General features: G+C 34.8%; 5 protein-coding genes and 1 long non-coding RNA gene across 8 annotated transcripts; 2 read left to right on the forward strand and 4 right to left on the reverse strand.

Moving 5' to 3' along the window:
• The first annotated feature begins 21,603 nt into the window (after nt 1-21,603).
• LOC103492506 (uncharacterized) lies at nt 21,604-33,304 on the forward strand. Its single transcript, XM_008452906.3, has 8 exons — nt 21,604-22,123; nt 22,796-22,905; nt 25,989-26,045; nt 26,127-26,426; nt 27,581-27,828; nt 29,589-29,895; nt 29,986-30,259; nt 32,885-33,304. The coding sequence occupies exons 1-8, from the start codon at nt 21,725-21,727 to the stop codon at nt 33,137-33,139; spliced, it is 1,950 nt and encodes a 649-aa protein (XP_008451128.2). The 5' UTR covers nt 21,604-21,724; the 3' UTR covers nt 33,140-33,304.
• Nucleotides 33,305-35,406: 2,102 nt separating this feature from the next.
• LOC103492505 (G-type lectin S-receptor-like serine/threonine-protein kinase LECRK3) lies at nt 35,407-37,983 on the reverse strand. 2 transcript variants are annotated; one of them, XM_017045495.2, is made up of 2 exons: nt 37,429-37,617; nt 35,407-37,352 (listed from the first exon to the last, which is right to left on the reverse strand). In XM_017045495.2, exons 1-2 carry the CDS (start codon nt 37,481-37,483, stop codon nt 35,491-35,493), a joined length of 1,917 nt encoding a protein of 638 aa, XP_016900984.2. In that variant the 5' UTR covers nt 37,484-37,617; the 3' UTR covers nt 35,407-35,490. The 2 variants fall into 2 exon arrangements, with proteins under 2 accessions (XP_016900984.2, XP_050936780.1); XM_051080823.1 differs by having other exon boundaries at nt 35,407-37,983.
• Nucleotides 37,984-40,476: 2,493 nt separating this feature from the next.
• On the reverse strand, nt 40,477-43,077 carry LOC103492508 (G-type lectin S-receptor-like serine/threonine-protein kinase RLK1). The gene has a single exon (XM_008452907.3). It carries the CDS (start codon nt 43,000-43,002, stop codon nt 40,609-40,611), a length of 2,394 nt encoding a protein of 797 aa, XP_008451129.2. The 5' UTR covers nt 43,003-43,077; the 3' UTR covers nt 40,477-40,608.
• Nucleotides 43,078-43,405: 328 nt separating this feature from the next.
• LOC127147320 (uncharacterized) lies at nt 43,406-54,232 on the forward strand. Its single transcript, XR_007818452.1, has 3 exons — nt 43,406-43,606; nt 51,500-51,558; nt 52,979-54,232. It is a non-coding gene; the product is annotated as an uncharacterized LOC127147320 (long non-coding RNA).
• On the reverse strand, nt 53,636-57,133 carry LOC103492509 (G-type lectin S-receptor-like serine/threonine-protein kinase LECRK2). The gene is made up of 2 exons (XM_008452908.3): nt 56,324-57,133; nt 53,636-55,626 (listed from the first exon to the last, which is right to left on the reverse strand). Exons 1-2 carry the CDS (start codon nt 57,036-57,038, stop codon nt 53,723-53,725), a joined length of 2,619 nt encoding a protein of 872 aa, XP_008451130.2. The 5' UTR covers nt 57,039-57,133; the 3' UTR covers nt 53,636-53,722.
• A 3,798-nt stretch (nt 57,134-60,931) lies between these two features.
• LOC103492510 (octanoyltransferase LIP2, mitochondrial) lies at nt 60,932-64,065 on the reverse strand. Of its 2 annotated transcripts, XM_051080826.1 has the most exons (3): nt 63,604-64,020; nt 62,186-62,293; nt 60,932-61,780 (listed from the first exon to the last, which is right to left on the reverse strand). In XM_051080826.1, exon 3 carries the CDS (start codon nt 61,718-61,720, stop codon nt 61,001-61,003), a length of 720 nt encoding a protein of 239 aa, XP_050936783.1. In that variant the 5' UTR covers nt 61,721-61,780; nt 62,186-62,293; nt 63,604-64,020; the 3' UTR covers nt 60,932-61,000. The 2 variants fall into 2 exon arrangements, with proteins under 2 accessions (XP_050936783.1, XP_008451131.1); XM_008452909.3 differs by having other exon boundaries at nt 60,932-62,293; nt 63,604-64,065.
• Between the last annotated feature and the right edge of the window lie 8,024 nt (nt 64,066-72,089).

Genomic DNA, 72,089 nt, shown 5'->3' on the forward strand with positions numbered 1-72,089 from the left:
GGGCAGACCGACGAGAGGCAGGAAGGATGCGTGAAGGCCATATGGACGCGTCTGGTTTTCTTAATCGCTTCCGCTATGTATTTTGTCTGAACATTTTGACTTGTGATTTTGAACTGGTGCCTTGATATTTTTATTTTGTGACTTTCTTGATTTATTTAAAATAGGGCCCGAAACTGTCTTTTGTAAGGTTTCTAATGTTTTAATGAATCGTAACTGGTCTGTTTTAAGTTTTTATGTTGAATGGTCGAGTTTTGATATTTGGTAGTGACCTCAGCTTAGTCCGGAAAAGTTGGGTCGTTACAGTTGGTATCAGAGCCTAAGTTTTAGGTTCTGTAGACTGACTTATAATGTGAGTCTGTGTTTTGTGTCCTTATGGCTGAAACGATCCTTGCCGCTCGTCAGGTACGCTCTCATGAAAGTATATGTATAACTCTACATGCATTACCTTACCTAAGTTAAACTGCAAATTCAATCACCATTTATGACTAAAGGAATCGTTTGGTGGTTGTTAGGAAAATGCCACCAAGGAGAGGTGCACGTAGGGGTGGCCGAGGAGGCCGAGGAAGGGGAGCAGGACGCGTTCAGCCTGAGGTGCAGCCTGTAGCCCAAGCCCCTGACCCGGCTGCGCCAGTTACTCATGCGGACCTAGCCGCCATGGAGCAGAGGTTTAGAGATATGATTATGCAGATGCGGGAGCAGCAGAAGCCTGCCTCGCCAACTCCGGCGCCAGCTCCAGCGCCAGCTCCAGCACGAGTTCCTGCTCCAGCTCCGGCTCCAGTACCAGTTGCGCCCCAGTTTGTGCCGGATCAGTTGTCGGCAGAGGCTAAGCATCTGAGGGATTTCAGGAAGTATAATCCCACGACGTTCGATGGGTCTTTGGAGGACCCCACCAGGGCTCAGATGTGGTTATCGTCCTTAGAAACCATATTCCGTTACATGAAATGCCCTGAGGATCAGAAGGTTCAGTGTGCTGTTTTTATGTTGACTGACAGAGGTACTGCATGGTGGGAGACCACAGAGAGGATGCTAGGTGGTGATGTGAGTCAGATCACGTGGCAGCAGTTCAAGGAGAGTTTCTATGCGAAATTCTTCTCTGCCAGTTTGAGAGATGCCAAGCGGCAGGAGTTCCTGAACTTAGAGCAGGGTGACATGACCGTGGAGCAGTACGATGCGGAGTTTGACATGTTATCCCGCTTCGCTCCCGAGATGATAGCGACCGAGGCGGCCAGAGCTGACAAGTTTGTTAGAGGCCTCAGACTGGACATTCAGGGTTTGGTCCGAGCTTTCAGACCTGCTACTCATGCCGATGCACTGCGCCTGGCAGTGGATCTCAGTTTACAGGAGAGGGCCAACTCGTCTAAGACCGCTGGTAGAGGTTCGACGTCTGGACAGAAGAGGAAGGCTGAGCAGCAGCCTGTTCCAGTGCCACAGCGGAATTTCAGACCCGGTGGTGAGTTTCGCAGCTTCCAGCAGAAACCTTTTGAGACAGGAGAGGCTGCCAGAGGAAAGCCGTTGTGTACCACTTGTGGGAAGCACCATCTGGGCCGTTGCTTATTCGGGACCAGGACCTGCTTTAAGTGCAGGCAAGAGGGTCATACAGCTGATAGATGCCCGTTGAGAGTCACGGGGATCGCGCAGAATCAGGGAGCAGGTGCTCCACATCAGGGTAGAGTCTTTGCTACCAACAGGACCGAGGCTGAGAAGGCAGGCACAGTAGTAACAGGTACGCTCCCAGTGTTGGGGCATTACGCCCTAGTTTTGTTTGATTCGGGTTCGTCGCATTCTTTTATCTCTTCCGCGTTTGTGTCGCATGCCCGCTTAGAGGTAGAGCCCTTACACCATGTTCTGTCAGTATCTACTCCTTCCGGGGAATGTATGTTGTCGAAGGAAAAGGTGAAGGCATGTCAGATTGAGATAGCAGGTCATGTGATTGAAGTAACGCTGATAGTTCTGGATATGCTAGACTTTGATGTAATCCTGGGTATGGACTGGTTGGCCGTTAACCACGCCAGTATAGATTGTTCACGTAAGGAGGTAACGTTTAACCCTCCCTCGATGGCCAGTTTTAAATTTAAGGGAGGAGGGTCAAAGTCGTTGCCTCAGGTAATCTCAGCCATCAGGGCCAGTAAACTGCTCAGTCAGGGTACTTGGGGTATCTTAGCGAGCGTGGTGGATACTAGAGAGGCCGATGTATCCCTGTCATCAGAACCAGTGGTGAGGGACTATCCGGATGTCTTTCCTGAGGAACTTCCAGGGTTGCCTCCGCACAGGGAGGTTGAGTTTGCCATAGAGTTGGAGCCGGGCACGGTTCCTATATCCAGAGCCCCTTACAGAATGGCCCCCGCAGAATTGAAAGAACTGAAGGTACAGTTACAGGAATTGCTTGATAAGGGATTCATTCGACCGAGCGTGTCACCTTGGGGTGCGCCAGTTTTATTTGTTAAGAAGAAAGATGGATCGATGCGTCTATGCATTGACTATAGGGAGTTGAATAAGGTAACCGTAAAGAACAGATATCCCTTGCCCAGGATTGACGATCTATTTGACCAGTTACAGGGAGCCACAGTGTTCTCTAAGATTGATCTTCGGTCGGGATACCATCAGCTGAGAATTAAGGATGAGGATGTACCAAAGACAGCATTTCGTTCCAGATATGGACACTACGAGTTTATCGTGATGTCTTTTGGTTTGACGAATGCTCCGGCAGTGTTTATGGACTTGATGAACAGAGTGTTTAGGGAGTTCCTAGATACTTTTGTGATCGTGTTTATCGACGATATTTTGATATACTCCAAGACGGAGGCCGAACATGAGGAGCATTTACGTATGGTTTTGCAAACACTTCGGGATAATAAGTTGTATGCAAAGTTCTCGAAATGCGAGTTTTGGCTGAAGCAGGTGTCCTTTCTGGGCCACGTGGTTTCTAAGGATGGAGTCTCTGTGGATCCAGCTAAGATAGAGGCAGTCACCGGTTGGACCCGACCTTCCACAGTCAGTGAGGTTCGTAGCTTTCTGGGTCTAGCAGGCTATTATCGACGGTTTGTGGAGAACTTTTCCCGTATAGCTACTCCTCTTACTCAGTTGACCAGAAAGGGAGCCCCTTTTGTTTGGAGCAAGGCATGTGAGGACAGTTTCCAGACCCTTAAACAGAAGCTAGTTACCGCGCCGGTTCTTACGGTACCTGATGGTTCTGGCAGTTTCGTGATTTATAGTGATGCTTCCAAGAAGGGTCTGGGTTGTGTTTTGATGCAGCAGGGTAAGGTGGTCGCTTATGCGTCTCGTCAGTTGAAGAGTCATGAGCAGAACTACCCTACACATGATCTAGAGTTGGCAGCAGTGGTTTTTGCTTTGAAAATATGGAGGCATTATTTATACGGTAAAAAGATACAGATATTCACGGATCATAAGAGCCTGAAGTACTTCTTTACTCAGAAAGAATTGAATATGAGACAGCGGAGATGGCTTGAGTTAGTGAAGGATTACGATTGTGAGATACTGTATCATCCAGGCAAGGCGAATGTGGTAGCTGATGCTCTTAGTAGAAAGGTATCACATTCGGCAGCACTTATTACCCGACAGGCCCCATTGCATCGGGATCTTGAGCGGGCTGAGATTGCAGTGTCGGTGGGTGCAGTTACTATGCAGTTAGCCCAGTTGACGGTACAGCCGACTTTGAGGCAGAAGATCATTGATGCTCAGAGTAACGATCCTTATCTGGTTGAGAAACGTGGCCTAGCAGAGGCAGGGCAAACGGCCGAGTTCTCGTTATCCTCTGATGGTGGACTGTTGTTTGAGAGGCGCCTCTGTGTCCCGTCAGATAGTGCGGTTAAGACAGAATTATTAGCTGAGGCTCACAGTTCCCCATTTTCTATGCACCCAGGTAGTACGAAGATGTATCAGGACCTAAAGCGGGTTTATTGGTGGCGTAACATGAAGAGGGAAGTAGCAGAATTTGTCAGTAAATGCTTGGTGTGTCAGCAGGTTAAGGCACCAAGGCAGAAACCAGCGGGTTTATTACAACCCTTGAGCATACCGGAATGGAAGTGGGAAAACGTGTCCATGGATTTCATTACAGGGCTACCGAGAACTCTGAGGGGATTTACAGTGATCTGGGTTGTGGTGGACAGACTTACTAAATCAGCGCACTTTGTTCCGGGTAAATCCACCTATACTGCTAGTAAGTGGGCACAGTTGTACATGTCTGAAATAGTGAGATTGCACGGAGTGCCAGTGTCGATTGTTTCTGACAGAGATGCCCGTTTCACTTCCAAATTTTGGAAGGGTTTGCAGACTGCTATGGGCACGAGATTGGACTTTAGTACGGCTTTCCATCCACAGACTGACGGTCAGACTGAGCGTCTGAACCAGGTTTTAGAGGATATGTTGCGAGCGTGTGCATTGGAATTTCCAGGTAGCTGGGACTCCCACTTACATTTGATGGAATTTGCTTATAATAACAGTTATCAGGCTACTATTGGCATGGCACCGTTTGAGGCCCTGTACGGCAAATGTTGTAGATCCCCGGTTTGCTGGGATGAGGTAGGTGAGCAAAGGTTGATGGGTCCTGAGTTAGTTCAGTCTACTAACGAAGCGATACAGAAGATTAGATCACGCATGCATACCGCTCAGAGTAGGCAGAAGAGTTATGCAGATGTGAGGCGGAAGGACCTTGAGTTTGAGATAGGGGATAAGGTGTTCTTAAAGGTAGCACCTATGAGAGGTGTCGTGCGTTTTGAAAGGAGGGGAAAGCTGAGTCCCCGTTTTGTTGGGCCGTTTGAGATTCTGGAGCGGATTGGCCCTGTAGCTTATCGCTTGGCGTTGCCTCCATCACTCTCGACAGTCCACGACGTGTTTCACGTTTCTATGTTGAGGAAGTACGTGCCAGATCCATCCCACGTAGTGGATTACGAGCCACTAGAGATTGATGAAAATTTGAGCTATGTTGAACAACCTGTTGAGGTGCTCGCTAGAGAGGTGAAGACGTTGAGAAATAGACAAATTCCCCTAGTTAAAGTCTTATGGCGGAATCACCGGGTAGAAGAGGCTACATGGGAGCGTGAAGACGACATGAGATCCCGTTATCCCGAACTGTTCGAGAAATAAACTTTCAAGGACGAAAGTTCCCCAAGGAGGGAAGAATGTAACGCTCCGAAAAATTTAAGGTAAAATTTTCCTCGTTTTACGTAAAGTGCAAGTTGATATAATAATAATATAATATTAATTATATTATTATTATTAATATGTATTTTATTTGTTATAATATTAATATTATAATTATTATTATTAATTAATATTATAGAAATATTATTATTTCTAAAAATATATATAGAAATATTATTATAATTATTATTATTAATTTATATTATAGAATTATAATAAATTGTTATTTATTTAATGTTAATATTATTAATATATTATTATTATTACTTTATTATTATTATTATTTATATTTAATATATATATTATTATATAATTTATATTATTAATATTATAAAATAATTAAGAATTATATATATATATATATATATAATAAACTTAAAAAAAAAAAAAAAAAAAAAAAACCCCCCAAACCCTAATCTCGCGCCGCTACCCCCCCCCCCCCCCCCCCCCCGAAATTTCTTCTCCTCTCCCGTCTCCTCCTTCCTCACGCCGCGCGCCGCCCGCGTTTCCCTTCTCCATCTCCGATGGCTATCTCTCCCCTCATTCTCTTCTCCTCCGTCTCTCCGCCACCATCGCCCATCTCTCCTTCTCCTCTCCTTCTTCTTCCTCACAGCCCCTCACCGACGACAACCGACGTTCGCCCCGCCGCGGCTTCCATCCATTCCGTTTCGCCTCCAACCGCCGGCAGCCGACGCTTCTCCATCTCTCTCTCTTCGTTTCTACCACCGCCGGCACCCTCCCCTTCATCATTTCGTGTTCCGACGCCGACAGAGCACGGAGGGGAACGCCGCCGTCGCCGGAAGAGAGAAATAAAACCGTGGCTGCCGTTTTCGTTCAACCCGACCCGGTTCCAAGCTGACCCGACCCGAACCCGTTTCCAGTCCGAGCCGTACCCGAGCCGCCATTCTTGTCCGAGCCGAGCCCTAAGCCGAGCGAGCCGCGAGCCGAGCCGCGAGCCGAACCAAGCCGAGCCGCGAGCCGAGTGAGCCGAGCCGCGAGCCGAGCCGCGAGCCGAACCAAGCCGAGCCGCGAGCCGAGTGAGCCGAGCCGCCAGCCGAACCGAGCCGAGCCGAGCCGAGCCGAGCCGAGCCGCGAGCCGAACCAAGCCGAGCCGTGAGCCGAGTAAGCCGAGCCGCCAGCCGAACCAAGCCGAGCCGCGAGCCGAGTGAGCCGAGCCGCGAGCCGAACCGAGCCGAGCCGGGCCGAGCCGAGCCGAGCCGAGTGAGCCGAGCCACCTAAGCCTTCCTTCCTCCACTTTGGTTCACGGGGAGTCTTCGGTAAGGGTTGTTTTGATGAATTCCCTAAAGTTACCTCGTCCGATTCGAGTTTGAATGTTGGATTAAGATGTGGCCCTACTTTTCTCCCTTGAAGGTAGTACAGAGTTGACGCTTAAGTTCTCGGGTTCCGCGGCAGACCTGATTGGAGATAGCTTCCTTTCCTTGGGTAGATCTGTCGAGCGTGGATTTCGATCGAGGAGCATAACCGAGTTTCAGGTAAGGGTTTTACTACTACTGGACCCCGAGTCCAGGCTGAAAACGTAGTAATTCACAGGGAATTACACGTTAGTGACTGTACTGAATAATTGTATGCGTGTTGGCTGTTAAATACTGATATTATATGCTGTCTGATGTGATTATACTGTGACCGATAATTGTGGATTGAGATTTTATGTTGATGGACCTTGAAGTTATGGTTCAGTATGTAGTAAACACCGGTCTGGATGTGGTTCATGGAATTTGGACGGGGATGGACCGAGAGTTCGGTTTTGTTGGTTAGTCGATTGGACCTAGGGTTTTCCCTATTGGTGTGCGAATCGGTAATGCATATAGCAACGGAGGGTTTAGATGTTTAAACTTATACTATCTGACTGATAAAACCTATGGCGGGACTGTGATATGAATGCCGTTGGGATGTGATTGATGTAGACAGTTTAGTTTGGACTGAGGGGTAACGGTTAGCTTCATCTATGGGGTAGTGTGCCTTACGGATATGTGCATCCTTCGGGAGCACTAGACTGATATGTGCATCCTTCGGGAGCACAAGACTGATATGTGCATCCTTCGGGAGCACTAGACTGATATGTGCGTCCTTCGGGAGCACTAGACTGATAGGTGCGTCCTTCGGGAGCACTAGACTGATATGTGCGTCCTTCGGGAGCACTAGACTGATATGTGCATCCTTCGGGGGCACTAGACTGATATGTGCATCCTTCGGAAGCACTAGACTGATATGTGCATCCTTCGGGAGCACTAGACTGATATGTGCATCCTTCGGGAGCACTGGACTGACATGTAGGGTACCCCCGAATAGGAAGTTAACTGTTGTCCCCTAACGGGCCCAGTAGTGGGTCCCTTACTGGGTATGTTTATACTCACCCTTTCTTCTCCTTAACTTTTCAGGTAGGGGCACAGCGAGGGGCAGACCGACGAGAGGCAGGAAGGATGCGTGAAGGCCATATGGACGCGTCTGGTTTTCTTAATCGCTTCCGCTATGTATTTTGTCTGAACATTTTGACTTGTGATTTTGAACTGGTGCCTTGATATTTTTATTTTGTGACTTTCTTGATTTATTTAAAATAGGGCCCGAAACTGTCTTTTGTAAGGTTTCTAATGTTTTAATGAATCGTAACTGGTCTGTTTTAAGTTTTTATGTTGAATGGTCGAGTTTTGATATTTGGTAGTGACCTCAGCTTAGTCCGGAAAAGTTGGGTCGTTACAGACAAGGCCTACCAGGCCATGTGTACACGCCAACTGTCTGCCGTCGTGCCACTGCATGCCAACTTGTTAAAATAAGCATTTTGGACCATTTTTTAGCTGTTTTGCTATTTTAATAATTTTGATAAATTGTTTTTGATATTTTTCATGGCCAAGAAAATTATTAAGACTCAAATATGAGATTTTTAGGTCAAGGAGAAGCTGAAGAAAATTCTAAGCAAAAGAGGTTCAAATCAAGTATTGTGAGTGACAATGTTGATTTATATAATGTTTCTTAAAGCATGATTTACAAAATATTCAAAGCATGTTTCATGAGAAAATTTTAAGTATCTGCAACGGAATTTATGTTTCAAGCAAAGTATAGTTTAAAACTAATTTCCAAAGTCTATGCTATTTTCAATAGAATGCTATGACCATGTGATTTGTAAGCAAAAGAATGTTTTATGTTTTCAAATATTCTTTATCCTAGGCCTAAATATTCCATGAGACCTATTATGCACATGTAATTAACTTCATACTAGTGGTAGGGATGGCGAGCCTATTTAACTATGGGCCATCAAGAAGGGTATACTTTATGTCTTAAAGGAGGAGGATAAATAGTAAAAGTTGTATCCTATCAACTGTCTATCTTATGATGAATAAGAAGAGGTTTTATACTGTCTGAGGCTATGTATACATGATTTACAAAAGGTCTTTGAATTGTTATCTATGGTTTAAATGTTTCAAGTCCCATGTTATGAAATGATTTTTATTGCTAAATGTTTCTTAAAGCCATGATATTATGCTAAACTATTTATGAAAACCTATTTTATAAAACTGTCACTCAGTAAGTCTTTTGACTTACCCTTTCAAAATGTTTTCCCTCTTTCCAGGTATATATGTGCAACTCGAAGTACTGAACTTATTGTTGCTGGGCCAATAAAAATTTAATGGTTAAAAAGAGTTATTAAAATTTATTGAGATACTTTCTTAGGGTGAGATTTGGTTGTGGGTAAATTTATGGTCTTTATAAAAATCAAAGTTATTCAATGTCTTCTGTAATATTATTTTATTTATAAAATTCATTTTATTAAATGGATTGTATCTCAGTTTTGGATAATATTACTGTTACTGGCTCCCCCTTGTAAATTGGTTAAAGGTTAGTAGTTAAGGGTTAATTGTTGTCGTTCATATAGGGAGCAATGTCAGTTGACTTCACGCCATCTCTCGGGTTTAGAGTAGGTGATCCGGTAGGGGGTGTGACATAACTGTCAGGAGATTCTTACTCCCAACTTTGTATCTTAAGTCATCGATAGTTATTGGCTATCTCCCAATGGTTCATAGTCATTAGGAGTTAGTTCCAATGCATGGTTCATGTTTTAATAAAACTCCTAATGATTACCTACCTATTGGGAGATATTGGAACTCTTATCGGTAGATGAGTCTTTTGTTCTTTATTAAATTCTATTTTATTTTTTTCATTATTATTTTTTTCCGATCTGAATAACCTAAAATTCAAAACAATATTAATCAAATCAAACGATTTTATATAATGAACAAAAATCATAAACAAAGTCGATCCACATATATAGTATTCTTTGTTACAAAAATTATAGGAAAGTTTGCAAATTGGTCAACAAAACAAGACATTGATCAAGAAACTAGACAAACCTTGCACATCACTGGTAATGTGAGTAATTGATGATTATACAATTATAATAGTTGCAATTTAAGTCTAAAATCAGTAAATCCTTGTTGATTAAATAGTAATTGGAAACTGTTAATGTTTTGTCAAAGTAGTTATCTTAAATTAGTTTAAATAATTATATGACAATCATGAAAACATAGACTATGTTGAGTCTATTCACTAAAGAAGCCTTAAAGGGTAAAAATAATTTATAAATTACTTATGTTTGTGTGAAGGGGAGTTTCACTTTGGAGAATGCCAATTCATGTTTTCTTTTTGTTACGTTATTATACTAAATATATTTTTGTGGGTAATTTCATTTATGATCCTAAACTCTCAAACATCTCTTGCTTATCTCTCAATTTCAAATTCGTTTGAACATAACCACTGCAACCTTTTTGTATAGATGAATGAAGATGAAGTTATCATTGGACTGACTTGAAAAGTAATGATACGCGTGATATGTTTAACTACATGTGGTTGAATTCAAGGTAAGTATTGATTAAACCTTATGGCCTATTTAGGGTTAGGGTTAACACTGTGGGCTTATGTTAGCCCAACCCCCCATTTGGGCCAAGGTTTATGGAAACCCTAGTTTTCGGGTTTCCATAAACCCATTTTAACCATTTTCTTCTTCCAAATCGTATTCGTTGAAACCCCCCTTCACTTCGTGTTTCAACCCGTGTTGTCGCCTCCCTTCAACCCATGTTTCCATCTCCCTTCAACCTGTGTTTTTGCCTCCGATCATCAATCCTCTTCCTTCACTTCTTCCTCCCTTCCATTATTGTCTCTATTACGTTCCATTTATGTTTTCACAGTCGATTCCCCATAATTCCCCTTCATTGTTTTTTTCCGAAATCCACTTCGAATTAGAAACCCCTTCAATTCGTGTTTCTTCTTTTTGACTTCTGATTTCTTTGCTTTATTGTTCTCTGGATTCACTTCTATGATTTTGGTAGATTCCTTGAAGGGTAGTTTGACCAATCTCAAAATTTTGGCCGAAAAACCCCCTTATCCTTGTTATTATCGAAAAGAGGTTTCATACACGAATTTGATGTCGATCTTAATCTCTCTCATTCGTCTCTCTCACTCCCGAAAGCGGAAGTTCGTTTGTTGAAGGCGACCCTCTACCGGCGCTGTCTCCAAACCGCTTCTCGTTTTCTCTTTTTTTGCGTGTTCTGTGTGAACATACATGTGCGTGTTACCCTTGAAGCAAGTCTTCCTTGCCGCTCGGTGTTCAATTTTCCGTTTGAGCTTGCCCTTAAATGATGTAGAACAGATTCGACGCTTTTGTCTTTGATGGCAATGGGTCTTACCCCAGCATGGTAGGGAGGTATATTTCTCTTTCATTACTATTTTTTTGAAACACAACCAATGATGAGTACCACCAAGCACATACATCTGAATCCATGTTACATTTCTCACTTTTTTTTACTGATTTTGATTCACTGATTTGGTTTATATGAAATGTGCTTCATGATATATTTATTCATTTTTACATATATCAATTCATTACATTTCCATTCAGTGATTTGTTTCTTTGAAATGTATCGATAGGGTTATTTGTCAGAATTGTATTCAATCTCATGCCTTCTGCATTGTGATGACTGTTTTTTTTTTAATCTCTATTTTACTCACTGATATGTTTAGGAAAACTACCATTTCTGCTGATTATTTTTTTGTCCCTTCAAGCAATTGTCTTATCTTTTTCTACTGTACTTCACTTTTCTAGCTTCCAATATCTACTTTTGACTATGGTTTGACTTATCTCTTAGGCTGATTTTGTAGAGATTCCCTCTGCCTTTTCTTGGTGTGGTCATTTATGTGCATATTTACTTCACATCTCCTCCTATATAAACCTCATCTCCTCTTATGATTTGCCACTTCCATTTCTCATTGCTTGCCTTGTTCTTTTGTTTTCCACATTTGTCTTTCGTAGGTAAATGCTTCTAGCTTTTTCATACTTTTTTCTCATGTATGTTTTTGCCTTGTTTTCTCACAGTTTCTGCCCTACTTTCGCATCTATGTTTGTGGCCTCTTTTGTATGTTTGTACCCTATTTTTTGACCTATGTTTCTGCCTTTTTTCTCCCTTATGTTTATGCATTGTGTTTCTCACGATTTGTGTCCTTGTTTCTCACATATGTTTTTGCCTTGTTGTCTATGTTTGTGCCTTGTTTTCTAACCTATGTTTCTGGCTTTTTTCTTCCCTATGTTTATACCTTGTGTTTCTCACGGTTTGTATCATTCTTTCTCACCTATGTTTCTGCCCTGTTTTGTATTTTTGTGCCCTGTTTTTTCACATATGTTTCTGCCATTTTTAACACGTATTTTTTGCCTTCTTTTCTTACCTATGTTTCTGCCTTTCTTTTTTGTTTTTCATCCCTCGTAATTGATGTTTCCACAGTGATCAAATTTGGTTCAAGTTATTGAACCGATTTCTAAACTCTGAGGCTGCTTAACATTTGTTTTCAAAATTGTTTTTTTACGTTTGAATGTTATTTTTTTACGTTTGAATTTCGGGTTAGTGCTTCTACGTAAAAGTTATGCAATCCTTCATTTTCTCATTTATTTTTCTTCAATTATGTTGCATTTAAGAAATATGTCATGTTTTTAGCGTTACTTGTATCCTAACTTATTTTTATCTTTTTTTCAGAACGTCTGCGGTCATCCCACCCTTATAAGAGGTAGTACGGCTTAGTCATGTGTACATTCAATTTTCATATTGTATTTGTTTTTTTCATTACAATAGAAAGTATATAGTTTAGGGCTATTTAGGGCCTGTTTGGTAACGTTCTTGTTTCCTGTTTCTTGTTTCCGTTTCCATTTTTTAAGAAACAGAAGTGTTTGATAACGTTTCTTGTTTCTCGTTCTCAAAAAAAGTAGAAACGTTTCTCATTTTATAAAGAATTATTGGGAACAAAAAAAAGTAGTTTCTTCTGTTCCGTTTCTCAATTGCTTTTATTGGTTTCCTTTTTCTCAATTTATTTCTATTTGTTTCCTTTTCCTTTTTCTCAATTATTTTTATTTCTTTTATTTTCCTTTTTCTCAATTATTTTTATTGGTTCATTTTTCTTTTTTCAATTATTTTTATTGGTTTCCTTTTCCTTTTATCTCCATCGTCTTCTACAAATAATCATCCTCTTCCTCTTTTACTCATCGTTTTTCTTTGCACACTGTCTTCCTCTTCACCTCTCACCGTCTTTCTCGACAACCCGAACTCTTCCTCTTCGTCGGATCCATAGTTTTTGCCTGATTGTTCATCTTCGTCGGATCCATAGTTTTCATCTTTCTCTTTGTGCAAATCTGGATTTTCGTTGTGGGTTTTTCTCTAAAGCATCATAGGTTAAGAGTTAAAGGTTAAATTTTGTTTTGTTTCTTCCAATTCTGAATATTGAAGACATAATAACTTACTTTAAAATTAATATTAAATTCTAGATGTCACGAAATAACGATGAGATTGTAGAAATTGATGGATTAAAAAGAGAAATTGTCTGAGTAAGAGATGATATTGCCAATCAAATTTGGTAACATTTGAAGGATAAATATAATTTTATGTTTATGTTATTATTTTTATTTGTGCATTGATACTTCTTCGTATTAAATGAATAAAATTTTGATAATTTTATTTGTTATGTTTGATGGATAGACCTATATTTTTATTTAATGTTTAATTGAAGTAGATGTGAAAAATAAAAAATAAATCTAGAAGAAAATCAATAAACAAGAAACAGTTATCGAACACTTTTTTTGTTTATGTTTCTTTTTTTTTCAAGAAACAAAAAATAGAAACAGTTATCAAACGCATTACTGTTTCTTGTTCTAAAAAAAAAAGAAACAGGAAACAGGGAACAAGAAACAAGAAACAAGAAACAGAGAATAGAAACATTACCAAACGGGCCCTTATAGACTACACAGTATTGGTTTTGTAATAAATTATTTTCATGGATATTTCATCTATTTAATGCATTAATTTTTTTTCATTGTATTTTTAAATTGGGTAATTATAATCAGTAGCAAATTTTAGAATAATTATTTAGTATGTAGCAATATTTTAAAAAAATTGCAAATATAGCAAAATTTATGCTTCTGTCGTTGATAGACTCTTATGGTTTATCAATGAAAGACCAATATTTGCTACATGGTCTATCAGTGATAGACTCCTACCATTGATAGATTTTGACAGATTTTGCTATATTTGCAATTTTTTTAAAATGTTGCTATGTACTTAATTATTTTGAATATAATTGCTACATTTGCAACTATCCCTTTTAAATTTGTTTCAATTTTTTACTTTGGCGTGCAATACATTTTCTTTCTAAAATGACCATACCAATGTCTACATTTTCATTACTATAATTAACTAATTATTTCACAACAATTTCCATTTAAAAAATATAAAACTTTCCTACTACCATATCATAACAAGCATAGGCTAAAACGTGAATTTCAATCATTGTAAGTAATAGAAATGATAACTTCACAATTTTTAAGTGAACAAAAAAGTTATATATTTTGTAACAAGTAATACAAATAATTTTGTAACTTCACAATTAGTAATGTTTTTTAAATATCACCATAAGTTTGGATAGTCATTAAGTTAAGTATATGTAAAAGGTAATTGACTACACATGTCATAACATCCTAAAATGTGTTTAACTAATTGAAATTTGTCATTCACTATCACACATACAATTGTCAAACATAGTATTTTTAACATACTATTTTCACGAGTTAGTACTTGTACCACATACTATTTCTATAATACCTATCACACATAGAATTGTACTTACAATTTCATAAAATTTAATCGCAACACGTATTTTAAAATATTGTTTCAAAGAAGTTATTTGTCGTATGTTACACTAAGTAAATAAAAGGGAAAATTTTTCATATCTTGCAACAATTTTGGTTTTCGATAAACTTTCAATAATATTTGCAAATTTTGTAGATAAGCTTTTAATAAAATTATGTTTATTATTTCAGACATGACATGTACCTCATAGTAAATAGGGATATTTAAAAAATTACTAAGTCCATTATTTTACTAAGTGCATAATAAGTTTTCATTAGGGATTTTCATCTATTTAAGGATGTTTTCTCAGTGTATAACGATATTCTACTAATAGACATAGTAAATATTTTTTAGGAAACTTTACGTACTTTGTAATAGATCAACAAACCATTCTTGGAGTCCTAACTGCATTCACACTGGCACAACGTCAGATACTCTTAATGTTGGAGTACTAATGAACGATAATAAGTGTCTCCCACAAATACAATATGATACACTATATAAAATTAGGCAACTTGCGTACTTTCGAATGATACACGAGTCAAATCTTGTGTATCGCCAAGCACGCGCATAGACAGACGAACATTTGTAATTTTATGTCATCTACTTAGGAATGTAGCTAGTCTTTCGTCGATAGAGATTGTCGATGTTGAGGAAATGGTAGCGATGTTCTTGCACGTCCTTATCCATGACGTGAAGAACCACATCATTCAACGGGAATTTGTACGATCCGATGAGACAGTATCTCGACATTTTAACCTCGTATTGTTGGCTGTGCTTCAACTATACGACGAGTTGATAAAGAAACATGTTCCGATAACAAACAACTGCAATGATCAACGTTGGAAGTGCTTTGAGGTGGGCATGGTACAAGTTGTATGTATGTGAGGTATCAGTACGTGCCACTAATGTCAGGTTGCTTCTTTAAACATGCAGAATTGCCTTGGCGCGTTAGACGAAACATACATAAAGGTCAACGTTCCCGCAACAGATCGCCCTACGTTCAGAATGCGTAAGGGGAACATTGCCACAAATGTATTGGGGGTTTGTGATGTGAAAGCAGATTTCATATACGTCCTCGCCAGTTGGAAAGGATCTACTGCTGACTCGCGGATTCTACAGGATGCCCTTGCATGACAAAACGGACTCCAAGTGCCAAAGGGTATTTTTTAATTTTCATCAAACAACGTCATTTTCTACTTACATATTGAAAGCGCATAAAGCATTAGTTCTCGTAACATGATATTATTATCTGTGCAATGCGGGTTATCCAAATACTGAGGGATTTCTTGCCCTTTATAGAGGCCCGCAGTACCACTTGCAAGAGCAGCGTGTTGCTGAAAACGCCCCAACAAATGCAAAGGAGTACTTCAACATGAAGCACTCTTCGACAAGGAATGTGATTGAGTGCATATTCAGTGTTCTTAAGGGTCGTTGGGCAATACTTAGTAGGAAGTTCTACTATCCCCTACAAGTCCAGTGTTGCATCATCCTAGCATGTTGCTTGCTCTACAATTTGATAAACAGAGAAATGATATATTACGATGACATTGATAACATGGACGAGGGGGACTCTACGTACGCCACGACCACCGCTGCAGAAGACATTCAGTACATTAAGACGACAAACGAGTGGTCTCAATGGCACGATGAATTAGCTGAAGCGATATTCATAGAATGACAGTTGCGTAACACTTAGCTAAAATGATTTTAAATTAGAAGCCATTGATTGTATGCAAATTTAAATGACATGTACTATGTATTGTTTCATATCAAATGTATGCGTGCATGCTATACGTAACTTATATGTCATAATATTTTTCTCAGTTGTTTGTGTCTGGTAAATGTACAATTGTGCAATTACTAACCTATTCCATGTATTTTTTTTTATCATTTGTCATTCTCAGTATGTCAACCTCGTTCTGTGCCCCAAAGCATGTATGGACTAAGGAGGAGGAGGACACTTTTGTAGAGTGTTTAATCGAGTTGGTGTCCATGGGGGGATGAAATTCCGGTAATGGTATGTTCTGACCAGGTTACTTGGCCCAACTAGTACGCATGATGGCCAAAAAATTACCTAGATGTCGTGTCCGCGCGACTACCGTAATAGACTGCAAAATAAAGACATATAAGCGGACATTCCATGCCATCGTAGAAATGCGGGGGCCAGAGTGTAGTGGTTTCGGCTGGAACGATGATGAAAAATGCATAATTTTAAAATCAATACTTTTAAGTCTTTTTTTTATGCAGTCGTATCATACAGCAAATGAGCTCCTTAACAAATTATTTCCCTGTTACGACGAACTTGCATATGTGTTCGGTCGCGATAGGACGATGGATCGCTTCGCTGAGACATTCGTCGACGTGGAGTCTAACGAGCCAGCCGGGTATGAAGGGTTTGACATGCCAGATGGGAACGAAGAGTTCCCATCCGTGTAGAGCCAAGGGATTGACATGTCCCAGGAGGATGTGTGTGCATCACAACCTTCTCGCGCTTCAAAGGGTAGGGCCAGATCAAGCGAATCGAAGAAGGAGAAGGGAAGCCAGCGAGAGGCAAAAATTGAAGTCATACATAAGGCGCTGGAGTCTACGAACGACCAACTCAAGACGATTGCGGAGTGACCTGCATGCGCCCTTGCCAATGACAACCATGTGCGCTAGGAATTCTTTCGCATATTGCTTGAGATGCCAAAACTAACGAGTTTGGATAGAGCGTTGTTGCAAAGGCACCTTTTGTCTCGTATGGACGACATGCAAGGTTTTATACAGATGCCTGAGGATGAGAGGGAGGGCTTTTGTAGAGTCCTCTAACGAGACATCTCTAAATAGGTTTATGTTTGTACTTAGCTGGTTTGCTTCTTATTTCCTTACTTCACTTTGACTATGTTATTTTGACTGTTATTTCTTTTCCTATTGTACACAACTTTTTATTTTCGTATGTACTTGACCTGTTTATGCATATGTTATCTTTTTCTCCCTTCTACATCCCTTCAATTCCGTTGAAAATGCTTTTTTAAAATTAACGAAAATAGTAACAACTTGAGCAATATGACGTTGAAGTACTACATAATAAATAATTTAATGAATCATTATAAATATGGACCCATGCGTTAGACCACGTAATTATATATGTTAAAAACAAATGTACATCGCTATCGCTAATTACAAATAGGTAATAATTAATTTGTATTTCTACAAAATGACTTAGAATAAAATTAGTACAATTTGTTAACAAATTATTTCAAAATTGGACAACTGTCTTTACTAATTTAATAACGTCACACATAGAACAAATTATTTGCAATAAGAGGAATTCGACACATTCGTAAAAAGATATGCAATAATAATTTCTTTCTTATATTTACAATGTCAATTAAAAAAAAATTACTACATAAAAAAAATATATTCATAACCCAACCCACATGACCCTTCCCCCAAACACATCTTATCATAAAATCCACATAAACCTACCCACATAACTCCTACCTCAAACACATCTTATCATAACACTATTATAACCCTTCCCCCAAACACCTCTTATCATAAAGCTACATTTTTAAACTTTTCCCCAAAACAAGGTTATGATAAAACTAGGTTCATCATAACACTAGTTTTGGGGAACCTAATTTTATCATGACATTAGTTTTATCATAACACTAATCCTTCCATAACCCAACCCTTCCCCCAGACGCCCCCTTACATTTTTAAACGTCTAATTTTAACCTTAATCATTAAATTTGTTTCAAACAACCATTCATTAGTGATGTAGTGGCAAAATAACCATTCATTAGTGATGTAGAGGCAATTAGTGAGATGGAAAAAAATGAGGAGTTTTGCTAGCATAAACATAACTTAAAAGGGACCTTTTAAATATAGAAAAATGTATGTCAAACTATTTATATGTTATAGCAAAAACTTTTAGATTCCTTACAACTCAGATAGACATTGATAGCTTATAGAAAAAGTTTATCGGCATCTACCAGTGAGATAAACTGATATAAGTCTATCACTGATAGTTGTTGATAAAAGTCATCAATGTCTATTAGTAATAGAAACTTTTAGAAGCCTATAATTGATAAAGGTTTATAGAAGACTACGTTTGTTAATGATAGAAATTGATCATAGAAGTCTTATCATTGATATTATTAGTGATAAAAACTAATAAGATCTCTCATTGATATCAACCGTGAAGTTTATTAGTGTTTTTTGTTGTTGTTATTTTTGTAAATAGTTTGACATTTTTTCATATTTGTGAAAATTTCTCTAACTCAAATGACATAAACTTTGTACTATTGATCTTGAGTTCGAGGTTTAGATTCTCTTACCTCCCATTGTCAAACAACACAAGTCCCAAAGTCATAGTCTAATTGAAACTAATTTTAGAGCTTTTATGATCAACATATGGAGATTAACATAAGAACATAACAGAGAGCAAGAATAATAACAATAATAACAACACAACATAATCAAACCTAGTTTCTATTATTTATTAAATTAATTTCTTACATTTTTAGTTCTATAAGATCAAGGACCTCTTGGTTAATGGTATTAATTGAGCTATGCTCATACTAGTCTTCCTTCGTAGTTAATTTTTATTTATTTATCTATTTTTTTAAAAAATCCTACATTTTCTCATAGTTTCCTAAATAGTTGCACCTTTTATCGATTTCACTCTTCTTCCAATCAAGACTATTTTGAATGTGATTAAAACTTTACCATTTAATTCTTTTTACAGCTCTCCATCAAACATACTCACATATAACTTATATTTTTCAACACTAATAGACTCATTATTCTTTCATGGGAAATTACAACTTTTATGTTTCTTTGCTATTTCTTCTTTCTCCCTCTCTTCTGTCCATCTCCTTCGCTATGGTTGAGAATCCTATATTAAAAAAACTAAGGGGACTTAAATTCTTTATAATTTAGATGAACTATTTCTCTCATTGTCAATTAGTTCTGAGATGGAACCTCATATTATCATATATGGGTATCAGAGTCCATATAGTCCAAATAGTTACTCGATCCAATAAAATGAAATTGAGATCAAACCAAGATTGGCGAATCTAAAGAGGCACCATATTAAGGAGCATATCTTGATGTTGAGAATCCCACATTAAAAAAACCAAGGAGACTCAAACTATCTATAAGATAATTGTCACTTGATTTTGAAACGAAGTCCTAGACTACCAAATAACTATCAAAAGGCAAACTTTGTAGTGCATTATTATCTCCTTTCTACCCAAAGTTTATCTTTGCATCTCTCTCATTTCTATGTTTCCTATTCCTTTTTCTTGAAAAGAAGGCTATTGACAACTTGTTTTACTATTATCAAAGGGACATGTATAATGACTTTATAGTGATATGATATATTCTTCTATGTATTCCTCAATTATAAGAATATTTTTGGGAAACTATCGTAAATGGTAAAATTTGATTGATTTTGCTATATTTGAAAATGACTACTATACCATATATATTTTATTTCCTTAGTTATGCATCAACCGTAGGATTTAAAAAAGTTATATTCTAATCTTATCAAATAAGATGAATGAGAAAAATAGAACACTGAATTAAGATTGTCGATTGTAACATGGTACCAAAGCGAGATTGATTCAACATGGCTAATGTCAACAAGAGATTTGATTGATGGTACACATCAACCTTACGCGAATAGCATAAATCAATGTAAACTCGTTTTACTTAGAGTCGCTAGATTGTAACAAAGATTTCATCACATTCATTGATGTAAAGCTTGATAATTTGATGATGGGATTCTCTGCATCCAATTGCTCTCTCTTCTTGAAAATATTCAATTTTATTAACATAAACTACCAAAGATGTTCTTCCACCGTGAACACAAGATAATTAGGCCACAATTCAATTTATTAATTCTCTTGAGTCACGAATACAATAAATCTTGATGTATGCTACATTTTACCAAATTATGATGATGAGGGGTGTTTTATGGGATGATTTTCATGAACAGGTTTATTAAATATTTTATGGAATGAATTAGATAAGCATGAGCCTTTGATTTCTTGCAAGTTGTAGAAAATCTACTTACCAAATTAGTAAAAAAAATGGAAAATGATGGTATGATGAGTCTTCATCAAATTTTTATTTGTTTACGTTTTAAATTTTTATTATAGTTGTTAAATTCGGTTTTTTTTTTTGTCACAAGGTCATTTTTCGTCATTGAATCGAGCATTTGAGTAAAAATAACTCAATGTGAGCGAGTTCGAGAAATTACTCAAATGAATGACGAAAAACATGAGAAATTAGATTTGTTGTATGTAAGAATAATGAAACTAAATAACACCTGAATTACAAGAAAAAAAGGTTTTATTTAATTTTACTGCAAACAATCAAGTTATACAAGTATTATTTGTTTTGATTTTACATGGCATCTCAAATTGGTACTCGGAGAAGTATGAATCTTTGGCTTATAACAAATCAAAAGAGAAATCATCTACATCATCCGGTGGGTCTTTTGGGAACGAACCTTTGTGTGGGCAAAAGTTGTTGCAACTAATGCCAATCATAGTGCACCATTTGCCACAAATTTCTCACCAAATTTACTATCAAACAATGAGCAATATCTAACTATGACATTTAGTTAACTTTCCTCCACTTCCAATTGGTTACATGGTAAGTTGAAATGACAGATTTGAATAATTGAAATTGAAAGGAATAGACGAACATCTTGTAACTTACAATATTTGTAGAAGACAGAACACAAGGCAGCTTATACTTGTGTTGAGTTTAAAAATCGTTCTATGACTTCTATTACCTATAACTTAAAATGGTTAAAGGAGTTTACTTGTAAGTTTAGGTTGGGTGTTCATTTTTTATAGGCAATTAATATTTATATGATAGTCTACATTATACATGATGCAAAAACCAATGTTCATGAATGCACGACGTATTAAAGTTGATTCTCATTTTGTCTGATACAATGTTTAGGACATAACTCAAATTAGCATATACCTTTACCAAACCTTTAAACAAATAGCAAATCAAGTTTCTACCTAACAAGTTGAACTTACGATCTTCTTCAAAACTATAATATTTTTTTAAATAGTATGAGAAAGTATATATTTTTCAAGAAGTATTAAAAACTACAGCATTGAAAAAAAAGTTCTATTTCAAATTACAAAACTTTTGGTCTTATCCCAATCCTACCATACTCATTTCTTCTTTTTGTAAAATATCTTTCTTATTATATATTAATAGGAAAGATGACAAGTGATTTGAACTTATAATTTGTTTATTTGGGAAAAGAAAATTAGTTTTTTTTTTAATAATAAGAATACCTCAAAATTCAAAGTCAGAAAAACTTAAAAAAAAGAAAAAAAAGATGTAAAAAAAAAAAAAAAAAGGAAAACAGAATGTCATTGGTTTCACATCTCTTCCCCAAGCCCTCGGTGTTTTCCAACATTTCTCTCCTCTGCCATGGCCACCGCCTCGGCTTAGTTCCCCGCCGTTCAACTCTCCTCATTCGCCGCCATTCTCCTTCCTCTTTCACCTCTTTACCTTCCCCACTCCCCGCCCACTCTCGCCACGTCCGCCGGAAACTTTCCATGGACTCTGCTTCACCGGAGGTTTCGGCATCGGTCGACTCCGTGGCGGAGGGTTTGAAGAATCAAAGCTTGAACAATGACGATCGTGTCGATGGAGGTAGTAGTATCAACCATGCAACGAAAAAGAAGCTCGAAGATCTGAACTGGGACAATTCGTTTGTCAGAGAGCTGCCTGGCGACCCCCGTACTGATATCATTCCACGAGAGGTGCTATTTCTTTGTTTTGAGCTTTGAATTTTTGCTAATGTGAACAATTTTTTGGAAATTGGAACTTTGAGTTGGAATGTTATTTGTATTTCCTGGAAATGTGGACGGTGAGGGGGATAATGTGTGTAATCAATTGAAAGGTTTGAGTAGGAGCTCTTTCATATGCTGTAGTTTAATGGTCTTAACTTATTGCGAGTTTTAGTTACTGTAATAAGAAGGATTTTGAATTTGATGTACCCTCTTTTTGGTGTATAAGATGATAAAAAGAAGATCAATTCATTTTTTGTATTTTCGTATTTTTGTTTTCATTCATAAGAGAAAGCTCTACATTTTACATGGTTTTCAGGACTAGTTTTATCGTCTTTGGGTCCTTTGGAGCTGTAAGCTTATCACTGTTTGTTGTTTTAACTTATCATGTCTTGCATTTTTCTTGTTTGATAATAGAAATTCTTACATGTTTTTAGGTCTAATTAATTAATTAATCTTCTGGTGGTAAGTTTTAATTAAGATTTTATTGTAAGAGCAGGATCCATTCTTATGTAGTTAATTGGCTGCGTTTAACTTCCATGCTATTTTTCTTAATTTTGAAAAAAGGGCTTGGATGAGTGGATTTAGTTTAATGGGTTATTCTATTACTATGACTGATTAGTTTATCTACCTTATGAATGTTAGGTATTACATGCATGTTATTCAAAAGTATTACCTTCAGTTGAAGTACAAAGTCCTCAGCTTGTTGCTTGGTCAGAATCGGTTGCCAATTTGCTAGACTTGGATCCTCAAGAGTGAGTGTTTTTTATTTCTTTTGCTTTCTTTTAATTGAGATTAAGCATTTGCATTGTGTAATATAAGTCATGAAACATGGACATTTCATATGCAGCATCTTAAATATCATCATCTGATGCACTATACACTTGAGATATTAGCATAATTTTTTTAATAATTATTTTTTATTTTGAATAAAGTATTAATATATTTATATATATTGACACGGAACCTTTTGAAGGTCTTCTTTCTTTTGATGCAAAATTGGTATATCCATTTCTCACAAAAACCTTACAAATTCTCAAAATACAAATCACTCATGCAACTTGTAAGAATGCATAAAGCCTTCTCAATTTTGAAACAACTATCAGAAGGAATAGAGCTTGAACTCATCTAAAGAAGTTGCCCTAGAACAATTATATTTTGCATGATTAGAAACCTGGACCCACCTATTCCTTAGAAGGACCTATACAATTCCTCACGTTTCTTTCATAGATTCCACTGAACTACCTTTATGACATAATTGCATTATACATACCTCTTTGTCTTCTTTTGGTTTACTATGCTCTATTTATGATTGAGAGGCATCAAGGATGGTGGGATCTCTTTATCTTCTTTGTGATCGTGTGTCAAGGGAGAAGGGAATCTAGGTTTTGGACTCTTTGACTCTTCGAGGGGCCACTTTCTTTTTTTTTTTTGCCTGCATGTTGTTGTCTCTTCCATGCTCTAAACTGCCTTTGTTTTCTTCTCTCTTTTGAGTGTTAAAATCCATAGGAAGGCAAGGCTCTCCCACACTTGCTGTGGAGTTGTCAATTTGCTCAGACTCTCTGGTTTCGGACAATGTGTTCCATTAGGTTGTTATTGTTAGTTACACTATCCAGTCTATCCTTGAGGAGTTTTTCAGTTTTTGAGTTCGCCTTTCCAAGAAAAGTCTTTTGGAGCTCTAGTTATTTTGTTGTTTGGTGGGTTCTTTTTTTTGGTTAGAGAGAATCAAAGAAATAATATGATTTTCCATGAGATTGACAGGTTATGTGATGAGCTTTCAAAGGTGGTGAGGTTTAATGCTTCTTTGTGGTATTAGTTCGTAGGTTGTAATTATAATCTTGGTTTGATCTTGTTGGATTAGAGTTCTTTTTTGTAGTTCTTGAATTTATTGGGAACCCAAATTTCTGCAGTTATAGTCTTGTTCTAAAATTTCTCTATCATCAGGTTCCAAAAATTATAATCTCGTTCTGAATTTTCTCCATCATTGGGTTCCAAAAATGCACATATTTGGGTTATCACCCAAAGGAAGGCCAAAATAAGCATCCGGAAGCGGGTTAACTTCACACCTCATCAAAGATACCCAATATTTTAACTTAGCAGGCTCACAATTCACTCCAACAATGGTGCTCTTCTGGTGATAAATCTTTAAACCTAATATAGTTTCACAAACAGACAAAAAACCTTTAAGGTTCTTAAAGGAGTTCTCCTTTTCGGAAGAAAAAAGGGTTTTATCAATGAACTGAAGACTTCTATTTTATTTATTTATTTATGAGAAACATGAATTATGATTTCATTGATAGTATGAAATTACAAAAGGACAAAAGATGGTGTTTTGAGTTACGTTGTGCTATCCCATTGTGAAATGAGAGATGTAAGGTTGTAATCACAAGAAAAGAGTGGATTTACACCAAGTTAGTGAACGAAATGAAAATATGACACCTGAACTCCATCAGAACCCACCAGAAAGTCTCCACATCATCATACGCTGACTTGCTAAGAACGTCCACCACATGATTAAACATAAAGGGTCAAATAGGATCTCCTTGCTTAAGACCTCTCATTGCACAGACCTTCTCCCTTGATTGCTATTGATCAATATGTATGAGTTAGTAGACCGGTCACTGAAGACAATTCCGACTCCAATCTCTACACTTAACCCAAAACTGTTATCTTGCAAGCCTCAACCCACATGATCATAAACTTTCAGAATCCACCTCTAGAATCGCCACTTTCTTTGTTCTCACTTTATAAATCCTCAATGGCTTCAATCATGATACTCTCAAGCATTCAAAATAGTTCCTAGGGAGCACATCACATAGGTCTAAGGTCTTTGACATTGGTAGCCCTTTTTTTTGGAATTAGACAAACATGTTTCCTTTTCAAAAGAGACAAATGTAAGTCTCCCTCCTAGCGACTTCTAGAATTCCTCTTGTGCGAAACTCACTAAAAACTTTCCATTAGTTTTCCAGTGCACATTCTCTCGATTATCTAAAATGCCATAGTAACCATCCAACCTTGGCAATGTATTCCTATTAAAACCAAAAACAACGATGTGGATCTCTTCCGAGGAGAGTGGCCTCTAGGACTTCCTTCACGCTAATAGAAATAGGGCTCCAATCCAACCTTCCACAAAAGATCTCGAGATTCATAGGGAAGGAAAGAACCTCTTGAATCTCGCTATCCTTCTTCAGCATTTCACCATTTTCCTCATCCAAAAAATCAATAAGATCTTTACTCCTCCCCTTTGCACAGGCTTGAATGAAAGAGGTATTGGCATATGCTTCCTCAGTCCACTTCATCGTAGCCTTTTGATGCCAACTAATGTCATCCTTTCAATTCAAGAACCCAAGTTCCACCCTGAGACCATTCTTCTCCCTCTCCAACCTCATATATGAGAACAAGCTGCCTTCCATCTCCGCCTTCATCCACTACACAGCCTCCATTTTACGCTTCAAGTTCCCAAATACAAACAAATTCCAACACTTAATGGTCTCCTTGAGAGCTCTATAGGTAGCGAATTCAGTGGCTTCATGTCTATTGTCTAGTAATTGGATTTTTGTAAGCTCTCTTATGGGGGATTTATTTTCCTGATTGCCACATGACCTTTAGGACTTCTTCACATTGTAACCTTAAAGAATATCTCAAATTTTCATTTTTTTAATAAAAGAAGATAATTTAGACTTGTATGATTGGTCACCTTATGAACATTCCAGTGATAACTTTCTCTTTGTATTTCACTCTTAATCTTTTGTAGTCAATTAGATATCTGTGTATTTTCTCTCCCTTAGAGTTGTTTTCCTCTTGCAAGAGCTGAAGAGTTTTACCTTGGTCCTTGCAGATTTGAAAGGCCAGATTTCCCCCTCTTGTTCTCTGGTGCATCTCCATTAGTTGGAGTGTAAGTTTGAAATACTGATTGGTTGACAGACCAGCATTATGATTTTCATTATCCCGTGGCTGCTGATATTGTGTGTTACAGGTCACCTTATGCTCAGTGTTATGGGGGCCATCAGTTTGGCATGTGGGCTGGACAGTTGGGTGATGGCCGAGCAATAACCCTTGGGGAGATACTTAATTCACGATCTGAAAGGTGGGAGTTGCAACTAAAAGGTGCTGGGAAGACTCCATACAGTCGGTTTGCAGATGGCTTAGCTGTGCTACGAAGTAGCATCAGGGAATTCCTTTGTAGTGAAGCAATGCACAGTCTTGGAATACCAACAACTCGTGCACTTTGTCTTTTGACCACAGGAACATTTGTTACCCGAGATATGTTTTATGAGTAAGTAAGCAAAAAATCTGTTAAGATGGAAGTTATAGAAAATTTGTAGTTAATGATGATCTTACTTGTGCACTTGAATAGGGTTTTCTCGTACATTCAAGAATTCTTAATCTCATAATATGGGTTTTTTTCTTTATCTGCATAACCCTTGTTAACACAAAATATTTCTTTAACTAAATTTTTTGTTTTAATCAATCGTAGGTCAGATATCCTTTTTTCATTTTTTCTTTTTATATACATACACATATACATATACATATATGCATACACATATACATATACATATACATATACATATACATAGACATATATACATACACATATACATATACATATACATAGACACATATACATATACATATACATATACATATACATATATACATATACATATATACATACACATATACATATACATATATACATACACATATACATATACACATATACATATACATATACATATATACATACACATATACATATACATATACATACACATATACATATACATATACATATACATACATATACACATATACATACATATACACATATACATATACACATATATACATCTACACATATACATATATACATATACACACACATATAAACGTATACATATATATACCTATATACGTATATACATATACACATATAGATATATACATAGATGTATATGTATAACATAGATGTGTATATATATATACGTACATACGTGTACATATATACATATATGTATCTATACGTACATACGTATACAGATATACGTATTCATATATGCGTACATACGTATTCATATATACGTACATACGTATTCATATATACGTACATACGTATTCATATATACGTACATACGTATTCATATATACGTACATACGTATTCATATATACGTACATACGTATTCATATATACGTACATATACAGATATACGTACATATACACGTATACACATATACAGATACATATACATATACAGATACATATACAGATTCATATACATATATACATATATATGATTTCTTAAGTACTTATATGTGGGTACTTTTAGTTTTGAACATGTAAATTAGTTATAAAATATGAAGAGACTTAATTTATGTTGGTTATTTATGACAATGCAATAATAAGTTCCGATTGTTTCACTTTATAGTGGGAATCCAAAAGAAGAGCCTGGTGCAATTGTATGCAGAGTGGCTCAATCTTTTTTGCGTTTTGGATCGTACCAAATTCATGCCTCTAGAGGGAAAGATGATTATAAAATTGTTCGGGCTTTAGCAGACTACGTGATTCATCACCATTTTCCACACCTAGAGAATATGAGCAGCAGTCAGAGTGTATCTTTCAGCACAGGCAATACAGATAGTTCAGTCGTTGATCTCACTTCAAACAAGTATGCAGGTAATCTTTTCTGTTAAAAAATTGTATATGAGGTTGAAGTAAAAAATAGTTTGTGCCAAGTATAGGTAGCGAAAAGGCTACTTGAACTGAACTGTGTGTAGGGCAGTCAACATTGCTATTTTATCTGAGACTTAATTTCTTGGTAAGTGGAGAAAAGGTAAATTGATTCTTCAATTTTCTTTTTCTTGATATTATCTTTTGGAAGGAACATAACTTTTCATTGATAAAATAAGGAGGAAGAATCGAATGCTCAAAGATATAAAACCTTTTGGAAGATATATAAATTGTGAAAAAACCAAAGAAGCTGCATTACTCTTAAGATACAACAAAAGAAAACACTCAAAACCTAACAAACCAGCTCTAGAAATGAAACCAAAACTAGAGAGCCCATAAGCTAAAAGCCAAAACCAACCAAAAGTCCAATGGGTAGACAAGATAAGAAGTCCAATAAGACTGGAAGTGCGAGGGTCAAACCAAAAATCAAACTAACTTCTAATCGGTATATAAAGATTAGTGTCTTTTACACTTTATCTTTCATATGCCTTTTCTTTTTGTTCTTTTGAGGATTAGAGTATTTTTTCACTGTATTTTTTAAATAAGGAATAAAATTCTTATCAAGCTTTTTCAAAAGCTGTTGAGGCTTACATGTCTGGCACTTGCCTGGGGGCATGACTCTGAGTTTTAGCCTCGAGACTTGCATCTTCATTGAGGTTGAACCACAAGAGGCTTACGCTTTTGTGAAAACACACCAAAACTTTGAAAGTTAAAATCTCTGTGCCTTGTCTTATCACTAATGATTAGAAAAATAACAGTGATTTGCCTAATTCTTAAAAAAGGTATGAGTTGTGACAATTTGAACTAGGACCACTTTTACTGTTGTGACTTTGACAACATTGAAGGCAAAAATTTATAGTATAGATCAATCCTTTTAATACTGATAATAGTAGTAGCAGTAATGACAAAGATATCCTTTTAAAATTTTTGATTAAGTGAAAACTGTGGGGTGAATTTTCTTTTTATGACTATCATGTTTAGCACTACTTGGTCATACCAATTGAGGATTTGTAAAATATTTTTAATCACTATTTGTGGCTGAGCCTTATGCCTCGCCTATTCAAAAGTAAAAGCTCCAAGGCTGTCTTTAGCCTTTTAAAACCTTGCTTTTTATTGATGATCGAAAAGTTACAAATTTGTTTTAGGGTGCAAACTCCCGTAAGGATTTAGAATGGAAAAGTGAGAATGGATCTTTCATAAGTCAAATTAAGAGTTTTGAGTTTGACCAAAATAACCTGTCTCCTTCGTTACGTTACACTTCCAAATCCAAAGAGTATTGACACTCTTTCATCTTTGTGCCTATTATCAAGCAATTTCAGTAGTTCTTCTCTCTTTCAAGAAATTGGTCTGAACTCATGTATAAAAGAAATTTATTTAAGGTGTTTCGCAGCATCAAGGAATTTGTTAGCAAACCAAGGATAACATGACCTATGTGAGGAATCTTGGTTCACAGCTTACTTCTTGACTTGTCTATGAACTTTTGTAGAGCCCAGCACATGGGATCTATTTTTACTTTTATTAACTTATAATATTTTTTGGTCAGAAACAAAGATTTTATTGAGAGAAGTGAAAGAATGTACATTCTTCATCTTATTCCATGGCTGATACAGTTCTCCTTTTAGTTGTATTCAACTTTCGGTTTCTTAACAAAAAGGGTTACACATCTGCTTTTGTTTTCATTGCCTTTACATGGATGATGGTATCAGCGTGGACTGTAGAGGTTGCCGAGCGAACTGCTTCCTTAATAGCAAGTTGGCAGGGAGTTGGGTTCACACATGGTGTACTCAACACTGACAATATGAGCATCTTGGGTCTAACCATTGATTATGGTCCATTTGGATTTTTGGATGCTTTCGATCCTAGTTTTACGCCCAATACAACTGATCTTCCAGGCAGAAGATACTGTTTTGCAAATCAGCCAGATATAGGCTTATGGAATATAGCACAGTTTGCCTCAACTCTTTCAGCTGCTGAATTAATAAATGACAAAGAAGCAAACTATGCCATGGAAAGGTGGTTTTACTTTTTTTTAAATTTTGTCTTTTATAGAATTGTTAGTCTCCCATTGCACTCATATTATGACATTCCCCTCTCTTTGTACAGATATGGAGACAAATTTATGGATGACTATCAAGCCATAATGACCAAGAAAATTGGTCTGCCAAAGTACAACAAACAGTTAATCAGCAAGCTTCTCAACAACATGGCTGTTGACAAGGTTGATTATACAAATTTTTTTAGATCACTTTCCAATATCAAAGCTGATTCCAGCATCCCAGAGGAGGAGCTCCTGGTCCCTCTGAAGGCAGTTCTGTTAGATATTGGCAAGGAGCGTAAGGAAGCTTGGGTTAGCTGGGTAAAGACCTACATGGAGGAGGTATAGTGATACTGAAATACCTGATGGTTCTTTGGAGTAGAATTATTACAATAATTTTTTTTCTGATGAGAAACAAGACAAGATATTGATCAAAGGATAAAACAACAATTTTGATCATCTCTTCAGAAGGTCTTTTGACCTCTGAGGTAGAAACAAGGCGGCCCCACTCTTCCATTTCACTATCAAGAAGCCCTATTATATAATTCAGATTTCATGCACCCCCTTTGATAAACTAACAATTTTTTACCGAAAGGCTTTTAGAGTTGACAATAACATAATTGAGGGTAACTCCTGACTAGATGGTCTGTTTGTGGCCCAAGTATCTTTTAAAAAATGAATCTTATCCCCTATTCCCAACTTGGGTAATTCTTTGAAAGAAACTAGGAGTTTTGCTATTGGAACTCCAGGGGCTGAGCTTTGAGCTTTCTTTGGTCTCATTGAGAAACCGATTACCATTTGCTGCCCAAATTTGCTTCTAACTATTTCCAGAGGGCAGAATCTTTCCGAATGTATCTCCACAGCCATTTAGAGAATAAAGCTGTATCTCTCCTTCTCAGAAATCCCCAGCCCACAATCACATAAAGGCACTGTGACCTTCCAACAACTAAATAGCTGCCACAATCCATGTTTGCCAGTTTCCAGAGAAAGTCCCTTAAACTTCTATCGATTCTATGGACGAACTAACTTTGGAAGGGATTCAAAAGAACGTGAATTCACCAAAATTATATTGCCACTTTTTGAGAGGGGAAAACCTCTCCAATTGGCAAGCTTGTTCCTGATTTTATCAACAACTGGATCCCAAGATGACACCTTCTTGGGATTGTCAGCTAGAGGCAAAACAAGGTAGTTAAAAGGCAGGGCTTCCACTTTACAACCAAACAACCGAGCTGCTTTTCTAACCTTGTTTTCTGAAGGAAAGCTTGGTTTCTTATAAGAAAAGGGGGGAAAACAGAGCCTTTTTCTGATCTCTTTCCTATGAATAATTAAAATAGTTCCTCGAGTGTATCAATACATTTGGTCACTTAATCAATGATTGTCAATGGGGTTTCCACGTTTTCTGAGGGCTTTTATTTCCCTTCATCGTTTAACCTTGTTTCTTTCTTTTTCTTAAAATATCTGGAATATAATTTTCTTCGACCATTGCCTACTATATATATGTCTACTTCTGCTCGGATGGTGTTGGCTTTCATGACTGTACCTTGCAAACTTAGTTATTCCCTTCTATAATTGATTGATCTCAGCAGGAGTGAGTCGGAAGCCCCATACCTTCCAATGGAATAACATGGTGCAACCATTAGATTCAACTTAACTATTAAAAATAACGAAAAAAACAACGAACAAATTTATGTGGAAACCCTATGGGGAGAAAAACCATGGGAGAGAGTTTTCTTATTATTTTCTTATGCAACAAATGATACAAAACAACCCTTGAACTTTCAACACACAATAAGCCCACTAATTTTAACATCAACTCATATCAACAATTAAATAATTCAATTTGTAATTCTCATTTTCTTTTGAATATCAAAAGTAAAATAGATCTTCTACCAATTTATAATTTCATTTTTCCCTTCTGTTCTGAATCTGTTGAGTTATTATTATATCTACTACAAGCTGGAGTCACCATCGAGGGAAGCTACCTGTTTGGGTATATACATTATTTACAAGGTTTCAATTTGGAAGGGGAAAATGAAAACTATCAAACTGATATGATCGTCACTCGCCAAAAGCTCAACCTCTTTATCCTGATGTGGCAGTATCTGGCATCCAAGCATAAAACCTCCAGGCTCCAACCAAACAGCATAATGCCCATCAAACAGTCCTGTTTGGGTTGGCCAGAAATCATGTCCAGATATTGTCCAGAAATCATGTTCAAGTTTCATAAAACTCTATAGGGTTACTACTAGATGCCTTTTCTACTAGGCTCCTTTTAGATTGACTTTCACTTATTTAAACACTTCCAAAGTCAATCCAAATACAATATATATGTATGTATGTATGCTTGAATATGATGAAGATCTAAGAAGCATGACACTCCTAGAATGGCCGAGTGTCAGTGTCGGACACGTTTCCGACATTGACATGCTCCCGACATGTCTATGACACACCAGCTGGCATGTCAAGTATTTATTTTTTTATTTTAATTTCTGACACGGCGCCGACACAGCCAAGACACGGTCCCAACACGGCTGGAAAAAAAACAGACAGAAAAGGTTAGAATTGCACATTAGCCCGGCCCAACAATTATTAGGTTATTTTCTTTTTAATTTTATCTTTTCAATTTTTTTTTCACACTTTTCTCCCCTCTGCCGATTTCTCAAAATTCTCACCACCAACCCTCTCTACCCTAACCTGCTCGCCCGTCGTGCCCAACCCTCTCTGCCCTAACTTGTTATGTCTTATGGCTCTAAACTTGTATTTTGATGTTTTTAATTGGAATATTTCTCAATATATTCGTATGAATGAGTATGACATAAATTTGAGTTTCCCCAACATGTCGTGTCCTACTTTTTTTAAGAATGGCGTGTCACTGTGTCACTGTGTGATGTGTCAGTATCTGTGCTTCCTAGATGAAGATAGATTATTTTTCCTTTCATTTTATTCATTATTCTATTTCTTTTGCAGCTGGCTGGAAGTGGCATTTCAGATGAGGAGCGGAAGGCCTCTATGGATGTAGTAAATCCTAAATATATACTGAGGAACTACCTATGCCAGACTGCGATAGACGCAGCTGAACAAGGTGATTTTGGAGAGGTTCGTCAGCTGCTGAAGATAATGGAACGACCATTTGATGAGCAGCCTGGAATGGAGAAATATGCACGGTTGCCTCCAGCATGGGCTTATCGGCCGGGTGTCTGTATGCTTTCTTGTTCTTCATGAGTTGATAGCTTGCTCTACTTTACATACAAACAAAGGGAAATTATTTATTGATAGAATGTTTCCTATGTATATAATATTGTCAAGTCTGTGTTATGATCTCGAACAATAATATTCACTTGTTTAGTTATGACTTTTCTTTTATGGCATGACCTGAAAATTTAGACAGTTCTCATTTCCACTTCTATGTTCATAATTTTACGATGGCTTCTTTGTCCGAATTTGTTCTTTTGAAAATTACTTTGGCTTCTTTCTTTGAATTTGTTCTTCTGAAAATTACTTACTTTGGCTTCTTTCTTTGAATTTGTTCTTCTGAAAAGTACTTAAAGGGCTTCTTTCTTTGAATTTGTTCTTCTGAAAATTACTTACTTTCACTTTATTTCATTTTATCGATATTTTGAGTCGATGCATTTTGAGTATATAAAGAATTTCAACTTTTTCGAACCATCTGGTCAAAGTCCAAAAGAGAAGTGATTTCCTCGACGAGTTTCATTCCTTCTAATTTCTCACCTTTTTTTCTTTTCCTCTTATTCTCCTTTAATACTGTTGTGTTTCTGATGATAGAAATTAACCTCATGAAGCTTAGCAATGCTATTAAGGCAACAAATTATTTGCTTATGAAGTAATGGGGCTTTGTGCAAACGATTGCAAAACTTAATTGCAGACTCTTTATTTAGTTTATACACGTTTCATTCTTTCTTATATTTCATGTTTTTCTCCATTTCTCTGTCTTGTTAGTTTCAAACATCAAGAGGTTAGAAAGGCTGGTTGTTTATCTTACAGAAGATTGGCTTCAGAGATTCTGGTAGGAGAATTTATTTTTGGCATTTATTAGTAGCCATGGCATTAATTTTTATGCACGGATGTATCTTGAACAAGGCTGGGTTAGGATGAAAAGTTTTGGTGATTTTATTTTCAAATGACAAAACTTGATTTTCGTAGATAAAAAAACAAAGACTACAACGTATACACAAAGGTGAAACCTACAAAAAGGAATACAAAACAAGAGCCAGATGCCAAACTGTAGGAAAAAGCCACAAAAGAGTTAACTGAACCCTGAAGATAAATAGAGAATCTAATAAAGGATCAAACATCGTCGTAAGAGCTATCGTGATCTCTTAGATTTCATTGTTTCTCTTGCCTGCCCCTGCAAAATAGAATACACCCCAGTTTGCCATAAATCGCGAAAGAGCGGATGGAGGAAATTCATCTTCAGCATGACCTGTAACTCTTGAGAAAGTTGAGATCAAACACTTCAAAGGAATCATGCCAAATCAGAACTCCACAAGATAGGATCCAATTCCGTTCTCTAACAGAGAATACAAAAATGGGATTAACCTCCAAAGATCAAGAACTTCATCTGCTTAGGAATCTTCATCTTTCCAAACCGAGGAGAAAATAGAATCACCCACCAAGAAGGATTGGACAAATATTGGAATGAAGATTTGTAAGAGAAACCTTTGGAAGAACTTGGACTCCAAAGCTGGACATCCCCTTCTCAGGACAAAAGTGAACAAGGAAGAGAGAATAGAAGACCCAAGACGTTTGAAGGTTCTCTAACAGTCAAAGGAAGACAAAAACAATGAAAGAAGAAGACACACAAATCTGTCTGTTTGAGGTTTGAAGCAACCAAAGGAATTTTGAGAGAGGATAAATGATATAAAGAAGGAAATAAGGATCAGAGAGATGAGTTAACAATTAGAGAGGTGAGTTAATGCGGGTAGAAGTTGAAGCTTTTGAAGAGAAGTTTGATTGATTTTTGATGTCATATGATAGAGATGCTTCGTAAATTGAGGAAACCTCCTTGTTTCATGACCTCATGGCTACTTTAACCACGAAGAGTGAATTGAGGATGAGTTTTTGGAGTAATGTTTTATGGTGGCGTGTCTTTCAATTAGAATATTTTTGGGAAAAAAACTAAATAAATGCTTCCTATAAAAGCATTTTAAATGTCTTGGATTTAAAATGGTGGTGAGTTAATGCGGGTAGAAGTTGAAGCTTTCGAAGAGAAGTTTGATTGATTTTTGATGTCATATGATAGAGATGCTTCCTAAATTGAGGAAACCTCCTTGTTTCATGACCTCATGGCTACTTTAACCACGAAGAGTGAATTGAGGATGAGTTTTTGGAGTAATGTTTTATGGTGGTGTGTCTTTCAATTAGAATATTTTTTGGGAAAAAAAAAAACTAAATAAATGCTTCCTATAAAAGCATTTTAAATGTCTTGGATTTATAAGCAAATAATGCAACCCAACACCATGAAAACTTAATTAATTAGTCAAAGACATTTCTCTCTCAAAACGTAATATACTTTTTGTTCTGTAAACATGCTGGTGTATATTGAACTAAGGAAGTTATTGTACAAATTGGATAGAAGAAACTTCTCTGGAGGTGGAGCTGAATGGGCAGGGACTTGGAGGAGTAGAAACAGGAACTATGCCTTCAAGCATAGGAATGACCTGTCTCATTGTGGGTCTTTGAGATGGGTCCTCTTGAATACACCAAATTGCAACCATCACAAACCTTTCTAACCTCCCCATGTCATCAATGGCCTCAAAATCCCCTTCAACTAAAACATCTAATCTTCCTTGCTGATAGCAGTCATAGGCCCAATCTACCAATATTTCTCTTCCTTGTTCATAAACTTCCATATCTCCATTCCTTCTACAACATATAATTTCTAGCATCAGGACACCAAAACTATACACATCAACCTTGGTAGTCAGTGGGGTTGACTTGAACCAATCTGGAGCGATATACCCCGTCGTTCCTTTGATATTAGTTTCAACTCTATTTCTACTTTGATCTATTTTCAATAGCTTTGCCAATCCAAAATCAGAAATTTTGGGATTGTAGTGTTCATCAAGAAGTACATTTTGGGGTTTTATATCGCAATGGATGATTTCGGTGTTGCATTCTTCGTGTAAGTACAAGAGGCCTCTTGCTATTCCGTAGGTTATTTTGGTTCTGAGATCCCAACTGAGCTTTGTATCACCAAAAAGAAAGCTTGCTAGGCTGCCATTGCTCAGAAACTCATAAACTAACATGCACTTTTTACCATCATCACAATATCCATGTAGTCGAGTGATATTTTTGTGATGTGCTTCACCAACTACAATCACTTCAGTTTTGAATTCTTTCTCACTATCTTCAAACATATGGTTGAATATCTTAACAGCAATAGAGCCAACTTCAGTTACCCCTTTGTAAACAATGCCACAAGATCCTCGTCCCAGTTCTTCCTTAAACCCATTTGTAGCTTCTCTAAGTTCTTTAAATGTAAATTTCTGCATACTACCAAAATTTCCTCTTGGTAGGAAATCACTTGTATGTTTCTTTCTGCGGTGGTAGATGAAACCTCGAGATATAAAACTAGCCAATACTAGAATGATCAATAGAGAGCTACCGAGCAATATAGAAAGCACAAGAACTAATGTGTCTTGGTTCTTCTTTCCTTTAGATCTTGGAAGATTGGAGTCTTGTCCTATAGAACTAATGTTTCTTCTTAATTTTAGGAAAGAAATAGATCTTTCACTGCTATCTTTCCTCCCATTAGCAAGTGGCAGTTTCTTCTTCCAACAACTATTATCTCTATATACAACTACTACACAGAAGCAATCAAGCAAGCATGCATTCTTGCACTCTTCAACTGTAAAAGGCTTGAATAACTCGTAATCTTGAGTTGGCCAATCAGTATTTGGAAGATCTTGTAGACTATATAGATCATTGATTAAATTTTTCTCACCGCCTTCACATATTGGCTGGATATTAGGTTTGCAATCGCTGTACTTATCATTCAGATCAATTAATGAATAACCAGGTGGGCACTTGCAACTTGGCCTTTGATCATTGTTTAATGTGCAGATACTATTGTATCCACAAACTCCAGAACTCAAGTTTCCTCGCATAGCAACACATATATTATTTGGTATCTTCTTAAAGTGCATCCATGTTGCATTAAAAGCTGAGGGATTCCTTGAATGGTGACTTACAGAGATCACACCATCAAAATTGAGAGTGACTTGGTAATAATGAGTGTTAGCCGGGTAAGTGCCTTCGGGTTCACTAATGTTTACTCTCTTTCCATTTCTTTGCATTATATACAAGAAACCGTCTTCATCAAAGACAACTTGATTACCCTCGAAAGCTTGTATGACATGGTAAGGTTCATAGGCATACGTGGTGGGCAAACTTCTCGTATTGAGCACAAGATTACCTTCAGAGAAACGAAGTTGAAACTTTCCTAGTGAGTAAGTATTTTGTGATTTGCGCGAAGAAAGAAAGTTGTTTACCTCCATTTTTTGAGTAGGAAGCAAAGTGTCCACAGGTTGGTTGAAACTCTCCCATAAGGGAGTAGTATTTGAGTCTAGAAGCACCAAATTTCCCGTATCATATATTGTACCAAAGGCTACCACACTTGAAGTAGGACCTGATTTCCAAAGTTCTCCACCTTGAGAGCTTTTAAGCAATAAACCATTTGAAGCAGTTACTTCCACCTTTGAACCCTTCGGGACTGGATTTTGATCATGTTGAGCAAACCAAACTATAGTTTTTTCATCTATTTTGTTGTACCATATACAAAGTAAGAATAGCCCGTCATCGACTTCCCGGAATCCAAATGCGAAATGATCAGCTGGAGAAATCCATGGAGAAGCAGAAGCATCACCAGCAATAAGAGAGCCACCAACGTTTAGCATGCTATTACTTTGAGCATAAACCACTAAAGGCAGCAAGAGAAAAATATGAGGAATCATACAAGCCATGGAAGTTTTATTCTTTGTATAAATAGAATAGGAAAGCTAGAAGATATCATCCGTCCATAGGAAGAAAAAATGGGGATTTGTTGCAATTCCTCCTAACATTTGGTTTGAACTTTGACTGAATGATATCTTTCCAGGTGTTAATGCAATTTGGAATTGATTGCATCAGAAAGTGGACATTTCAATAGTTTTGGACTAATTTTGTTGGGTCCCAGCCACCTACTCCTAAGAATTGTCTTATCCTAATGCAAGTAATATTTTGCATTTTCAAATCATTAGTCTACTTATTGGTTCACCTGTAGCATCAAAGTCAAAAGTTTTGTGACACCGAAGTTTTTGTAATTTGAGTTGTGGTTTGAACGAAATCAAAGGGTTTTTTTTCATAACAAACATCTTTCTTGGGATGATCGGTTTGGTTCTTCTCGTTTGAAGGTCTCTTATTGATGTTCTCTTTTTAAAAGTTTTGCAGGATATGCTATTTAAGATACTTATTTCAGTCGGAACACTGTTATGTTGCTTTTATAATTTCATTATGTTTAATAATTTGTTTCCCTTTCTATTAAGTTTTTTTTTATTCCTTCTGGGTTTCTTGTATTTTTTAGCGTTAGGCTATTTTATTCTATCAATGAAAAGTGATCGTTTCCTTTTTCTAAAAAAATCATTAGTTTGTGGACTTGCATTCGAGAGGAAAGTTCTTCGTTGACTTAAATTACAAATTTGCTCGGTGAATGGGAAGTTCTCATTTTTCTCCGACCTTAAAAGTTCTGTTCCTATAAAGATGTTGAAAATTTCCCATTTTCTCCTGGCTTACTTTTCTTTCTCTCTCAACTTTCCATTCTCCATGAGAATTTCACATTAGTCTTGTATATAATATTGGTTATGTAAGAAAAAGGGAAAAGGTAAGAAAACAGTGTTCTTTTCGAGCTTGAATCTTTTGATGCAAATACTAAAACAAATAATTTTATCTTCGGTTCGATGTACTAATTCGATTTTAAAGTAAAATTATGGAGTGGAAACTACGAGAAGATAGAAATTTGATTTCATCTTATTATTTATTTAATCTTGAAGAAGGAATCTGCCGTTTTTGTTAAAAGACTTGCGGCCTTGCTGCATCATTCTACAATAGTGTTGTTGAGAATCTCAAGATGGTTTTTTCAAGTATGATTTTTTTTTTTTTGGTTTTTTAAGTCTTTCTTTTAATTCCGTGAGTGTTTGAGCCTGTTTATATGTACTCGTGCTCTATTCACTTCCTTTCTTATTGGCTTGGTCTTTAGATACATAGAAAACATTATCCAACGAGATTGATTCATAAAATTGAAATATTGTGGATTCTCTTAAACCTCTCCCTGCCTTTATTCTTCATTATAATTTTTTTCTTGTTTTGCTCCATTCCTCTATATCTTGGTAACGACTATTATGACTATCAAATCTTTGGTGTCAGTTATTTGAAGACTTTTCTGTACACATGACACGTATATCATTCTATTCAGATTATCGATGCATCTCGTGTGGAGTTGAAATTCAAAGAAGGTTGGATTTAGGATTGCATCTTCTGGTTATTTTATGTTAGACTGGGATTTCAAGTTGAAGTTCCTGGAGAAAGTTTGATGGTGTGTTCAAATATGTTAGAACTACTTGTTGGCCAATAATGTTGTCGATGTTTAAGAACTATTTCTTTCAAGAGTTTGGACTCCCGTTAGCTTGCCAAAGAGGAGATCGAGAAATGATTGAGGAATTCGTTCTTCATCTATTTTTCAAAGAGATGCTTGTTTCTATAGTTGGTTAGAGTCTATGATATTTTTTGAACTATTTGGGAGAGGAATAAAATTAGGCGTGTTTGGCCGAAGGCGTTTGAAAGTAAAGTAGGAAGTTATGAACTCCGCTCCTTGTTTGGTTTAAGGATTTTACGAGTTCCACCACTAAAAAACAGCAATTTTATATCTTATCAACTTCTTACATTGTGGACTTCAGAAGTTCACAACTTTCTAGACTTCATAACTCTATACTCTTTATAATTCAACTCTTAACCCCAAATAGAAATGTGGAGAGAGACTGTGATGATGTTTGGTGCATAGAGAGGTTTTTGTGTTTCTTTTTAGGCTTTGAGTTCGAAGATTTTTTTTTGTAATTTTCCTCTAGAAAGTGTTTTGGTTGTGAATCTTTAAAAAAAGGTTTTGCAAGCTTTTTTCTCTTGTATTTTTTTTCTTAATGTTCATTTGTTTCCATAAAAGTAAAGTCGATTAACTTCTAAAATCTAGAAATTTCACTACCTCTTTATTTTAAAGGAAATGAGGCAGATTTAAGGCAAAAGGGTTGTCTAAATACATTCACTAATCACTGCACACAATACTTGTATATTTGGATTGCTAATATCTACCGTGATATCTTTTGGATGAATTTTGAGAGTAATATTTTTAGGCAAATCACTGTTTCTGTGCAACAAAAACTCTCCAACAAAGGGATGAATTTTCTAAGCATTAAATAAGAATGTTTTTTAAGTACAGAAAAAATGTTTTTAAGCCCCTAAGAAGTTGATCTAATAATTGCCGAATGTTTTCTTACAGATTACTTTTGAGGCAATTTTAATCAACCAAACCTCATAAATAAATTTGATTAAAATAGTTCCAAAGATCTACAGATCTCATCCAACTCCCACTCTTATCCTGTAAGCATACTGATTTACCATGAACAAAGGAAGTTGTGTACAAATACTCACATAGAAGAAACTTGTGAACAAATTGAGTTGAATGGGTAAGGACTAGGAGGAGAAGAAACAGGAACTACTTCTTCCAGCATATACATTACCTCTTTCATTGTGGGTCTTTGAGATGGATCCTCTTGAATGCACCAAATTGCAACTTTCACAAACCTTTCCAACCTCTCCTTGTCATCAATGGCCTCCATATCTCCTTCAACTAAAACATTTAATCTTCCTTGTTGTAAGCAATCATAGGCCCAATCCACCAATATTTCCCTTCCTTCTTCAGAAACTTCCACATCTTCTCCGTTACTTCTACAACATATGATTTCTAGCAGCAGGACACCAAAACTATACACATCCACCTTGGTAGTCACGCGGGTCGACTTGAACCAATCTGGAGCGATATACCCTGTCGTTCCTTTGATGTTGGTTTCGATTCTGTTTCTACTTTGATCCATTTTCAGTAGCTTTGCCAATCCGAAATCGGAAATCTTGGGATTGTAGTATTCATCAAGAAGTACATTTTGGGGTTTTATATCGCAATGTATGATTTGGGTGTTGCATTCGTCGTGTAAGTACGAGAGTCCTCTTGCAATTCCATAGGTTATTTTGGTTCTGATGTCCCAACTGAGCTTCGTATCACTGAAAAGAAATCTTGCTAGGTTGTCATTGCTCATAAACTCGTAAATCAAAATGTAGGTTTTATTTTCATCACAGTATCCGAATAGACGGATAATGTTTTTATGATGTGTCTGACTAACCACATTAATTTCAGATTTGAATTCTTTCTCACCATCTTCAGTCATGTTAAATTTCTTAACAGCAATAGGGCCGACTTCCATCGTTCCTTTGTAAACAATGCCACAAGATCCTCTTCCTAGTTCTTCTTCGAACTGGTTTGTAGCTTCACTAATTTCTTTGAATGCAAACTTCCGCATGCTACTTCCAAAGCTTTCTCTTGGATGGAAATCACCCGTAAGTTTCTCTTTGTGGTTGAAGGTGTAACCCCGACATATCAGACTAACCAATATGAGAACAATCAACGCAAAGCTACCAAGCAACGTGGAAAGCACCAGAACTAACGTGTTCGGTTTCTTCTTTCCTTTCGGTATTGGAAGATCAAAGCCTTGCCCAAAGGAACTTGTACTAAGTTTTAAATAAGAAACAGATGTTTCATTTTTATCTTCTCTCCCATTAGAGAGTGGTAGCTTCTTCTTCCAACAACTATTGTCTCTATATACTGCCACCACACAGAAGCAATCAAGCAAGCAAGCATTCTTGCACTCTTCAACTGTAAAAGGCCAGAATAACTCGTAATCTTGTGTTGGCCAATTAGTATTTGGAAGAACTCGTAGACTATATAGATTGTTGGTTAAATTGTTCTCACCACCTTCACATATTGGCTGGATATTTGGCTTGCAGTCGCTGTACTTATTGTTCGAATCAATTAATGAATAACCAGGTGGGCACTTGCAACTTGGCCTTTGATCATTGTTTAATATGCAGATGCTATTGTATCCACAAACTCCCGAACTATAGTTTCCGCGCATAGTAACACATATATTATGTGGTATCTTCTTAAAGTGCATCCATGTTGCATTAAAAGCTGAGGGATTCCTTGTATGGTGACTTACAGTGATCACACCATCAAAATTGAGAGTGACTTGGTAATAATGAGCATTAGTCGGGTAAGCGCTTTCGGGTTCACTAATATTTACTCTCTTTCCATTTCTTTGCATTATATACAAGAAACCATCTTTGTCGAACACAATTTGGTTACCTTCATAGGCTTGTATAACATGGTAAGGTTCGTAAGTATAGGTGCTGGGCAAACTTATGATATTGAGCACAAGATTACCTTCCGACAACCGGAGTTGGAACTTTCCTAACGCGTAACTATTTTGTGATTTACGCGAAGAAAGTAAGCTGTTTACCTCGATTTTTTGAGTAGGAAGTAAAATGTTTGCAGGTTGTTTGAAACTCTCCCATAAGGTAGTAGAATTTGAATCTAGAAGCACCAAATTGCCATCGTCATTAATCTTACCAAATGCGACCACACCTGAAATTGGACTTGGTTTCCATGGTTCTCCACCTTGAGAACTTTGAAGCAATAAGCCACTTGAAGCAGTTACTTCCAATTTTGAACCTCTTGGGGCTGGATTTTGATCATGTATAGCATACCAAGCAATGGATTTTTCATCTAGTTTGTTGTACCAAATAGAAAGCAAGAAGAGATCACCTTCAACTTGTTTAAATCCAAATGCAAATTCATCAGAAGGAGATCTCCATGGAGAAAAAGAAGGATCACCAGCTATGAGAGAGCTGCCAATGTATAACATGCTATCACTTTGAGCATAGATTATTGAAGGCAGAAAGAGAAAAAGATGAGGAATTAAACAAGCCATGGAAATGTTGATAGAGGTAACTCGCTAGGAAGGAAGAGTTTGGCGTTTTGTGCAATTTTGTTTTTCCACAAGGTTGTTTTGATTGAATGGTTTGTTTCCTATAGACTTTTGAACAATTTTTGGGGCTGTTGGCTACTCTTTCTTCATTGTGATGGACCCAACAAGTTGGAAAATGCAAGTACTTCATATTAATTGTCTTGTGACTCTACTGGGATGTTGATGGGTGGGGTGGAGATGGTTGAAGGCTTCTTCGGCTTTGTATAAGTCTATGATTTAGTTTTCCTTCTCAAAATTTCGTATAGGTTGGGGTTTCTTTCTTTTTTCTTTTGAGAAAATTGATTAAAGGATCTCTTTTGCAAGTCCAAATGATTTTTACCATACTTTTTAGAAAACATAAGTTTTTTCGACCTCTTACTTACATCATCCTTAACATTTTTTTCTTTTAAATTACCATCACTTTCTTTTCCTCCCTTTGCCAATTTTCATGTCTTTTTCCTTCTCCTCTTCTCCGACACCTGTTGTTTCATTTTCATTTTCTTTTTCCTCTTCTTCACTAGTGAGTGGCTAGACTAGATCCGATGGGCAACCAAACGAAGCAGATCTTGTAAGTCTTCTCTCCCTCGCTTAAGTTTTTGTTGTAGAACAAGACCGAGCGTTAGAGAGTTAGATCAAGCATTGAAGAGCAAGAAAGGATAAGGGAGCGAGATTGTCACGAATTTCGTCGACTAAATCCATGTCAAATATTTTGTCGAATCACACACCAAACACTAGTTTTAGTGGTAAATCTGGGTCAAACTCATGGAGCACACTAATTCTTCAAACAAATTGATTTCCAGCTTGAGGTAGAAGGGGATGGAGTTGAATTTGATTGCAAGAAAGTAAATTACAAAGAAATAGTACGGTAAAGAAATTCTATGTCAAAAGAGTCTAGCTTGGGTTTGATGGATTTTCTCTATTCTATGCATTTGATCATACTTTCATCATCACCAAATTTCTAGATTGATTATACCTAACCAATTAGATTGGAAATGCGAATTGAATTGTTCTAGGCAACTAATCGATATTAATCGAACCGATGACTCATATGAAATTCAGATCAATACTAATTTGCATTAAGTTCAAGGGCACATTAGAGTGAATAATTAACTTCCATGTGTCTAGCTAATTATTTGATAGTTCAATCCTAAGTTGATTAGAACAATATGTACCCAACATTTTCTTACATATTTTTGAGGCAATGAAGAGGAATTATATCACATTAAGCAAATATCATGCGTCTCATGCATCCACAACATGAATTTAATAATTATAGCCAGAATTGAAAAGGTTCAACAAGAAAATTCAGTTCAAACGTCACAAATGCATAGGATCTAAAGGAAATCTTAAGCAACCCAAGCTAGATCGAGTTACATTTCTTCTTATCCACTTGTTGAATAACGAGAAAATGTTCAGAAATCAAATCCAATTGAAACTACTCAAAAATATAGAAAAAATAGATGCAAGTTGGCTGGAATTTGTAATAGATGGTTGGCGGCAGAACAAACCTTTTATTTAAGTGCCATGACGTCGTGGCTTTTTCACGACAAACCTCATTATGTCTTACAACGTCGTGCATAGTGTCATGATCATGCTTGTCTAGGGTCTGTTGCTCATGGCCGAATGCCTGCTCCCACCTCATATTCTATTGCTTTCATTGTATTTTAGTTTCTTTATATTTTATTTTATTGTAAGTGACATCTCACACCTTAGCATATGCGAGCCTGCTAGTTCCTTTTTTGTTTAGAATCTATTATATTAGAGTAAGATTAATCACCGTACCTTTATACCCACGAATTATCAGATATAAAGTTGTTGGCTCTTATTGAAAGCATGTTTGAGAAAAAGAGACGACATTATAAGGCTATAAGTAACAACAATTTCTTTTGAATGACGCTAATTTGTTTTCTTTGTTTTACTCTACACTAATTTGGGCCGTATAATTACAACAATGACAAGATGGATATATATAAGCTAGTATAAGAATGAATTGTATGAACTTAATTATGGTGAATTAAATAACGATACATAGATGTAGAACAATATTTGGTTCATGTACGTTTAATAAAGATTAGGAAGAGGGGCCACTTTCTACATCATTAAGATATTATGGTTGTTTGTTGTAATGAATATACAAAGGGTTTTAGATTGTTAACTTTTCAATTTAGAGTTTTAAACCTTGGTTTTTCCCTTTTTTTTTTATTCTTTAATATTTTTTTTTAACCATATATGGGGCATGGAAATGGAATTATTATGTTCTATATGAATTGCATTTTGTCAAACTAAAAACTAAGGAAGCGTTTAGGACAAGGAGTGAGTTATAATAGTTTGATGATTATAATAATCTACGTTTGGGATTTAGAATATTATAGTCTAAGTAATTATAGTTTGTGTTTGGGGTGCAAATTATTATAGTTCGAATTATTATTGTCTGTGTTTAGGGTGCAAACTATTATAGTATGTGTTATTATAATTTATATTTGTGGTGTAGACTGTTATAGTATGTGTTATTATAATTTATATTTGTGGTATAGACTATTATAGTATGTGTTATTATAATATTTGTTTGGATGCAGATTATTATAGTCTAGGTTTTCACTACTCTTTTGTGTCATACATATATCTAATACATGAAATACATATTTTTCTTAAATTAATTTTATTAAATCTTGTTGATTTAGGGTGTTTATTTAATAAATTTAGCTTTAATCTCCCTAAAGTAATTTCCTCGTCTATTTAGGTGATTGTGTATGAAATAATGTTACACATACATCTCTACAAATCAACTACAAAGTTACATTTTCTTCAAATTTGATGGCCTTTTTGGATTTGTTCTTCTTCAATATCCCTCGAGGAGCTTTCCTACTTGATTCTCTTCAACTTTTGTGAAGGAAGTTTTTCAATTTCTCGTGAGAAATTCTTCAAATTCTTCATGGGTACAAACCCTCTACAACCTTTAATTCATAAATTCTATACCAAATTATTTGCATAATTCTCTAAATCCATCTCTTAATTACTCAACCCTTGAAAATAAAGTTCTAATACAGTCATAACATCCATACTTTATCTTGTTTAATTCAGGCAAGGTTATAAACATAGCATCATTGTCAATCATAAAACATACCTGGCGAGTGACGAAGGACCGTATTAGCCATAGGGGTAAAACAAAAATAAAGACTTACATCGTAAGTCAGTCTGCAAAACCTAAAAACTTAGGCTCTTATACCAACTGTGACGATCCAACTCTATATACTAAGATGAGGTCATTACTACTTAAAGGATAATAAAACTTTCTTAAATCCAAATGAAAAATAACAAATTTTCATAATTAAAATCTCAAATACTCATTAAAATCATAAATAAACTAAAGTACGTAGAAATACATCTAAAAGAATAAAATCCTAGTCGGGTCCTATCTAGTTTCAAAAAGGAAAATAATGAAAATACAAACTATTGAAATAAAAACAAATAACATAATGACGAAAGCAAAAGTGTTTCCCTATGGCACGCTACGACCATTTCTTGTCATTCGTCAACTTTCTTCTGCCCTTACCTCTACCTCTACCTAAAATATTAAACATAAGAGAGTGAGTATAATAATATACTCAGTAAGGGACCTATTACTAGTCCCGCTAGGTGTCTCTTAACTTTCTATTAGAGTTATGTAAAGTGGTACCTCTAAACTGGCACGTTCCCAAACACGTGCAATCTGTAATTTCGTAGGGACATCTCTAGTCTTCGTGGATCCAAAGGGACATCTAGGACAAACTGGTCTTTAGTGGACCTGTAGGAAACACTAAGACAATCGGGTTGTGAGTGACCCCATTGAGTCACTCATAAACATATCATCTCATACTGGACTGGTGGTCTTGTCGGACTACACTACAAGAGATGGGGGTACTCCCGACGCCAAAAAACGTCGGCGAAAATGAAAAGTACATCGGGAAAGGATATTCCGACGTACAACACGACATCGGAAAGAAAGTCGGGAGAAACGCGTCGAGAGAGGCTTTCCCGATGCCGTGTTGGTACGGCATCGGGAAAGCCTCTCCCAACGCCAATATATGCGTCGGCAAAGGTGGCGTCGTGAATACCTCGTTCTCGATGCAATTTATGCCGACGCACCTTGCGGCGTTGGGAATTCCTTTTTTTCGATGTTTTTTCCAACGTTTCATTACGTCGGGAATTCCTTCATATATATATATAGTTTAATATTTTATTTCTATTTTTTTCCTTAAAATATTTTGCTCAAACATTCACAACAATGTTCGGATTGCTCAAATATTTTTTCCGACGTTTTGGATTAAATTAAAACAAATTGAATATAAATTAAAATAAATTAAGAAATATACAAACACAAATTAAAAAAATAGAATTAGTATTAATAATACGAATAAGTTCACTACAAAAAAATATAGTTCTCAAAATAGAAAAAACATAAACATAAGTAAAATTCTCCTAACGAAGTGTGTATGCGCGTCATTCTACACCTTCGGTCTTAAAAATGATATAAAAATAACTAAGTTTAGTACATAATCGTATATTGCAAAAACTTAAAAATAATAGAGACATATATGTCCCGCAGAGCTAGGGGCCATGTGGTGGTCCCTGTTATGCACGAGTTAATTCTTCTATCATCTTTTTCATGCTTTCCACTTGTGAAGCTAATGTTTGGTAGTTTCTATCTTGTACTTCAATCCGTTCCAAAGCTTCATGAAGTTTAGCTTGTAATTCAATCTCTTTTTCTATGGACTGCAAACAAGATGTCGACGAACTGCTTGCACTCGCCGTTCTTCGGACCTTCGGCTTAGGTCCCCCAAAATACGTCGGGGAAAAGGGAATTTTCGACGCTCATTAAACGATTTTTCCAACGCTACACCATGCGTCGAGAAAACCCCCTATTTCCGACGCCACTCCCGACGCACTGTGCGCGGCGTCGGGAATAATGTGTTTTTTTAATTAATTTGACCTTTTCCTGACGCCGCGTGGCCGACGCTTGTTTGATGCGTCGAGAAAAAGGTTTTTCCCGACGCCTTTCCCAACGCAGTCTCGATAGCATCGAGAATACCCTTTTTTCCGATGTTCTTTATGCCAACGTCTTTTTATGCGTCGGGAATGCTCCGTTTTCTTGTAGTGCTACGTAGTCATAAAAAGTGGTTATCTCCAGGGACACCCATATGGGTACGACTCTAATGTATAAAGCTAACAGCACACTCTATCTGTAGCATGTAGCATAACATAGCATCATAAGCATGACATGAATATTAACCGTAGCATTCTTAATCAAGATTAACATTTCATGCATAAACATCAACATCATCAAATATCATCATCAACATATCTCATGTCATAACTATCAATCATCTTAAACATAAACTCTCTTATGACTATCAGTCATCATAAACATAAATTCATTATGCATCTTAGCTACCTCAATGCATAATGGAAAAATTTTACATGCAAGCTCTTACTTCAGTTTGAAGGTTTAATAGAAGAATCTCTTACTTGGAGATTAGCTTAACCAAGTTCTAACAGCAAATAGCCAAACTTTTCCAAACAACGAAGTCCTAAATAGTAAGGAAAAATATTAAATTCAATAACTTAATTAACAGTTGATTAAGGATCCAAATAATCCAGTTGATTCAACTTACCCAAAGTCGAGGTTGAATCAAAATTATCCTTGGTTGGGAAAAACTCCACAGCTCAAACTTTGAGTTAAAATATATCCAATTTAATCCAAAATTAAACTATTTAGGGTCCAAAATTAACCATTGTTGGGCATTACCCAAAACCCAATTAGACTTACCAAAACTTACCAATAAGTGAAAAAAAAGGCAAAAATTAAGCTTGGCGACTCAAATGGCTTGGAAGACAGGGATCGACTAGGACGCGCTGAGGGTGGCTCGGCTTGACGCAGGGATTGACTCGCGTGTGAGACGACTCGGGTGAAGGACGCACGCAACTGAAGAGAAGAAGTGGCTTGCGGCTTGGGAGGGTGAATCGGCTCGGAGGACGGCTCAGCAGAACGCAGCTTGCTGACGAACCTATTCGAACGGCTGATGCGATCGGGCAAACGACTCAATCTGACGTTCGGCAACAGTTGCTGCTTAACAAACGGCGCAGCGAAAAACACCCGATTGCAATGAACGCAAAGTGAAAACAGAGAAGGTTCGACGGTGCTACTTGAGGCTTGACGGTCGATAATCGACGAGGGAGGTCGGGCTTCGAACGGACGAACAGCGAACCCGCAACGTCCGACAAAGAAGACACAGCGGTGATCGGAGATGGTGGCAGCTAGGGTTGCAGTAGGGTTTTCTTGTGATGAAGAAGAAGAAGATGAAAAGTTGTGCACATAAATCGAAGTCCTATTTAAATAAAAATAATAATATAATAATTATTATTTTTCTTTCCTCTTTCCTCTTTCCTCGATCTTTTCCAAATAAAATAACTTCTTCTCTCTCTTTATTTAAAACCAACCAAATCTCTTTTAAAAACTCAAATCTCCCTCTCTCTCCGATCACTTCACCTTTATCTTTCCAAAATAATATATAACCTTAAATAATTACATTTATCTTCATAATATAATTATTTTAACTTTAACTTCAATTAATTATATACTCCTATATATAATTATCCAACATTCTTTCCAATACAAATCCCCCAACAAAAATCACTTAAAATAAACAAATTCAATCATTAATTCCAAATTCAATTGATTAGATATTTCCCCAAAATATCTAATTAATTCTAATTTATAGAAATCAAAGATTTCCAACAATTAAATCAAATAAGACCCAAAATAATTTCAACAATTGTCAAAATTAAACTTAAGATAATTAAGAATAAATTACCTTAATTTGAGGCGTTACAATACTTTACTTGTGTAATGATTGAATAATCCTCCTAGGTCAGTAAATTAAAACATTTTACTAGCTAGGTATACATTCATTATCTACTTTACTAATACATTTAGAATCGAGATAATTTTCATACCTTCCCAATAGTGTTGGTTGTTGCTCGTTTAGACAGACTTTCATATATTTTTCTTCATTCGGTTGTTCTATTTGTTGGTTGATCATATTAGGAGCTTATGTCTGGTTTTGTTTATTTACATCTCCTTCGCTCCTTCATTTTCTTCATTTTTTTTCTGTTGAGATTTGCCCACTCATAAGATGTATCAACATCTGGGTTTTCTTCATTCTCGTCTTCTTCTTCTTCTTTACTATCAAGCCTTCTTTCAAATTTAATAGCCACCTATTTAGATTATAAAGGCATTAGTATGTAACTATTTTTATTGAGTATTTATATCTAATAGAACATGTAATTAAGATGAAATCATACTACATACCATAAATTGTTGACTGTTAACTTGTTCCTCTGCATGGCTTTCTATTTTTTTCCATCTTATTCACCATCAAATTCATTTTCTCCATTAGTTCTTCAATTTCTCTTTTAGTAAGGCCTGGTCGGAACCTATTGATTTTTATTCAACATTTCATTCATCACTTGATTTTTCTCTATTCTTTCTAGCCTTTTCAATATAAGATCATTGTCAACTAAGTAGTGCCCGCCTCTATTAATTGTTGGGTCCACTACATGTGACTATGATCTACTTTTCTAGAGTTGTACTTCAACTTCAAGGATGAAAGTTTTTTCTTCTTCCAAGAATGGTTCAAACCATGACATTCTTATTTCTTCTTTTGTTGCTAGAAGTGGACATATTTCAAGTTATAGGATAAAAAACATACACAAACGGTAGATTATTAAAGATGTTGAATATTAAAAATATTTATCGTGTACTACATAAAAGATGTTACCTCAGGTGATTTAAATACTTTATTCTACAAGTCCATCCATTTTGGTTGACTATTAGCTGCTCGGTTTATTATTCTCGGTATCTTCATACCAACTTTTTTTGCAAAACAATTTTATCGTGAGGTTAAATTGGAGAATCGAAAATTACTTCATAAGCCCATACAAGGATTGGGAAGACAAAACCACCCAACATCATATTTTATAGCACACTTGCTAGATGTTGCTTTGTGCATTGTATCAACTAAAAGGTCAAAGGCTAACCTACCCCAAACATAGGTTCTAAAAATTTCTTCATCATCGATCATTAAGACATGGTCAATGTCTACAGATACACTATTTTGTTTAGGTAAAAGGAAAGTCTCCAAGAAATATAGTTGACAATTTTTAACCTATCACTATCAGTCCTAGTCGTACTAACCTTGAAGCCTACATTTATATACATCTTTATTATTTTGCTTTCTCCATCAAAATACATGACTTTTATATGACCATTTTCCTTGATATCATCCCTGATTATCTTTGGTAAAGGTCCATAACTATGCCCTATTATTAGAGCAAATTCTCTAAAACCAAATCTTATGACTCTTCCTCATACTAAGAAGTTTAATTCTTTGAAAGATTTTGCTTTGCATTGTCTTTGTATCAGATGCATCAACAATTGTGAGGATTGGTTTGTAATCGCGAAGTCAAGGGAGTATCGAAAAGGTGTTTCCCTAATTTTTTCTAAAGTTTTTCCCTAATATTTTCGATTACTTCCAACTTAGTTTCAAGGTTTATCTTCAATGGTCCATTTCTCTTTTGGCTTGGCATTAGGTATAATTCATCCTAAGACAATAAAAGACATAATGAGTATTACCTTATAACCTTGGATTACCATGATTTTCTTACACCAATTCAAACAACATATTTAGTTTTTATACAGTCAAATATATGTTGTTCAAGAATAATTAATCCATAATTAAATTTATCCGAACATAATGTTAGATATTCAGCGAGTCTTAATATAATTAACGAAATTTTTTTACTTATAATAGAATCATTGTGTGTATTACAAACCTCACTTTTTTCTCTAACATAGACAATTTTTTCTAGACCCTATTTAGTTTTCATTGGTCTTTCAGTATCTTTTTCAACTCTTGTCTTCAAGGATGAACATTGTATTAAGTATTACATACATCTATTCTATAAAGCATAGAAAGAAACACTACCTTTTTTATTTTTTTCTTCAACAATTGGTGTCTTATGTGGTTTTGAAATTATTGCTTCATGGCTTTTTTATTGTTCGTCAATCTCTTCCTTGCTTTGTTTTTTCTCATTCTCTTATGTATTATCTTCAGTATCTTTTTCCTCGTTACTACGATCCTGCATTTGAAATAATTACATGTGAATTATATTATTATATACCCTAGATAGTGTATAATTACAGTTCTGTTTGCTTTATACTCTGTAAAACAATGTGTATATATTATTGTATGTAGTATTTTCTAAGTGGTAAATGTGATTTGGATTTAAAATCATAATTTGTTTACTTTCGTCTTCGGTTTTTTTTGTTGTTACACTCATACCACCTATTGCTTCAGTTCTTTCTCTTTTCTTCATTTCTTTTATTTTCGATATTTCAACTGATCCTACTTCCATTTGGTTGTTTGTTTCTTGTACGAACAAACATATTCGATTAATAGGATGAAATTAAATTCAGAACTACTTTTTTTTTAAGGGAATACCTCTTTACTTAAACTTTCAATTGTTTCAAATTGTTTAGTCCCTTTTCCAGTCTCCCCTGGAGCTCTCAATCAATCACTGTGTCTTGCACTCGTCATGGTCTTTTTTCTTTCCTCTCTTTTGATTATACGAAAAAAATCATTTTAAAAGGACAATTATTTTCTATTATGTTTTTCTCCCAACAAAATAGACTAAATTATTGTGTTATTTTTCAAATGAAATGTCCCAAAAATCTCGGTTACATTTATAAATTAAATAATACAAACTATTTTCAGAAAAAATCGGGCAAAAAATCTCCCTTTAAAAGTCAAAGAAGATGGAACATTTTTACCTTTCTTCTTCCGAGTGAGGGTTCTTGTGCTTCAACCCCGAGTGTTTAAAAATACAGGATGTATGCTTGCAGATTGAAGATTGAAGATGGAAGATGGAGGTGAGCGTTAGCGTAGCGTGCTTTAAGATGGAGCTGTAACTTGAAGATGAAAATGCAGCCCCTTGTTCAAGATGGAATTGAAACTTCAAATGGAATGGTAACTTGCAGAAGGGAGGGTGGAGATTAAGATTTGCTCGTTTGAAGAAGATGGAAAATCGAAAAAGAAAAAAGAAAAATGGCGATGATGCAAGACGAAGATGAAAGACGATGGAAAATGAAAAATGGTGATGAAGGAAGACATAAGAATGGAAAACGGAGATGAATGAAGATGGAAAGGGAAGGAAAAAGAAGATCACTTCAACGGTCTGCAAAATGGAGATGAAATGTTATTATTTTGAAAGGACAAGTGTGTAAGTGTAATTATGTTTCAACATTTATGAAAGAGTAATTTCTTAATGAAAGTAGCTTGTAATCCACAATTATGTATTATGTAACATCCTCACCAAGAAAATTGTTCTCTCTACCCATACGACATAACTAACGCATTGGTTGTTAACCACACAATCACACAATTCATGTCAATTTTCTATACTTTTACATTTTCATATTCTTTTTTTTTTTTTTTCAATTTCAAGTACTATAAGTTTTCTCACACTACTAAAAACATTAAAACAATGCTTTTTGATTGGATGGTAGGAATTTATTGTTGTTCATCATTAAATCAATGAATTATGACAAAGTATTTGTCTTTTTAAAAATACAAATCATATAAGCCTTTCAAACAATGGAGCTAAATGGGTAGTGAGGACATGGAGGAAGAGAAACCTCTAAATTCCCTGCAAGCATTAACATAACATTCTCCATGGTTGGTCTTTTAGATGGCTCTTCTTGAATGCACCAAATTGCTACTTTTAAAAATCTTTCAACTCTAACAATGTCATCTATGGCCTCCATATCTCCTTCAATTAAAACATCCAACCTTCCTTGTTCATAGCAATCATAAGCCCAATCAGTCAAAACCTCTCTCTCTCCTTGAGCACCATCACCAACTTCCATCTCCACATTCCTTCTACAACATATGATCTCTAGCAACAACACTCCATAGCTGTACACGTCGACCTTGGCATTTATCGGCGAAGATCTGAACCAATCTGGAGCCACATACCCTTTTGTTCCTCTTATGCCAGTTTCGGTTCTACTTTGATCCATCTTTAACAATTTTGCCAACCCGAAATCAGAGATCTTGGCGTTGCAATCGTCGTCGAGAAGTATGTTTTGAGGCTTTATATCACAGTGAATGATGTGTGAGCCACATTCTTCATGTAGATACAAGAGTCCTCTGGCGATTTCGTAGGCTATTTGAGTTCTAAGCTTCCAACTTGGTTTGAGATCATTATTGAAGAGGAAAGTAGATAATGAGCCGTTACTCATGAATTGGTAAACGAGCATTCGGTTGTTACCCTCATCGCAATATCCGAGTAGACGAACCAAATTTTTGTGGTGTGTTTGGCCAATTACATTCACTTCAGTTCTGAACTCCTTCTCTCTTTCTGCTTCAAACATTCTGTCCAATTTCTTGACAGCAATATCACCTACTTCTGTTGTTCCTTTGTAAACAATCCCACAAGATCCCCTTCCTAGTTCTTCCTTGAAACCATTTGTTGCTTTGTAAATATCCATATATGCAAAACTGATCAGATTACATTCCGAAGAGAAATTCTTTGCGCAAGTTTTACCTAATATCTCTCTTTTCAAGACAAAGAAACACAATAATATGAAGATCATAAGAACAGAGCTACCAAAGAGTACAGAGATGACTAGAATTGTTGTGGTTTGTTTCTTTGGTGCTCCACCACCATTTGGGAAACTCTCAAGAGAGACATTTTTTCTTAATTTAAGGAAAGAAACAGATGTAATACTTGCATCTTGTCTTCCATTGGAGAGTGGTAGCCTTTTCTTCCAACAGTCTCTACCTCCAAACACTGCTAATACACAAAAGCAATCTTCCAAGCAAGAACTTTTGCAAGTTTGTTCATTCATGGTGGGAAAACGCTCATAATCATACATTGGCCAATTAGTGTTTTGAAGATCCACCATTTCATACAGATTCTGGTTGAATTTGTCATCTTCGTCTTCACAACCCTGTGCAATAAATGGTTTACAATTACCAAATTCATCGTTCGAATCAACAAAAGAATACCCTTGTGCACAATTACAACTCGGCCTTCCATTAGATTTCAACGAGCAAATACTGTTAAATCCACAGATTCCAGAACCAAGACTTCCAATGGGATTCTCGATAGAAAGACAGATATTATCAGGTATTCTAAACAAATCTTTCCACCTTCCATTAGCAACTACTCCATTAGTGTTCTTGGGATAAGAACTTACAGTCAAAACTCCATCAAAATTCATGGTGGCTTTGTAATAATAAGCCTCAACAGGATTACCAACACTAAACTGTGTAATATTAACTTGTACTCCATTTCTTTTCAGCACATACAAAAATCCAAATTCATGAAAAATCACTTCACTACCAGAATTCTGAGTACTAGCAGGATCAAAAGTATTGCTAATATAATATGCATCATAGTGATAACCATAGGGTAAATTTATGGTGTTTAGAACAGCATTTCCATCTCCAAGCAAACGGAACTGAAATTTTCCAAGCAAGAAATTACCTGGCAAATACAAAAAATCCGTTTCTTATTAATATGGAGCAGAATGTTAATGTTTATTAATAATAGATAAAAGTGTTTATCAGTGAAGGGAAAATGATTACCTATTATCAATTAAAAAAAAATGTAATCTTTTATACGTGAGAGAATCTGAGCAAGCAACCTTACGTTGATTCTTTTAAGACAATTTATTTCACACTCTAGTGAACAATTGAGTTTCATGAGTAATTGTTTCTCCTGAGAACATATTACTTCTTTTTTGTGTGAAAATTGTACCTCCTTCGGAAGATCCAACAAACAAAAATTAATCCAACTTAAACAAACATACATTTTTTCCTATTGGTTGCTTAGTTTTCAAGAATATATTTAAAAGGTACCTCTACCAATAAAATCGTTAATTTAATATACTAAATGTGGCAAGATTGGATAAAAAAAAAAGAAGTTTTAATATTTTTCCCTCTTTTCCAAGTCATATCTCCCTCCACATCATTCTTTAGTATATTAAATTAATGATTTTATTAGAAGAGACTCTTTAAAGGTATGCTCCAAAACTCATGACTAATATCACACGTCACTAAGAACTCAGCGGCCAAAAGAGTAATTTTCTTTTCCCAAAACATATCTATTATTGAAACAATGCGAAAACTGAAAGGATGCAACTCTACACCTACCGAAATGGATTTTCAAAATGAGAAATTACCTAGCGATTTACGAGAAGAAAGAACACCTCCTACTTCCAATTTCTGCGAAGGAAGCAATGTATCTGTTGGATATGAGAAGCTCTCCCAAATTGATCCATTGATTGAATCCACAAGCATGAAATTACCCGTATCATTCAAAGTAGCAAACGAAATAGAGGATGTAATAGGCTTCGATTTCCAAATTTCTTCACCGTTAGGGTTTCGAAGAACCAATCCGGTTGAAGCAGTGAGCTGAATCTTGGATCCTTTTGGAGCGAAAACAGGGTTGTTGTCGTCGGATTTTGCAAACCAAACGATGTTGTTTTCAGGCACTTTGTAAAACCAAATTGCGAGAAGATAACGGTTATCGTTATCGAGGTTTTGGAATCCAAACGCAAAATGGTTTGAAGGAGAAAGCCATGGTTGAACGGAAGAGTTGTCGGCGATTAGAGAGCTGCCAGTGGGGATTTGAGTTGCGTTGGTTTGAGCAAGGATGGAAGTTAGGAAGAGGAGAAGAGAAAGAGTTGGTGGAATCATGGAAGATATTTGAGCTGCTTTGATTTTGAAAGAACAAAGGAAGATGATGAAGAAGAAGGATTGAACATTAAGAGAATCAGTGAAAGACTGAACGACTTTAGATTGATTGATTAATAAATGGTTTTCAAAAAGACTTCTAAGTTTGAAATTTCGTACCAAGAAATGAAACATTTGACCCATTCTCTCACAAAGTGACATAGCAGCGTTTTTCTCCCCCTCTTAAAAAATGTCTTTTTAAACTATTATTAAAAGCAAAATGATCAGTTTTGAACTCTTTTTTAAACATTTCTAAATTTAAGAATGTTTTTGAAATTTTGGAAACTTTGTAGATATTTTTAACATAAATTATAAAGTTGAGAACATGTTTTTAATAATTTAACAACCTTTTCTATTATGTTATTTTAGTTTTTTTAAAATAAAAAAAAAAACGCAGAGATTAAGTGTACTGAGGTTGAGAAATTATTTGATTGGTAGTTGATATATTAATTGAACTCTTAAATGTGTTTTCTTTTCTTCTTATTGTATTATACTTTCTAAAAACGCGTTCGTTTTTACCATTTTTCTTTTCTTCCAAAGGTTCAAACGTCAAATAATGGAAACTGCGACTCTGTCAACTTTTAGGCACAGTTAAAACTTTTTAATTGCTCTCATTTGTGTTATATAATTGCAAGTTAGAAATATGATTTTGGTCCACTCTTTTATTATTATTATTTGAAATTTGTTTGATTTTAGTTATGTATTTTGGATCTTTCAATTCTTTTCATTCTATTTTTTAAAAGGATTGTACCAAATATCACAATATAGAAAATAAATATAATATATAGCACAAGATAACACTATTTGTAAAAATAAATTTAAACAATCATATTGACCATGCTAAACGATCATTTTGACTAGGTAAGCGATCATTTACATCATATCCACACAATCATGTAGTTCTTTTTAAATGATGGAAAAAGGGTTTTAAATCTAAACGATCATTCGATCTTGTTGACTATATTAAGCAATCATGTTGGCTAGGTAAGTGGCCATTTAGATCATATCCACACGGCCTTGTAGTTCTTTTTAAATGATGGGAAAAAGGGCTTCAAATGTAAACGATCGTGTAGATCATGCTAAATGATCACGTTGACTAAGTAAGCGATCGTTTAGATCACGTCCACACGATCGTGTAGTTCTTTTTAAACGATAGAAAAATGACGACTTCATATCTAGATGATCGTGTTGACCATGTTAAACGATCGTGTTGATTAGGTAAGCAATCGTTTAGATCATACTGAAGTAATATTTAAACGATCTTGATATTCTAGAAGAGGAGTTGGAAAAAAGAGAGAATATGAAGAAAGAAAGAAAAAAGAAAAAGATAAACAAAAATAGAAGAAAGAAAATCTAAAAGAGGAGTTAAAGAAATTTGGGAGAGAAGATGAATAAATCGCAAAGAAGAAGAAGAAATAGAAGTAATGAATCGTCCGCAATATCAAGAGCAAATCTGAAATTTATGAAAATATTTTGTTGGCTTGCTGGACTTTTTAATTTTGTTACACGAGCCGTAAATATTTTGTTGTTGTGTTATATTTATGAAAATTAACCAGAATTAAACATAATTAAACAAAATTAAGATAATCAACTCGAAATTTATCTTAATTGTTTTTTAGTGTTACACCAAATGTGAGGAAATCTCATCGTATAAGGTACACAAGATCATCTCATTTCATCATTTCAGTTCATATTAAATCTCATTCATTTATAAATCACATGCATTTTAAGAAATGGAAAAGCATAAGAGAAATCATGTAACACAGGGTTTCCATAGCAATACATTTAAGAATTTAAACACATTTGAAATCCTTTTATTTTTAAAAATATTTTTAGGAAAAACCACTCACAATCGATTGGCTTCTTCACCTACTTCTTGGTCAAGAACTTCCTCACTTTTGCTTGCCGAATTCAAGCTCGTGATGAATCTTTGGAAATCTTGAAATACTCTTAATTCTTCTTACGTGAACTCAGGGTAAAAGTAGCTTAAAAGAATCATCGAACTTCATCTATTTATAAGTCTCTCCGGTGAATCTTCCCATGCAAAAATGATGACTTCTACCTGACAGTGAGAATTAGTCGATGCCAGAATGCCACACGTCACTGTCATTTCTCTTATCTTGAATTTGGATTGAGTGGTAAAATCAAATCAATTGTCGGCTTTCTTACATGAGGATGACGTCACTACTTCCTTATGAAGGAAGCTCAAAACGCATAACAATGTATTGCATAGTCTTCATCGCATAACTTAGAACGTAAAACGAGTGTAATCTCATTGCATAGGGCAGAATGTGATCAAGGCCTCACAGTCTATTTATGCTAAAAAGAAAAAGAAAACCACAATATCACTTTATAGTAGCATTACCTTGATAGTATTGTTATATAGTAGCCTATTAGCGATATTGCTTATAAATGCTATTAGAGATATTATTTTGTTGCTATCAGTGATCGTAATAAAAGAATATCATTGATATTAGCTATCAAAAATATCAATCGATTGCCTAATTAAACCTTATCAATTCAAATATGTTTACCAAGGAGATATAAATTATAAAAAAAAATATTCTTCTAATGATGTTGCTTATATTTACTATCAACGATATTCTTCTAATGCAAGCATCAATAGATAATGTTAGTGATATCATTTTATGTTGATAACAATATCGAAAAATTATTGATAGTAGCTATCAGGAATATCAATTGATAGCAACATCGTTGATAAAAGATATCAGTGATAGCAACTAATACCACATTTCTCAAATTGAAAGCTATTACTGATAGCAGTTCAACAATAACAGCTAACTATAGCAACTAATTCCATATTTTTCAAATTGAAAGTTACTCTACCCTTCAGTGGTCATTATTGATAAAAGCTATCGTTGATAGCCGTTATCAATTATATCAATTGATAACATATTTTTCAAATTAAAAATTATCATTGATAGCATCTATTAGTGATAGCAACGTATAACAACTATTGATTGTTATTAATAATAGCTTTAAATTAAATTTTAACAAACTGGAAATAAAATATATATAATAGTGACAATATATCGTTGATAGTAGCTATCAGTGATAACAACTAATAACAATTATCAGTCATATTTACTAATTATAACATAGCTTTCAATATGAAAAAAATTGAGAAGTGTGAAAAAATCCTTTGTCAAATTGAAAGCTATTATTATCAGTGATAATAACTATCATTATGTAAAATTTTAAATTTAGTTTGATAAAATTAATTAAGCAATAATAATTTTTCACGTAAGAAAATATAGTATGTTATTTGTTTTCAAAATTTGCAGTAAAAATCCACTATAGAAGATAATAAATGTGAAAATTAACATTACATTAAGATTAAAGAACTAAATTTAATATTTATGGATAGCAAAATAACTCAATTAAATAATTAAAAATACATAATTAAGATTTATGGATATTCATTACCCTTATATTGAACCCACTACATTTACGGTAATTTTGGTTGAAAATCGATTACAACAATTTGTATTACGATTTGATAAGCATGATCACCTAAATGTATTTCAAAAAACAACAGCCAAAAATTTGAAGTGATAGCGAAGGATCAAATAGAGATTAACATGTAAACTCAAAAGTATTTCTTCTTACAATACTTAGGAGAGAATCAAATCTCTAACTTCAAAGTTCTTTTTCCAATACTATTTTACTTATATCTTTTCAAAAGTTTTATTTAGGTGGTCATGACAAAACAAATACAATCACTAAAGTTGATGCGTAGTAAGATTTAATGATTAAAGTGCCACAAATTTTGAAGTACAAAAACTATATGCCGCTTTTATAAAAATTCAGATACCGGAGTTGTTTTTTCAATCAAAAGTATAATGGTTTATCACACAATTATTTTGTTTTTGTATTTACCAAACATGGTAACCAACTTGTTCAAACCAAAAACTAATATGCTTCCTCCTACAGCTGATTTAGTAAAAACATGACTAATAGCAATTATTTTACAAGATACAACAATTCCAAACTAAACCTTAATATGACTGTTAATATGACTGTTAAGAAAGCTATGCCAAGAAACTAATTTAAAATATTATTTAAAAAAAGTTACAGTTACAGTTACATTACACAACTAAAAGTTATTTCAAATTCTCAATCTCATCCCCAAAATCTAATCCAGTCAAAAGAATCTTCTCCACCTGAGTTTTACAATATCCAAATAACTTAACGAAACAAGAAATCAACTGTTCTTCCAAAACTTCTTCGCCAGGGAGCACTTCCTTAGTCTCTTTTCTCAAAGATGTCACATCTTTATCAACAATCCCACAAGGCACAATATGCTTAAAATACATCAAATCAGGATCCACATTAAAAGCTAAACCATGAGAAGTAATCCCATTTGAAATTCTAACTCCAATGGCTCCAATTTTCCTATCTCCGACCCAAACTCCTGTTTCCCCTTTCTCCCCAGCTCTAGCTTTCACTCCATACAAACATGCCATTTCAATCATGGTCTGTTCCAGCTTCTCCACATACTTTCTAGCCCCAAATCCAACATCTCTAAGGGAAATTATCGGGTACAGAATGGATTGATTTGGACCATGAAACGTAATGTCTCCCCCTCTCTCAGTATAGTGAAGTTCAGCTCCTAGCTTCGCTAGATCGGACTCGGGGATTAACAGATTATGATCAGTTCGCCTTTTTCCAAGTGTGTATGTGGGTGGATGTTGAAGTGATAAGAGTGTGTCTGGGATTTTACTGGATTTTCTAGCAGAGACGAGTTTTTCTTGGAGATGGAGTGCTTCTTTGTAATTGACAATCCCCATTTTCCATATCTTCAAAGTTCGTGGGAATCTCATTCTCTCTTTTTAAGTGTGTTCTTAGCAGCCGTTTGGAGAGCTAGAGTGTAATCAAGATTACTGAAATCAGAAAGATGTTGGAACGGTGAAGATTGAGGGAGGAAAGAAAATGAAACTGTGAAGTGTGAAAACTGGATTGGAAACTGTGGGAACATAATAGGTTTGGAATTGCATTGGGTTTCGATTCTATTAGATTACATTCCTATTCCATTACGGTCCAACAAACACCTCCTTAATAACTATGGTTCGGAATCTAAATGGAATTGAAGAATATATAGATACAGAGGGGGCATTTTGGGGATTCAGATTCGGTTCTCTGTGAAGTAATATCAAAATTTATCTCCTCTCAATGAATGATGCTTTATTGTTGAGATTGATTCTAGAGAGTGCTTGATTTTCATAACAAGAAATGAAAATGAAAGGAGAGCAAAATGTATTGCTTAAAGGATTGATGTAAATCCACACCTGAAAACAAGCAACTGAACAACTTGTAATCCCAAGGCTTCATTCACACATGGCTAAGTTATCAGCATCAAACCATCTCAACATGAGTATATTCTTTCTACAAATAATCTGCAGGAAGAAAAACAATACAACATTAATCTCAAAAGAAAATTCAAGAAATGGTTGAGAGCTTTAAACTCCCAATTAAGTGTGCAACAAATGTATAAATTATGATATGAGATGCTTTAACAAAACCGTCATGCTCTAGAAAAGTAAAATGAGTTCTTTTTTTCAGAATCCAAACCTAGTACCTAATACACAAGTCACTAACATGATTTTTTTTTTCATGACAGCAACGTAACCAACAAGATCATCCAACAAAAATGGAAAAAAATAATTATAGAACCACAACATGTAAAGCTGAGTATTCTAGGAATACTTTAAATTGAAAAAGCTATTAAAAATAGTATCCAAATTCAGTACTGTTGTATCCTTATTGGAAGGAAACTAGTAGCCATTTTTACGAAAAAGTCAAAAAAGGATGCAGTAGGATTTGTATAGTCATTATAAACTCAGATAAATTCCCCAACCAATACCTATGAGAATTAATCTTGTTGGTAGCTCCAAATGGATAAAACCAAATTGGTTAAAAAGTGTTTAGGACAATGAACTCCTAATATCTCTCTAATGGTATAATATTGTCCACTTTGGGTGTACAAACTCGTAGCTTTGCTTTTGGTATTATCCCAAAAGACCTCGTACCATTGAAGATAATTGTTCTCAGTTATATACCCAGAATCATCCCCTTATCTAGCCGATGTGGGACTTTGGTCGGATTCACAATCCTCCCCTCGAACAAGTCCCCACATTACAATCCTCCCCTAAAACAATTACCACGATCCTCCCCTCAAATAGTCATCCATCTGCCAAGCTCTATCTAAGCAAACTCCTTCTCTCGGAGCACCCTATCCATCCGATAGAGTCAACATGGATCTCATCATGACCTCCTTTTCAAGCTTTCAAGACTCTACTGCATCTTTGTTCAACACTTATGTTCGATACTTAAGGATCATATTAGCATGATTGGTTAAGTTAGAGGCTGACTCTGATACCACTTGTTATGATTTCTGCACTAAATCAGAGTATGAAACTAAAGTAATTCAGAAAACTAGAATGCAAAATCTACAAAGCAATAAAGAAGCAAAGTGAACACAGCCATAATAAAGATGCAAAGTGAACACAGCCATAATAAAGAAGCAAAGTGAACACAGCATTCGACCGATTTGGTCCGCATCCACCTTGAGAACCAGCTTGGAAGGATTTTATTAAGAGCAAATTGAAGGCACAATTACATAAATCAAGACAATCAGCAATCTGTAATTAATCGCTACAACGCGACTACACCGGCAACCAAACGCCAAGAATATGTTGAAGTATACCTATGAATCTGAGAATGAAACGCTTCAAAAATGACCCAGAAACAAGACCCAAACACGTCGGATTAACACCCAATTACGAAACTGATCCAAACCCGTCGGAACCCAACGTCACTGCCCAAAAACTGAGACCCAAACGCTACCCAAAACTCGCCGTCTCTGCCTAATTGCCGGAAAATTTGCCGTTTCTGCCCGAAAAACGTGACCCAACCGCCCGAGACTCAAACGCCCGAACTACCACTGTCGAATCACAACGGCGTCACGCCGCTGAACCTGTCGAACGCCGGAACGAGAACTACCGCCGGACGCCGTCAATCTCTCTCCGTCGGGTTCAATCTCTCTCTCTAAATGTTTGTGGTGACCGTCGGCTGCTGCACCCTCTTCTAATCCTTTTCCTTTTCTCACAAAACTTAAAAGGAAGAAGATAAGTTTAATTTAAAAAATGCCTTTGAGACATTATTACAGTGTTACCCTCAACTTAAAAAACCTAATTTAAACTTCTTAAATATTTGTCAATTTTTCACCGATCTATCCTCCAAACATTTTATCATCCAAATTTAACATTCAACTCATGTAATAGTTATTTAAACCTATGAGATGAAATAACTTTGGTTAACATATCTGACTGTTAGGGGTGTAAACGGGTTGGGTTGAGGGACATTTCCAACCCAACCCATATTTTCGGGTTGGTTGAGTTGACAACCCGAATAACCCATATTATATTCCTAACCCAACCCAACCCAACCCTTAAAATATGGGTTGGGTTGTCGGGTTGTCTTATTATTTTTTCATTCTTGATATTTGTACAATTTAAAATTGTTGTACGATGTCGATAAATACTCATATCCAAAGTTTCAAATATTCATAAAAGTTCAATATTTTAAACATTATCCATAAATATTAGATAAATAATAAAATATCTATAATATAAATATAAATAAATATATATAAAAATTATTAATTCGGGTTGGGTTGGATTGACCCGAATTTTTCAACCCCAACCCGAGACCCAACCCAACCCGAAAAAAACCCAACCCAACTCATATAATATGGGTTGGATAGTCCGGGTTATCGGGTTGTTCGGGTTATTCTTACACCCCTACTGACTGTTTTAACATTTTAAAAAACCTAAAAACGATAATTTCGTTTCATCTCGATTAAGATCGTAAAGAAAAAACTTTAAAAAGTTGATAATTTTAAGGATAACAAAGTTAGTTAAGATTTGAGAATATTTGAAAATTGTTAATTTTAGAAAATGGTATGATTGGAGGACCGAAAAAGTTTACCCTAAACACAATTAACAAATTGTTAAAATGAATAATCAAATGAAATATAAACCTCAACAACACCACAATCGTGATATTGTAAACTTTCATTTCATGCAACATAAAAATTAAACCTTAATTACGCGTTATAGAGCTATAACAAAAACAAAAAATTGAAATAGTGGATATATAGGGCCCGTTTGGTAACGTTCCTATTTTCTGTTTCTTGTTTCTTGTTCCCTGTTTCCTGTTTTCTCTTTTTTTAGAACAAGAAACAGTAACGTTTAATAACTGTTTCTATTTCTTATTTCTTGAAAAGAAACAGAAACAAAAAATGAAACAAGAAACAGTAATGGGTTTGATAACTGTTTCTTGAAAAAAAATAGGAAACAAAAAATGTGTTTGATAACTGTTTCTTGTTTATTGATTTTCTTCTGGATTTATTTTTTATTTTTCACCTCTACTTCAATTAAACATTAAACAAAAATATAGGTCTATCCATCAAACATAAAAAATAAAATTATCAAAAGTTTATCCATTTAATACGAAGAAGTATCAATACACGAATAAAAATAATAACATAAACATAAAATTATATTTATCCTTCAAATGTTGCCAAATTTGATTGACAATATCATCTCTTACTCAGGTCATTTCTCTTCTTAATCCATCCATTTCGACAACCTCATCGTCATTTCGTAACATCTAGAATTTAATATTAATTTTAAAGTAAGTTATTATGTCTTCAATATTCAGAATTGAAAGAAACAAAACAAAATTTAACATAACTCTACTACCTATGATGCTTTAGAGAAAAACTCAGATTTGCACAAAGAGGAGGACGAAAACTATGGATCCGACGAAGAGGAATAGTTTAGTGAAGAGGAAAAGTTCGGGTTATCAAGGAAGACGATGAGAGGTGAAGAGGAAGACGGTGTGCAGAGAAAAACGATGAGTGAAAGAGGAAGAGGATGATTATTTGAGGAAGACGAAAGGTAACCAATCAAAATAATTAAGAAAAAGGAAAATGAAACAAATAAAAATAATTGAGAAAAATGAAAAGGAAACCAATAAAAATAATTGAAAAAAGAAAAATAAACTAATAAAAATAATTGAGAAACAGAAAAATGAAACCAACAAAAATAATTGAGAAAAAGAAAAAGAAAAGAAATAAAAATAATCGAGAAAAATGAAAGAAACAAATAAAAATAATTGAAAAAAAAGGAAAAAAATAGAAATAAATTGAGAAAAAGGAAACCAATAGAAGCAATTGAGAAACGGAACAGAAGAAACTATTTTTTTTCCAATAATTCCTTATAAAATGAGAAACGTTTCTACTTTATTTGAGAACGAGAAACAAGGAACGTTATCAAACATCTCTGTTTCTTAAAAAATGAAAACAGAAACAAGAAACAGGGAACGAACGTTACCAAACGGGTTCATAGATGTTTGTTTATAGAAATATTTTCTTGAGATTGTCGTGATCTAAGATAATAAAAATCTTAATCATATTAAAAAAGTTATAATTGTTATCTAAAATAATAAAAATCGGGAAGAATACCCGAATTTCAATTAATCAGCAGTTATGATATAACAAGATTACATCATTCTTTTAAAGACAACACAACTGTATGATCAATTTTTAATTTTATCATTGTTCAGAAATTTGATACATATACTTTCTTATAATGTAACATTTATCTATCATTTTTATAGTGTAACCGTAAACTATTTTTAAAACGTTAAAATTCAAATTTTCCGGAAAGGTTGAGTCTTTTTTATCTTTAAATATTTTCCCCCTTTTTAACAAACACAACGACGATATAACATATTTTATTTAGGATAATTTACGAAAATGTAACAAAATCAAAAAATATTTACAAGTGTAACAATAAATTAAAGTCCATAAAACTACTATTATTTTTTTTATAAATTTCAGATTTTCCCTTTATTGTTTTTTAATATTGCGTGACAATTGTTCACTTCACTCCTTTTTTTTCTTCTTTACGATTTATTCCTCTTCTCTTCGTATTATTACTTCTCCTTCTTTATACTCTCACTTCTTCTTGTTTACGATTTCTTTATTTCCTCCTTCAAAATTTCTTCCTTCTTTAAAATACGGCATGTGCACACGATACTTTTGCCAAAAATCTTATTAATCTAGAAGTTTGCCAAAAACTCAACTACTCCCTGCGTTTTTGCTATTCCTATTTTATTCCTAACATGAACTTGTGATTGAGATGTCATATAGATTATTTTGTCATTTTTAAAAGACTCCAAAACAATTTATTGTTTAAAACTAAAATTACAAATTAAGACCCTTTACAACCTCAAAATTATCCATAGAAAGTAAAAATTATTGTAAATAGTAAAACTGTTGAAAATATTTTAAGAAAAATATAACAAAATTTCAGATTCTATCAATGATAGAGATTGATTGACCCTGATGAACTTTATAAACTTTTATTAATATGCATCAATATCATTGATAGAGATTGTCTATCAGTGATAGATCTAAAATTGAAATGGTGGAATATTTTGTAAATATTTTGGTTCATTTTTTTATATTTGAAAAAATGTCCTCCTTTTTTACAACATTCAACTTTCTTGTTCCATCAATGGCAATGATTCATTATGGATTATTTTGAATCAAATTTTATAATCAACAAAAACAAGCTGGAGAACCCTTGTGCTCAGGTTTGAAGAAAAATTCCTTCCCCAGCTCAACTTCCGATTGATCTAACAAGTCCTTTAAGAAAATTAATTCAATTTAATCCAAAATTAAATTATTTAGGGTCCAACCAAATCTTTCTTGGCATTTACCAAAATCCAAATCAAACTTACCAAAATAGGTGAAAAATGGCAAAAATAAGCTTGGTGGCTCCAAATGGCTTGGCTAAAGGAGAAACTAGCTAGGTGGCTCGGCTTGGCTTGGAAGGCAGGGCGGCTCGGCTGCAAAAAAGAGGGCAGCTCGGACGAACTCGACTCGACTAGGGAAACGCCACTGAAGACCGCTTGGGTGAAGGATGCACGCGACTGACGAAGCTGTACGGAGACGCTTGGGATGAACGGCTTGTGAAGGTCCTCGGCTCAGGTGACTTCAACTTGGCCGACGATCGACAACTACACGGTGAGCGGCGAAGACGACATGATCTGTAGCGGAGGCTTCGACGGAGGGGGAGATGCGGCGGTTGAGCGGTAGAAGAAGGTGACAGCAGACTTGCGGTGGATAGGGTTTGTGAAGGTAAATAAAAATTTAGAATTTTCTTTTATGTTGAGGAACAAGATGATGAATAGTTACCATGCATGTGAGGCCCTAATTAAAGAAAATTAATAATAATATAAGAATTATTATTATTTTCTTTTCTTTTTTCTTTATTCTCTTCCAAATAAAATAAGTTCTTCTCCCTTTCATTTAAAACCCACCAAAATCTTCTTTTCAAACTCAAATCTTTTCTCTCTCCAATCACATCACTTTACCTTCCCAAAATAATTAAATTTTCTTACATAATTATATTATGAGATAATATAATTATTTCAACTTCAAATTCAATTGATCAAATTTCTCCCCGATACATATCTCTTAAAACAAACAATTTTAATCATAAATTCCAAATTTAAACAATTAGATATTTTCCAAAATATCTAATAAATTCCAATCTCCATAAATCAAATATTTCAACAATTGAATCAAAATTATACCAATTATTTTTCAAAATTAAACTTAAGATAATTGCGAATAAATTACCTAAATTTTGGAGGGTTACAATCCTGGATCAAAGGAAAAAATACCAAAAAAAAAAAAAGGAAAATAGAGAGCCAAATTTGAAATGAAAAATAATCGGACATGGCTGCCGTCGTTCGTGGTGGTCGTAGAGATGGCTGCCGTGAAGATGGAAAATGGAAATGGCTACCGTCATTCGTCATTCGTGGCTGCCATGGAGATGGAAAATGGAGATGGCTACCGTCATTTTACCGTCGTCGTCGTGCATCGTTCGTGGCTGCCGTAGAGATGGAAAATTGCTCGTGGCTGCCATGGTTCGTCGTTCATGGCTATCGTGGTCTTAGGTTACTTTGAGATGGAATGGGGTTTTGGATTAGTACAGTGGATCGAGAGAAAATGAGCTTTTTAAAATTTCTTTTTTAAATTTTTAATCCATCATTTTTTTCTTTCTCTTCATTTAATTTAAAATAAATATTTATTATTTTATTATTTATATTTAATGACATTTAAAAATTGTCATCGATTTATGACACTTAAAAGCTGTCATAAAATTGTTCAAATTCAAAAAATTCATTCTTTTTCCGTCAAAAATGTGAATTTTGACATTTATGATAGTTCTTTCTTCTTTTCTTTCAATTTGGGTTTTAGTGAACTGTCATAATAGGTTGTTTTTCTTGTAATGTAACAAAACTCTCAAACTTCATATATTTAACATTAATTTTTCATTCTTTGACACAAGCATTGAAGGAGTGTGGATATAGGCAAGCACGAATCAGCGTGTACGTTTCACTTGTCATCTAAAGTTTAGCATTAACGGATTTCATTTATAAAATCATATATGGGAGAATGTCAACAATACACAATACATGAGAAAACAAAATATTTGAACTTAATTAGGACATCAAATTCTGGTTAGAGGATGACTAAATTGAATAATTTTCTTTCAATTTTCCCTCATTCTTCCAACTCTCTCTCCATGAAATTCCCCATCTCTCTCCCACTCTCTAATCCCTTTAAAGTCATTAGTTTAATTAATTGCATATTTTTCTTAGTCCAACAATATCTAAACGATTGATGATTGATCTTTTTCTTATTTTTCTTAATAGTGATTTTTAGCCTACAAAATGTTTTAAGAAGTGATGAACTCATAATTATTGTAAAATATATTTAAAAGAAAAAAAAAAGATTACAATCATCTGTTTATCATGTGCTACTCTCTAACTCTTGTATGTCTAAAGTCACTCTTCACTCTCTAATTATTCTAATATATTTTTCATAGTACAACAATAATATTTAAACTAGTGAAAATTGATATGTCTCTTTTTTTCTTTTCTATCGAAGTTGAAACCGAAATGGACTTTTTCCTAAACTAAATAATGGATTTTGAACTAAATTACATGAAGAAGTCAAATCCAAAGGATTTTATATATAATGTCTTAATCCTTTGAATTTTATACAATTATGACACCAATTATGTATTTTCAATTATTGTAAAAGTAGTAAAAAAGAGATAATGAAGTTAAAAGATACATTGTCAGACAATATATAACTTTTATTAAAAGTAGTAAAATTATAGTAAATTATTATGAAATAATAAAAAACAATTCAATCATTCTTATGTAGAATTTTGAAAAACAACTTAAAATATATTATTAAATACCTGCCAAAAATCTCAATCATGGACTATTTAATTATAATACAATGCATATCTACATATTTTTTTTATTTAAAAAAAATGCTATTACAGATCAAAATAAAACTTTGTTTAAACCATTTTTGTTACAATTATGTATTTTTTTTTCCTTTTAGTTTCATACTTATTAATGCTTTATATGTAATATCACAATTTTATATAACACATAGGTTAATGTAGACTTTTGGATAGCAATAATATCCAAGAAATAATGTTCTGCAACCGCATATTATAATTTGCTTTCAATTTAATTTTGTCAGAGAATAACTAAATGAAGCAAAGAAATTATTTTATGTTTCGAAAGAATTTCAAAATATTAAAAATTATTTAGAAAATATATCAAAATCTATCTACTTTATTTAAATTTTGTTTGCTATATATATATATATATTTAAATAGTTTTGTTTTTATTAATTATTTTATCCATAAAAAAGATTCATATTTTAATTCTTTTTTCTTTTAATTTTATTAACTCGTATTTTACAAATAATGTTTTTTTAAAAAGATTATCTTAAATTGAATTTAAAAAGAATCATTTCGATATAGAAAAATGAAAAAAAAAAATATTTACAAATTATAGTAACATATATTTCGGATTTTATCAATAATATTCACTAATAAAATTTAGAAATTTGTCATATTTTATAAATATGTTTAGGAGTTTTTGGAATTTGTATGATATATAGTAGGGACATTTTTAAATATAATAAAATAAATCAAAGTATTCACAATATATAACAAAATTTTGAATTCAATCAATGATAGACCCTGATATATTTCTATCGCCGTCTATTAATATGATAGATAAAAGCATATAAGTAATATGACAGATAAAAGCATGTAAGTGTCTATCATTGATAGAATCCAAAATTTTGCTATATTTTATAAATATTTTATTAAATTTGTCATTTTTGAAAATTTCCTATCTTCTCAAAATATTCTATTTTAGTTATTAAATATATTGAAATAATCAATGGCATGTTGGTCATTTAATTTATTTTATAATTATTTCAATAGAAGTGCTCTAAAACATATCTATTGTTTATATTTACATGATGAGTAATTACCTATATGAACCATTTGAAAAAAAGCTACATCGGATATGTGTACTAGATCCAATATTGTGAGTTTTAAAATCAATTCAATTTTTTTCTAAAATTAATGAAAATACACTAAAAATTAATCTAAAATAATTTTGGTTCAAATAGAAATTTAATTCTTCAACTACTCCATTCTACTTTTTAAATCTCTACAAAGTTTAGTCATTTCACTTTAATTAATTCTTAAAATTAGTTATGTTTTTGGATTATTTTTAAATATTACCAAATGAAATATAACAAAACTTTACTTTATATTAATGATAGATACCGATATATTATTGTTTATATAGTGTAGTTGATCAATTGTGATATTTGTTATATTTATAAATATTTTTAATAGTTTATCATTTGAAACAAATTTTCTAATTTTTAAAAATAATTAATCTCAATCCACTTTTGGCCCAACAAAATTAGTTTTGTTTGATCGTTTCATAAATATATAGATAAAATATGGTTGAAGATTAAAATAGGAGTCAGATTACATGCTTAGTCTAAAATTTCAATCAAGAATAAGCATTCTAACTTCCAAAGTTTTGTGTTTTAAAGGGGTTCTTTCAACTTTTACAAAAACATCAAATAAATTCTAAAACTTTCCATTTTAAGTGTAATAATTAGTTTCAGGTATAAAAGTTTTTTTTTGGCAAAATATTAAGAAATGTACTATTAATATTTATTCCAAAGTTTTTTTCTCTATGACGGAGGCTAAA

The sequence above is a fragment of the Cucumis melo genome, chromosome 2, assembly GCF_025177605.1.
Source record: "Cucumis melo cultivar AY chromosome 2, USDA_Cmelo_AY_1.0, whole genome shotgun sequence".
NCBI classification, from domain to species: Eukaryota; Viridiplantae; Streptophyta; class Magnoliopsida; order Cucurbitales; family Cucurbitaceae; genus Cucumis; species Cucumis melo.

Coding starts and splice junctions, on each gene's coding strand:
- LOC103492505 (XM_051080823.1), bottom strand. CDS start 37,899: ATGGCTTGTATGATTCCTCATATTTTTCTCTTGCTGCCTTTAGTGGTT.
- LOC103492510 (XM_008452909.3), bottom strand. CDS start 61,720: ATGAGATTCCCACGAACTTTGAAGATATGGAAAATGGGGATTGTCAAT.
- LOC103492508 (XM_008452907.3), bottom strand. CDS start 43,002: ATGGCTTGTTTAATTCCTCATCTTTTTCTCTTTCTGCCTTCAATAATC.
- LOC103492509 (XM_008452908.3), bottom strand. CDS start 57,038: ATGTCACTTTGTGAGAGAATGGGTCAAATGTTTCATTTCTTGGTACGA. Junction 55,627..56,323: donor TTCTTCTCGTAAATCGCTAG/GTAATTTCTCAT, acceptor TGTATTTGCCAG/GTAATTTCTTGCTTGGAAAA.
- LOC103492506 (XM_008452906.3), top strand. CDS start 21,725: ATGTCATTGGTTTCACATCTCTTCCCCAAGCCCTCGGTGTTTTCCAAC. Junction 26,427..27,580: donor ACCCGAGATATGTTTTATGA/GTAAGTAAGCAA, acceptor TTCACTTTATAG/TGGGAATCCAAAAGAAGAGC. Junction 27,829..29,588: donor CACTTCAAACAAGTATGCAG/GTAATCTTTTCT, acceptor TGATGGTATCAG/CGTGGACTGTAGAGGTTGCC.